At 43.8% G+C, this 69566-nt stretch overlaps 8 protein-coding genes, 2 long non-coding RNA genes and 1 pseudogene across 10 annotated transcripts; 6 read left to right on the top strand and 5 right to left on the bottom strand.

Moving 5' to 3' along the window:
- Nucleotides 1-6395: 6395 nt before the first annotated feature.
- Nucleotides 6396-7088, bottom strand: LOC121991585 (SKP1-like protein 1B). The gene is made up of 2 exons (XM_042545571.1): nucleotides 6708-7088; nucleotides 6396-6569 (listed from the first exon to the last, which is right to left on the bottom strand). The coding sequence occupies exons 1-2, from the start codon at nucleotides 7086-7088 to the stop codon at nucleotides 6396-6398; spliced, it is 555 nt and encodes a 184-aa protein (XP_042401505.1).
- Nucleotides 7089-7546: 458 nt separating this feature from the next.
- On the top strand, nucleotides 7547-8198 carry LOC121991583 (SKP1-like protein 1A). The gene is made up of 2 exons (XM_042545570.1): nucleotides 7547-7899; nucleotides 8019-8198. The coding sequence occupies exons 1-2, from the start codon at nucleotides 7561-7563 to the stop codon at nucleotides 8196-8198; spliced, it is 519 nt and encodes a 172-aa protein (XP_042401504.1). The 5' UTR covers nucleotides 7547-7560.
- An 11722-nt stretch (nucleotides 8199-19920) lies between these two features.
- Nucleotides 19921-20794, top strand: LOC121991582 (annotated as a pseudogene).
- Nucleotides 20795-20938: 144 nt separating this feature from the next.
- On the top strand, nucleotides 20939-23083 carry LOC121991581 (protein NEDD1-like). Its single transcript, XM_042545569.1, has 5 exons — nucleotides 20939-21112; nucleotides 22215-22472; nucleotides 22569-22673; nucleotides 22781-22846; nucleotides 22988-23083. The coding sequence occupies exons 1-5, from the start codon at nucleotides 20939-20941 to the stop codon at nucleotides 23081-23083; spliced, it is 699 nt and encodes a 232-aa protein (XP_042401503.1).
- A 7272-nt stretch (nucleotides 23084-30355) lies between these two features.
- Nucleotides 30356-30916, top strand: LOC121989674. The gene is made up of 2 exons (XR_006114295.1): nucleotides 30356-30571; nucleotides 30854-30916. It is a non-coding gene; the product is annotated as an uncharacterized LOC121989674 (long non-coding RNA).
- Nucleotides 30917-32849: 1933 nt separating this feature from the next.
- Nucleotides 32850-33528, bottom strand: LOC121991580 (SKP1-like protein 11). The gene is made up of 2 exons (XM_042545568.1): nucleotides 33166-33528; nucleotides 32850-33023 (listed from the first exon to the last, which is right to left on the bottom strand). Exons 1-2 carry the CDS (start codon nucleotides 33526-33528, stop codon nucleotides 32850-32852), a joined length of 537 nt encoding a protein of 178 aa, XP_042401502.1.
- Nucleotides 33529-34031: 503 nt separating this feature from the next.
- Nucleotides 34032-34718, top strand: LOC121991579 (SKP1-like protein 1). The gene is made up of 2 exons (XM_042545567.1): nucleotides 34032-34364; nucleotides 34485-34718. Exons 1-2 carry the CDS (start codon nucleotides 34032-34034, stop codon nucleotides 34662-34664), a joined length of 513 nt encoding a protein of 170 aa, XP_042401501.1. The 3' UTR covers nucleotides 34665-34718.
- A 4833-nt stretch (nucleotides 34719-39551) lies between these two features.
- Nucleotides 39552-41325, bottom strand: LOC121989675. Its single transcript, XR_006114296.1, has 3 exons — nucleotides 40552-41325; nucleotides 39937-40057; nucleotides 39552-39788 (listed from the first exon to the last, which is right to left on the bottom strand). It is a non-coding gene; the product is annotated as an uncharacterized LOC121989675 (long non-coding RNA).
- Nucleotides 41326-41894: 569 nt separating this feature from the next.
- On the top strand, nucleotides 41895-44868 carry LOC121989673 (rac-like GTP-binding protein 5). The gene is made up of 7 exons (XM_042543855.1): nucleotides 41895-42311; nucleotides 43018-43105; nucleotides 43205-43314; nucleotides 43390-43453; nucleotides 44263-44327; nucleotides 44408-44473; nucleotides 44569-44868. The coding sequence occupies exons 1-7, from the start codon at nucleotides 42213-42215 to the stop codon at nucleotides 44668-44670; spliced, it is 594 nt and encodes a 197-aa protein (XP_042399789.1). The 5' UTR covers nucleotides 41895-42212; the 3' UTR covers nucleotides 44671-44868.
- A 78-nt stretch (nucleotides 44869-44946) lies between these two features.
- On the bottom strand, nucleotides 44947-46512 carry LOC121991578 (thaumatin-like protein 1b; the record flags this gene model as incomplete). Its single annotated transcript, XM_042545566.1, has 3 exons — nucleotides 44947-45054; nucleotides 45475-45616; nucleotides 45800-46512. Coding segments are annotated over 3 exons (963 nt in total), but the record flags the coding sequence as incomplete, so codon positions are not given.
- Nucleotides 46513-61025: 14513 nt separating this feature from the next.
- LOC121989672 lies at nucleotides 61026-62148 on the bottom strand. Its single transcript, XM_042543854.1, has one exon. The coding sequence runs from the start codon at nucleotides 62136-62138 to the stop codon at nucleotides 61182-61184; it is 957 nt and encodes a 318-aa protein (XP_042399788.1). The 5' UTR covers nucleotides 62139-62148; the 3' UTR covers nucleotides 61026-61181.
- Nucleotides 62149-69566: the final 7418 nt, after the last annotated feature.

Raw genomic sequence — 69566 nt, 5'->3', positions numbered from 1 at the left:
GTGTAGTTTTGCCGTCGTCATCGATTGGCAGTTTTAGTCCCGTCTTTATGATCATCCATGTTTCGAATTGTATCTTTAGATACGTTTCCATTCTTCCCTTCCAGTAGCCAAAGTCCTCTCCGGAAAATAGCGGGGGACGTACAGTGCTGAAACCCTCTTGTTGGGCCATTTATAATATGTAACAAAAGAAAACAACAAAATATGTTCCAAGACTAAGTCTTGGATTAGTAGTGCTGGAATAAAGAATAATAAAGACGAACTCGAGTGGTGTTGCACCTACTTCGAGCAAAAATCGATTCGAGGGAAACAAAAAATTAGAATATAGCTATAAGGCTAAATTCTAATTCGACTCCGAAAACAAAAAAGAACTGCGAAAAATTTGTTTTGAAAGGTGGTTGCACCAATTCAAAACGACCCCGCTCTGATACCAATTGTTGGATCGAGACGCGCTAGAGGGGGGGTGAATAGCGCTCGCGGCTATTTGTTCGATTATCGGAATCGTAAAACTATCAAAGTAAATTTACGCAGCGGAAGTAACGAATTCAATCACAGAAGAACACAAGTAGTTTTACTTCGTTCGGAGCCTAGGTCGACTCCTACTCGAAGGCCCGCGATCCTTGATCGCTTTCGGTGGGCAACACTTATAAGTACGAAAAAGGAGTACAAGATTTACAATTAGTACAGTAATTAAAAATAAGTATACCGACGACAGAATCGTAATCTAGAAGCTCCTGGTCGTCGTGGACTTGTAACAGCACTTCAGGGTCGTTGAATGAGCAGCACGCAGCACAAGATTGCTTGGAAGTTGTGTCCTGAAGCTGCTGGTCGAGACCCCTTATAAAGGGGGTTCAAGGCGCCTTACACTGTTCACCAAGGCGCCTTGAACGAGCCGAGTCACCCGCGTGGATCAGCACGGACCTGGTCGAACTCTATCTGGTTTAAGGCGCCTTCAGCCTATCCAAGGCGCCTTCAACCTCCGGTTCAAGGCGCCTTGAACTCCATTCAAGGCGCCTCCAGTCTGCTGCGCTGGCCTTTTCCTGGCTCGCACCCGAGGCGCCTCCAAGCTCCATGGAGGCGCCTCGGACACTGTTCATCCGAGTTGTAACTTGCTCCTTTGTTCCTGCAAAATGTGTTAGTCCCAAACACATACCCTGCAAAACAAAGTTAGCACAGAAACATAATGAATAAAAGATTTGACAGCATTCGAACTGTCCGGGTCTGACTTCGGGTTTCCAACCGGAAACCCTAGGTCGACCCGACGCCTACTGTTCCCTCTACGGGGAACGCGTCCTCACCTACTCCACTCAGGAGATTTACCTGTTGCCAGTACGATCCTCCAGATCGACTGGACTTTTGCTCGGCACTCGATGCTTCCGGACTTTCTGCTGAACATCCGCTTCACCGGCCAGTCCAGACTTTCACCTGGTTCGCGACACCAGGACTTTCCACCTAGGGTTACCACCCCCTAGGACTTTTGCCTGAAGCCATCGACCTGCCAAGACTTTCCGCATAGGGTTACCACCCCCTATGACCTAGGGTTACCACCCCCTAGGGTTTTACCTTGCCTAACCGCAGTTAGGACTTTCCTGAAACACTCAGCAAAAGCTGTCAGATAACAAAGCACCTTAACTTTGAATCCTTTGCCATTATCAAAACTTAGGTTCGATCGTCGGATGCTTCCCGCACCAACACTTTCTCCCTTAGCTAACAGTTTTTTCAGTAAAATCTAATTATAAGCTAAGTGTTACACAAGCATTTTTTCCCTTCTTTCAAAGCCTAATCTGTTAAAACTTGTTTTAAACTGGCTTATATTTTATAAATGGCAAAGAGGGAGAGTAGGGAAATTCAAAAGTAAAAGAAAGTCTGACTCAAAAAGAAAGTCATGTATTAAGGGGGAGCTTCACAAAGTTTAAGTGTTAGCTTAAGTTATGCTTGTATTTGACTTTATATACTTAAGCTTGCTCACTTAAACCTTTTAAATATATTTATGCATTTGTTTTACTTAACTTTGAATTTGGTTTGCCATAATCAAAAAGGGGGAGATTGTTGGTGCGGGAAGCATCCGACGATCAAAAAGGGATTGACCGGACACTTGGTGGGGAGTCCTGGCAGGTCAAGGGAGTGACCAGATGCTAGGCATGATGTACCAACAGGTCAAGGTTGACCGGATGTTGGTTAGGGAGGTTTGGGACTTGGTTTTGGGCAAAAACCAAGTGCTGGATCGATCAGTGGATCGATCCAGATTCTTCCCAGCGAACAGAGAGCTTCTGGATCGATCCGTGGATCGATCCAGAGGTCCTGATCGATCAGCCGATCGATCGGGACGATGCTGCTTCGCGCGATAAGCGCTGGATCGATCCGTGGATCGATCCAGGCGCGTTTCCAGAGCACAGAGGCGCTCTGGATCGATCCGTGGATCGATCCAAAGCCTCCCCGATCGATTGGGAACATTCGAATCGATCGGGATCCGACCGTTGGCGTCGTTTAAAGCCGCAGGCGAGCGTGGTCTTCGGCATCTCTTTACGAGCTCTTCTCAGATTCATTCCAGCTCCTCCACAGCTCTCTACAAGCACGTGATCGCCAGTTCTTGAAGGTTCTTGGAGGCTTTCCAAGTCAAGAGGCGGATCCATTGCAAGAGGAAGAAGTTAGGGTTAGGGTTTTTCACTGCATTTCTTGTAAGCTTTTACTTAATCTTTACTACCCTTTCTTCTTCTTGTACTGAGAGTCTTGTAGGGCTTCTCCGCCCTCGGTAGTTACCGAAAAGGAGTGTTTCATAGTGGAGGGTGCGTGCGTGGTGTGGATCCTTGGATTAGTCACCTCCTTTGGAGGTGGATACCAAGTAAAATCCTAGTGTTAGCGTGGTTGTATTTGTTTCTGCATTTTCCGCTGCATATCCTTGAAGAAACAAGCAACGCCAAGCGACGAGCACGCGACGAGCTATTCACCCCCCCTCTAGCTACTTTTGGTCCTAACAATAGGGGGTGGTAACCCTATGCGGAAAGTCTTGGTGGGTCGAGTGCTTCAGGCAAAAGTCCTGGGGGAGGGGGGGGTAACCCTAGGTGGAAAGTCCTAGTGTCGCGGACCAGGTGAAAGATTGGACCAGCCGGGAAGTGGAAGTTCAGTAGAAAGTCCGGAAGCATCGAGCACCGAGCAAAAGTCTAGTCGATCTGGAGGATCGCACTGGCAACAAGTAAATCTCCTGAGTGGAGTAGGTGAGGACGCGTTCCCCGTAGAGGGAACAGTAGGCGTCGGGTCAACCTAGGGTTTCCGGTCGGAAATCTAAAGTCAGACTCGGACAGTCGGAAGACTGTCAAACTTTAATTCATTATTATTATTGTGCACTAACTCTGTGTTGCAAGTACTCTGGACTAATGCATTTTGCAGGTACCAAAAAACACAAGCTAAGCTCGGATGTACATTGTCCGAGGCGCCTCCATGGGGCTTGGAGGTGCCTCGGGTGCGAGCCATCTTCTGCCAGCGCAGCTCAGTGGAGGCGCCTTGCTCCTGACCGGAGGCGCCTTGGACCGGGCTCTGAAGGCGCCTTGGAGAGCACAGAAGGCGCTTTGAAGGGATAAGTCATGACTAGTTTAGGCTTGATCCACGCGGGTGACTCGACCATCCTGGAGGCGCCTTGGATGGCTTTCAAGGCGCCTTGAACACCCTTTATAAGCAGCACTCGACCAGCAACTCATAACAACTGCTCCTAAGCGATTCTCTTACGACAAGCTGCAAACTCAACGACCCCGAAGTACTGTAGCAACATCCCGACGACCCGGAACTCCAAATTCGCTATTTTTAATTGTTGTCGGTATACTTTAACTTCTGATTATTGTACTTAATCTGTAGTATTTTCGAACTTATAGTTGTTGCCCACCGAAAGCGGTCAACGACCGCGAGCCTTCGAGTAGGAGTCGAGATAGGCTCCGAACGAAGTAACCTCTCGTGTCCTTTGTGTGTTTGTGCATTTTTATTTCCGCTGCTTTATAACTCGATAGTTTTACGTATTCGATACAGTGAAAGCCACAAGCGCTATTCACCCCCCTTTTGCGCTTTCGATCCAACACTCCGATCCCACTTCCTTGCCGAGTGGATGATCTGTCCACGTACACCTGCCAGGTGGCTACGGGCTCGGGATCTTGTACCTCTGTGATAAAGTCTGCTAGCGATTGTGCCTTAATGGCCGTCCGGGGTTGATACCGTATGTTGAACTCGCTAAGTTTTGTGGTCCATTTGATTAGCCGACCGGACGCCTCTGGATTGAGAAGGACCCTCCCCAGGGGGTTGTTCGTCATCACAACGATCGGGTGCGCCAGGAAATAAGGGCGGAGCCTTCGTGCGGCGAGCACCAGCGCAAAGGCTAACTTCTCGAGACCAGTGTAACGGGACTCAGCATCCTTTAGTATGTGGCTTAAGAAGTACACAGACTGTTCTTCACCGTCCGGCCTCACAAGAGCCGACCCGACGACATATTCAGTCGAGGACAAGTAAACTCTAAGGGCTTCCCCGGCGACCGACTTGGCTAACATGGGTAAGGAATTGAGGTTTACTTTGAGCTCTTCGAAGGCTTTGTCACACTCTGCGTCCCATTGGAATTTAGTGGCTTGGCACAAAATCTTAAAAAAGGGCAAGCTCCGGTCGGCGGTCTTCGAGATGAATCTGGACAGCGCGGTTATTCGTCCCGTAAGGCGTTGAGCTTCCTTCAGATTTCTGGGAGGCGGCATGTCTTGCAGCGCTTTCACTTTACTGGGATTTGCCTCTATGCCCCGCTCAGTCACGATGTACCCCAGGAAGCGCCCACTTTTTGCTCCGAACAGACACTTCTGGGGATTTAGCTTGACCCCATATGTCCTCAGCGTCCCGAAGGTTTCCTCTATATCTGCACAAAGGTTGACCGCTCGGATTGATTTAATAAGTATGTCATCAACGTATACCTCCAGGTTTCACCCGATCTGCTTCCGGAACACTTTGTTTATGAGCCGCTGGTATGCAACACCTGTGTTCTTCAATCCGAACGACATCACGTTGTAGCAGTAAGTTCCGTCCACAGTTATAAAGCTTACTTTCTCCTGATCATCACGGGCGAGCGACACTTGATGGTATCCCTGATATGCATCCAGCATGCATATCAGCTCGCACCCCGCCGTCGAATCCACCATTTGATTAATCCGGGGCAAAGGGTAAAAATCCTTCGAGCATGCCTTGTTCAGATCTCGGAAGTCGATGCAAACTCTCCACTTATTACCCGGCTTGGAGACCAGCACCACATTTGCGAGCCAGCTCGGGAATTGCACTTCCCATATATGGCCGGCTTCCAGAAGCTTCTCGACTTCCGTTCGGATGATGACATTCTACTCCGCGCTGAAGTCCCTCTTCCTCTGCTTTACGAGTCGAGCGTCCGGTTGGACATGAAGCTTGTGCTGTGCGACGCTCGGCGAGATGCCTGGTAACTCGTGTGTTGACCATTCGAAGACGTCATTGTTACGCTGTAGGCATCTGATCAGCTCCTCCTTCGGGCTGGCTTCCAGGTCGGATGCAACGAAGGTGGTGGCCTCCGGTCGACCATCCCGTATCTGCACTTCTTCTTTTTCTTCATAAACTAAGGTGGGAGGCCTTTCAGTTATAGCATTTACCTCGATCCGGGGGTCTTCCGAGCGGACCTCGACTCGGCTCGGACCATTTCCACATAGCAGCGCCGCGCTGCCAACTGATCGCCTATGATCTCTCCCACTTGGTCCTCGACAGGGAACTTGATCATATGGTAGAATGTTGAGACGACAGCCCGGAATTCACTGAGGGCTGGTCGGCCCAAAATGACGTTGTACACCGCGGGCGCGCCCACTACGATGAAGTTAGTGGTCCGCGCCCTTCTGAGCGGCTCTTCACCGAGCGAAATGGCTAATTTCATCTGGCCGACCGGCTGAACCTCGTTACCAGTGAATCCGAATAGGGGTGTTGTCATAAGCAGCAGCTCAGCCCTGTCGATCTGAAGTTGGTCGAACGTCCTCTTGAAGATGATGTTGACCATGTGATTATTTACTAATGATTATTGTTTTCATGAATTTTTTTTGTTTATTTTAAGTGCTTTTTAACCATGTGATTAGTAAGATTTAGGTAAAACAAAAAATGTTTTAATTGGGGATCTAAACATCTTGGATAATATATATGATCTTGCATTACATAGAGTTTGCGATGGCAACAACAGAAATATATATGATCTTTTTTTTCCTTTCAGTACTGATATTTGCTTAAAATTTTATCAACGCAAACAATTGAACATCATGGAGAATATTTATTTACAAAGGGACAAGATAAAAACAGTAAATAAAATAGAATGTAATTAAGGCGGATAATTAAAAAGTCGCTTCAAATTTGTTCTGTTCCGGAGATCATAGCAATTATTGGAATGCCCAGGCGTTCTTGCTGCGGACGGCTTCTTCTTCTTCAGGAGTGAAATCATTATCGATGTCTAACAACCGGCGGATCTCTTCCGGTTCCTTCCCTTTGATCATGTCGGCGACGGTTTCAGCGATAAAATCGACCAATCCTTTAACGTCCAGGTAGTTTGCAGCCTGTTCGATCGATCCGTGACACAAAACCAAAACAAGCAAACAAACAAAAAGACGTATTTAATTAATTAGATATCTTCAAATAACAGAAGAATAATCATGAAAAGCGGAAAAGAAAAGGCTTTCTTCTTCGGTACGTACAATGAAGAGATCGTAGAGGGAGGATGGGTCGAGCTTGACGAACTCTTTATCCCAAGCACTGAGCGCGGGGTCTGAGACGGGCTTCGATGAGATGCAATAAGAGGAGAAGGAGTTGTCGGAGGAGGAGGCGGCGGAGATGGAGGAGGCGGAGGAGGAGGCAGCGGCGGCGACGGCAGAGGACGAGGGAGAAGAATTGGCGGCGGCGTGCTTCCGGCAGTACTCGAGGATCTGGCGCAACACCTTGGAGTGGACGGGGGCGAGCGGGATGACGCCGTCAAAGTCGCCGAGCATGCCCTCGATGACCTTCGATTGGATGGCCACCTCCTCCTCCACCTCGATCTCTTTTCCGTCGCTGGAAACGAGCTTAATCATCTTCGTCATTGCGGAGGGAAGGATGAACCGTGAGTTCGAAAGAAAGGCGATGCAGAGGGTTTAGGTTGCAGCCTATTTGTAGGCTAGGGCAGAAAACAAAATTAGTTGCGCGGATTAACGAGTTCAATTATTAATAAAATACAATTTCAGTTAATTATTTAGCTATTTTCTTTAATTTTAATAATATTAGTTAACTAAAATAAGAAGAGTATCTATCGTATTCAAAATTTTATTATAAAATATTTTTTATATGATTTTTTACTAAAAATATCTTATGTTCCCTAAATATAATCACTAAAACAATCGAACTCGGATAAATCTGATTAAAACTTAAATCCCAAATCCACCCAACTATGATTTTTTTTTAAAAAAAAACCCGGTCCAATTTCTCATCGATTCTCGCCTATATACATGCGACCCTAATGATCGTCCCCTGTAACCTTTTTCGCCTTTCCTTAATTTCTACATCCTTCCTTCGGCAATGGCGAAGATGATCAAGCTCGTTTCCAGCGACGGTGCAGAGTTCGAGGTGGAGGAGGAGGTGGCCTTCCAATCGAAGATCATCAAGGACATCGTCGCCGACGCCGACGACGTCATCCCCCTCCCATCGGTCAGCTCCAAGGTGCTGATCCAGGTCATCGAGTACTGCCGGAAGCACGCCGCCGTCAATTCTTTCCCATTGTCGCCCTCCTCCTCCACCGCCGCCGCCGCCTCCTCTTCCTCCTCCATCTCATCGAAGCCCGTCTCGGACCCGGCGCTCAGGGCCTGGGACAACGAGTTCGTAAAGCTCAACAATTCCTCCCTCTTCGATATTGTCATTGTACGTACTGAAGAAGAAGCATTTCCTTTTTCCCCTTTTCATGATTATTCTGTTATTTGAAGATATCTAATTAAAGACGGTTTTTTTTTTTGTTTTCTATCACTCATCGATGAAAACAGGCTGCAAACTACCTGGACATCGAAGAACTTGTGGATTTGGTCCTTGAAACCGTCGCCGACAGGATCAAAGGGAAGCAAGCGCAAGAGATTCGCCGGCAGTTTAACATCGAGAATGATTTCACTCCTGAGGAAGAGGAAGCCCTCCGGAGAGAGAATTCCTGGGCATTCCAAAACAATTGATTCTAATTGCAATGATCTCCGGAACTAATTTGAAGCGACTTTTTATTTATCCGTCGTAATTGCAAGAAACGTGTTTTTTTTATTGATAATCTAGTTCGCCTACTGAGTAAACTCAACAAACTCTAAAGGAACCATAGGTTATCTTAACTAGGCTATCTCATGCTGTTTCAATTGCCTACCACAAGACAGCATGAGATATCATTGATATGGATATGTCTTAGAGGTAGAGGAGAAATTAGGAGGAGGGGTATTTGGATCTTTGTATTGGGTAGGGCTTTAAGGGTGGAAGAGAAATTGTTCAGAAGTGGGTTCTGGGCTTCGCATGTTGCCGCCGACAGGGGGCTTTTTGGCTGGTTTGGAGGGTCCGCCGCCGAGGGGAGTGCCTCTCTCCCTCACATACATGCTGCCACCCTCTCCCTCATCGCCGGTGAGCCACCGCTCCTCTCTCTCTCTCTCTCTCTCTCTCTCACCCTCTTCTCTTCACGCAATGCCCCTATACCAAGGACGCACGCCACCGCAAGAGACGTACGTCTCTTTTAGTCACACCGAAGGCCTTGTCGCCTCCGACCGGGTGCAGCCATGGCCGGCTTGTGTCATCGCTCTCCTTCTCGACGCCAACGACGTTGGACTCACGCCGTCAGCATAGCTTCTCCATGTGCATGCACCGCTGTTGCCGTGAGATCCTCTTCTTCTTCCTCCTCACTATCATGCCGCTTGTGGCATAGGTGCAGAAGGGGGCGCAAGTTGCCCGCCTTCCCTTCACTCACATTGTGACCCGCGCCAACACTGTTATCCCCAACGTCGTTGCCCTCACTTTAGTGTCACAGCCCGCCGCACTTCCCCTTTTTTCCTCGCAGCCCTAGCCGTCGAAACTACTGCCGGAGCTACTGTAAGCGCTCCCTTGGCCGGAGCCGACTGATCAACACCCCATCGTCGAATCTAACCTGGCGACATCCCTACCTTCAGAGTAAACACTGGTCCGTGTTCAGCGCAACCCGATATTTGATCCAACAATCTAGCATTCCGCTTGACCTCGCCGATCAAACCCGTCTTCCGCTTCCTAGCCCTCGTATCTATCGCCAACCGCTTGACCTCGTCGATCAAAACCGTCTTCCACTTCCTAACCCTCGTATCTATTGCCATTCGGTTCTACCACCTTGTTATGCTCCGACCTATGTGTTGTTGTGTTCCGGCCTGTGTGCCGCTACCATATCCCGACTTGCGTGCCGATGTTATATTCCGACCTACGTGTCGAGGTCGCATCTGATTTCATGCCATCGCATCCATCTCCACGTCGTCAAATCCAGCTCTCTAGCTTGTTCAGAGTTATCTACTCTTCCGGGTCACGACAACTTGACCAACGTCCCGACCAGCTCATCGATCCACCCGAGGGTGCCCCCTAGGCCAGGGTACGCTCTTCGTTCATATTTTATACGCATTTCATTATTTTATGTCTTAGTCTGTTACTTATATATTTGTTGGATCTGCCTCGAGCATCGGGGTACCAAGGACCAGGGCTACCCGGTCGTTGGCTACAGGTAGCATTGACCAGAGGACTTCTGACGACTTGGTCTGTAACGATCACCCTTCTTACTACTACTACTCTCTAAGGGTGACCGTTACTTAACTACTAACTCTACTTAACCGGTATGATCGAAACCACGAGGAGTCTCTACCGAAAAATTTCGGCAGAGTCTCCCCTGTACCAGTGACAATAATTATCAATACATGCAAAATAAATCATTAGCCACATGTGGCTGGTATATATACTTCACAACTACGCAGTAATAAGACACAACAACTTAAAAAAAACTATTCTAGCAACAGCAAATGAATAAAGCTCCAACAGTGGGAAACAACCAAACTAACAATGCGGAATAGACTCAATTGGCAACATAAGAAAAAGGAAACAACTCTTTAACAATCTCAACTTCTCTAATAATATTAAAGAAGGACTCTAAACAACTTCTTAGCAAGAATCTCATTTAAATCCTTTAGCAAGGTCCCAAGCATCCATAGATCCAAACATCACACACATCCATCACGCATCCTCCTTGTCGCCTTCCTCTTTATACTTTAGCTTTTCCTTTATCTGCAGTAGGAGGAAAATAAATCTATAAGTGAAATGCTTAGTAAGTACTAAACTATCTCACAAAAACTCGAAAGTGCATAAGATACAAAGGATGCTAAAACTGAAATGCTAAAAAGAAAAGCTACACATGCTCATCTAATAGCAAAGCACTAAAATAATCTGCATACTCATGATATACAAGAATAAATCTGCATGCTAGAAATAAAGCTAATCATGCTCAATAAACTCATAAGGAAAGCAAATGAAAACTAATACGGTATGCTTAGAATTAAAAGAACTAAACTTTGCTGGTTCTAAACATAGGTGATACTTGTCTCATTTACTTATAGCCTTTTACTTGAAATTAATATTTAACTTTCTTCTTCTTCTCTTTCTTGGGCCCAGGCTTAGTACCAAATGCGCGCTCTCTAATAGAGACTGAGGTAGCGAGCCTCCAGTCTTATGAGGGTAATGACCTTGGTCTTACCAGGGCCAAGACCTTGGAATTGGTCACCTGGATTTGTTTAACAACAACCTTGGAAGTCGGGTACTAGCCTCTTACTTTAAATTTCTTGTTTTCTTTTCTAACTAGACCTTGGTCTTTTCTCTACTCATAACTTCTCATAATCTCCTAATAGAGCTTACTAGAACACTGTAAGTATATCTAACAAGTAGAGAATTGCCACTAACTGAGCATGCTATAAAAAAATAAAGCAAAGCCAATCAAACTACAAGATAAGCTTAATAGCTGTTCATTTTCAAGAAAACCAAGAAACTAACACTACATACTTTAAATAAAGGCCGTTCTTGCCTTTTTGAGTAGCAAGGAAAATGCTAAACTCATTCTAACTAAATAAAGGGTTGTCCTTGCCCTTTGAGTAACAAGGAAAATGCTATTCATGCTTACAGTACTATAGGAATATTACAAAACTGCAAGGAGCTAAATACTGGGATGCTAGATAAGGTAGCAAAACAAACAAATCCCAAATCCTTATAATATGGCTGTTCATGCTAACCAAAATAAGCAAAGAATTCAGAATTGTAATGCTGGAAAGAAATAGGGCTGTTCGTATTCAAGAATAGTACCAAAAACTAATATTGCCACTTAGATAACCTGCTGATCATGCCTATTAATTAACCAGGATTACCTAATATTGAAATGCTAAAGATCAAGGGTTGTTTATGCCCATCTGCATGGCCCAAAAGAAAGACAAACTTGCAGGAATTTATGGACAGTAGGTAGATATACAAGGATACAACACTGAAGTGCTAAAGGCATGCTTAAAACATGAACTACGTGCTAGAATTAGAGGGTTGTTCGGATTATCACAATAGAAGCATGTCAATAACAAAACTCAAAATTCTCATGCCAATAGGTATGGCTATTCGTCTTGACAAACAGAGCAAGGAAGGAAAAGCTCTAGCATATAATTCTACTCGGCACAACAAAATTCGAAAGCAAGGAAACGAAAACCCTAAGTTCGGAGCAACTCCTACCACAGGTGAGTAGTACTTACCTTTGCTTTTGGGACTTACAACCGGAAGAGGAAGGTTCTAGGGTTCGGAGAAGCTTCAAATCTCGGCGGCTTCTTTGTGTTTCCGAGCTCCCCTCGTCGAGGTGGTCACGTACGGGTGAAGACCGGCCGGAAAAAGCCTTTCGCCGGCCGTCGAAGTGAAGCCCTAGCGTCGTCGCCCCTTTTCGCCCGAGAGAGTAGACCGCCATCGCGAGGGAGAAGGGGAGGGGAATTAGGTTTAGGGAAAATAATATCTCCAAATTTCCCCTAACTTATCCCTTTTATAACTCTCAGTATTTCTATCATCTATTACTACTTAAATTTATTCCACTCTCTAATTGTTCACGAAACACTTGCGGAATAGTTGGCTAGCTAGATTCGGTTAAGGTTTGGTTTGGTCCGAGGTCTCCGGTTCGAATCTCAGCTTGAACATTATTTTTGTCAAAACTTCTTTCGTTTTGTAAAAAAATCAAACGACTTCCAAAAATTGCGTAAAAATACTCTAAAAATTTCTAAAAATCTCTAGAATATTTCTATAGCATTTCTAAGTATTAATAAGGACTTTTAGAACTTGAAATAGGGAAAATTGGGTCGTTACAATCCCCCATACCTTATAAAAAGTTCATCCTCGAACTTATAATAATTCTGGATATTTCTGTCTCATACTGTCCTCACGCTCCCAAGTGACTTCCTCGTGCTTCTAGTTCTGCCAGATGACCTTCACTAGTGGCACTTCTTTGTTTCTTAGTCTCTTAACTGCTCTGTCCACTATCTGTGTAGGTCTGCTCTCGTAGCTAAGATCCTCTTGGATCTGCACTATTTGAGGCTGAATCACTTGGCTAAGATCGTGAATGCACTTCTTTAGCATAGAGACATGAAATACATTGTGTATGGCTGACATGTCTTGTGGTAAGTCCAGCTTGTAAGCTACCTTCCCCATCATCTCTTTAATCGGGTAGGGCCCTACATAGCGAGGACTTAACTTGCCCTTTTTGCCAAATCTCATCACTCCCTTCATAGGAGCGACTTTGAGAAAAACTGAATCCCCTACTTGAAACTCAAGTGGCCTACGGCGTGTGTCTACTCTGGGCAGTCTCAATTCTCTGTCTGATCTTCTAGATAGCCTGAGTAGTCTCATCTATCAGCTCTGTCTGAATGCCCAGCTCTACTTCCATTTATTTCCTTTCACCTGCTTCTTGACAACAAATGGGTGATCTGCACTTCTTGCCATACAGTGCCTCGTAAGGTGACATCTTGATAGTGGCCTGATAACTATTGTTGTAGGCAAACTCAGCTAAGCACAGATACTTGCACCAACTTCCCTTGAAATCTAGCGCACAAGCCCTGAGCATATCTTCTAAAATCTTATTTACTCGCTCTGTTTGTCCATCAGTCTGAGGATGGAAGGCTGTGTTGAACTTGAGTTTGGTGCCTAGTGCATTCTGAACACACTCCCAAAAATGAGAGGTGAAGCGCCCATCTCTATCAGAAACAATAGATTTAGGAACTCCATGAAGTCTGATCACTTCCTTGACGTACAGTTGTGCCAACTACTCTATAGAATAGGACACCTTGATGGCTAGGAAATGGGCAGACTTGGTCAGTCTGTCCACTATTACCCATATTGCATCATATCCATTTGTAGTTCTTGGAAGACCTGTTATGAAGTCCATGGATATGTCTTCCCACTTCCACTCTGGTATCGGAAGAGGTTGTAACATTCCTCCTGGTCTCTGGTGTTCTGCTTTGACTCTCTAGCATGTCAGGCAGGTACTGACATATTTAGCAACGTCTCTTTTGAGTCCAGACCACCAGAACCTCTGTTTCAGGTCTTGGTACATCTTGGTGGAACCAGAATGCATGTAGTAAGGGGTACTATGGGCTTCTTCTAAAATTTTCTTTCTCAACTCTTTATCATTGGGAACACAAAGGCGACTCCCCTGATAAAGAATTCCACTGTCTGATACTCGAAACTCCGAATTGTCTTCTTCTTGTATCCCTTGCTTGATTTTTTGGATATCTGGATCTTCACTTTGCTTTCTCTATATATCCTCAAGCAGGGTTGACTCTAAGGTCAATGTAGAGATTTGCCCATAAATAATTTCAACTCCAAAGTCTGACAACTCTTTCTGCAGTGGCAGGACTAATGATGATAAGGACATCAGGAATGCACTGGACTTTCTGCTTAGTGCATCTGTCACTTTGTTAGCTTTACCTGGGTGGTAGAGGATTTCACAGTCATAGTCTTTGACCAACTCCAGCCACCTACGCTGTCTCATGTTTAAATCTTTCTGGGTGAAGAAATACTTTAAACTCTGATGGTCTGTGAAGATTCTGCATTGGACTCCATACAAGTAATGTCGTCAGAGTTTCAGTGCAAAGACCACAACTGCCAGCTCAAGATCATGAGTGGGGTAATTCTTCTCATAATCTTTGAATTGTCTGGAAGCATAAGCTATAACTTTTCCTTCTTGCATGAGAACAGCTCCTAGACCCATCTTGGAGGCATCACTGTAGATGTCAAAACTCTTGTCACTAGCTGGAACAGTCAAAATGGGAGCACTGGTCAGTCTCTTCTTCAGCTCTTGGAAACTCTGCTCACATTTGTCTGACCACTCAAACTTTTTGTTCTTTCTGGTCAGGGCTGTAAGTGGAGAGGCTATTCTGGAAAAGTCCTCTACAAATTTTCTGTAATATCCCGCTAAACCAAGAAAACTTCTGATCTCCCTGACGTTCTTGGGCCTATGCCAATCGTTGACTGCTTCTATCTTAGCAGGATCCACTCGGATACCTTCTTTAGAAACGATGTGACCTAGAAACGCCACCTGATTTAACCAGAATTCACACTTTGAGAATTTAGCATAAAGCTGTTTCTGATGTAGGGTCTACAGTACTATTCTCAAGTGCGTGACATGCTCCTCTGGGGTCCTTGAATAGACTAGAATGTCGTCGATGAATACGAGGACAAATTTGTCAAGGTATTCTCTGAACACCCTGTTCATCAAGTCCATGAAGACCGCTGGTGCATTAGTCACACCAAAAGGCATGACTACAAATTCATAGTGTCCGTATCTTGTCATGAAAGTCGTTCTGGGTATATCCCTTTCTTTCACTTTCAGCTGATGGTACCCAGAGCGCAGGTCTATCTTTGAGAATACTGTTGCCCCTCTCAACTGATCAAATAAGTCGTCGATCCTGGGAAGGGGGTACTTGTTCTTGATTGTCACTTGATTCAGAGCTCTATAATCTATGCACATCCGCATAGATCCGTCCTTCTTCTTGACAAACAACACAGGAGCTCCCCAAGGTGAGTGACTAGGGCGGATGAAGCCTTTGTCAAGTAGCTCCTGAAGTTGCTCTTGCAACTCTTTCAGCTCTGCTGGAGACATGCGATACGGAGCTTTTGAAATTGGACTGGTACCAGGAACCAATTCAATCTCAAACTCCACTTCTCTATTGGGAGGCAGTCCAGGTAGCTCTTCTGGAAATACTTCTGGATACTCGCATACTACCCGAACATCCTCCCGCTTGAGTCCTTTCTGTTCTTCTGCATTTACTATGTATGCAAGAAAACCAGCACACCCTTTAGTTAACATCTGGTGAGCTGCCAGAGAAGAGAGAAGTTTCTGGGTCTTCTTCCTTGGCACTCCCGTGAATTCAAAAGGTGGTTCACCCTCTAGACTGAAGATTACTTTCCTTCTGCGGCAGTCTACTGAAGCACTATACTTGCTGAGAAAATCCATACCCAAAATGATACCGAAATCTTGCATGGAGAGGACTACCAGGCTAACATATAGTTCTCGGTCTGCAATTCTGACCGGTACAGCTCGAAGCCACTGATTGGACTCCATGACTTCCCCAGAAGGTAGGGTCATCAAGAACTTGGAGTTCATACTCTCTGTAGGCACCTGTAATTTACTGGCAAAGAGTACTGATACGAAAGAATGGGTCACCCCAGTATCAAATAGTACAGTAGCTAAATGCTGAAAAATAACTACTTGACCTATTATGACCGTGGAGGCACTAGCAGCTTCCTCTTTGGTGAGGGAGAATACTCTGGCACTATCAAAGGATGGAACTGGTGGAGCTTCCAACCTTCCCTGACTGATATAGGGTCCCTCTAGTGTTGCTTCCAGGTGATATAACTATGCAGGCTTGCCTCCATATTGCACTGGCTGTGGCTAAGGTGCTTTGAGCTTGTTAGGACATTCTTTAGCCATGTGTCCTTCCTAACCACAGGAATAACATCCAGTCTTACCCAAAAGACAGGCTCCTGGATGTGTTCTCCCACATTTGGGACAGAGAGGGAACTTGGTCTGCTTGTTTGCTGGTCCTCCCTTCTGGTTACTTCCTGAGTTCCACTACTTTCTTTTACTACCCTTGCCTTTCCAGTTCTATTTACTTGACTGGGATTTCTGGCTCCTCACTGTCTTGTCCTCTATCTTCACTGGCTTGTGTTGCGCTCGTTGTGCTTTGATGTCGTTCAGGTAGTGCTCAGCAATTAATGCCCTACTGATTAACTCTTCACCAGTCTGGGGCCGGTGAGCTCCACTGCTCACATTCAGTGCTATCTGTGGTCTCAGCATTCTGAGCATCAGTCTGACTCGCTCCTTCTCTGTACTTACCAGTTCTGGGCAGAGACGAGCTAGTCTGTTGAACTTCTTGGCTGCTTCTTCCACTGACAGGTCACCTTGTTTGAACTCTATAAATTCCTCATAGTGCTTGTTGGTGATCTATAGGTGGAAGAACTCTTCATAAAACTCTGACTGAAAATCAGCCCAGCTCATCTGATTGGCTGCCCTCTTGGTCTTTATCCTCTCCCATCACATACGAGCATCTCCCGACAAGCAGAAAGAGGCGCACTTGACCTTCTCGACTTCTGGCCAGTCAAGAAGCTTCATTGTGCTCTCCAGTGTTTTGAACCAAGCCTGGGCATCCCAGGGCTCAGTCGTGTCTGAGAAGCTCTCTGGATTCAATTTCAGCCACTGTATGAGGTAAGCTTCTTGTCTCTGAGGTAACGACTCTCTGGGCAGCTGGTGGAACCTCAGTTACCACTGGAGTCTCCGCAGTGACAACTGGGGGAGGGGGAGGAACTGATTGTTGATTTGCCATAAGATTGGCAATGACTTGCTGCTGCTCTGCTACTTGTTTCTGGAGTTGAGCAACGACTTCAGAGAGATTGGGCTCAATTGAGCCTGGGCCTTCGTTCTCCTGATCCTGGTCCTCAGTACGAGCAGTACGGGGACGCCCTCTTCTTGTCATCTAATTATGCAAAGAAAAAGGCTTGATACCTTCTCTATCCTTTCTAAATGAACATATGTATGAATAAAGAAAAAAAAAACTTCTATCTTACTAAAGCGCATATAAGCAATTACTCTCTACTGCAAATAATAAAGAAAGCATAAAAGGAAAAACTTAAATACTTTCTTACTTGAAGATGACAAGGTTGATGCTGATGTGTGTGTGATGCTGGAGAATGGGAACTGCTCTGATACCAATTGTAACGACCACCCTTCTTACTATTACTACTCTCTAAGGGTGACCGTTACTTAACTACTAACTCTACTTAACCGGTATGATCGAAACCACGAGGAGTCTCTACCGAAAAATTTCGGCAGAGTCTCCCCTGTACCGGTGGCAATAATTATCAATACATGCAAAATAAACCATCAGCCACATGCGGTTGGTATATATACTTCACAACCACGCAGTAATAAGACACAACAACTTAAAAAAAACCTATTCTAGCAACAGCAAATGAATAAAGCTCCAACAGTGGGAAACAACCAAACTAACAATGCGGAATAGACTCAATTAGCAACATAAGAAAAAGGAAACAACTCTTTAACAATCTCAACTTCTCTAATAACATTAAAGAAGGACTCTAAACAACTTCTTAGCAAGAATCCCATTTAAATCCTTTAGCAGGTCCCAAGCTTCCATAGATCCAAACATCACACACATCCATCACGCATCCTCCTTGTCGCCTTCCTCTTTATACTTTAGCTTTTCCTTTATCTGCAGTAGGAGGAAAATAAATCTATAAGCGAAATGCTTAGTAAGTACTAAACTATCTCACAAAAACTCGAAAGTCCATAAGATACAAAGGATGCTAAAACTGAAATGCTAAAAAGAAAAGCTACACATGCTCATCTAATAGCAAAGCACTAAAATAATCTGCATACTCATGATATACAAGAATAAATCTGCATGCTAGAAATAAAGCTAATCATGCTCAATAAACTCATAAGGAAAGCAAATGAAAACTAATACGGTATGCTTAGAATTAAAAGAGCTAAATTTTGCTGGTTCTAAACATAGGTGATACTTTTCTCATTTAACATAGGCGCTCACTTGGCTACCAGGATTCATAAACTCTAGTACTTAAGCCTGGCAGTCTAGAGGTCGAATCCTGGAGGAGACAAAAATCCACTGGCCAGGGGTGGAAAGTCCTAGTGAGTAACGGCACGACCAAAGGGTCGTCGGTCGACGACATGAGAGGTCGCCAAATGGACCGACGACATAAGGGTCGCCAGTGGGCCGCCGCAAGGGCCGCCCAAGAGGCCAAAGGGTCGGGTCGTTACAATAAAAAGGCGCCTTTTTATTGTAACGACCCGACCCATTTGGCGGCCCATTTGGTGACCCTCGGGTCGTCGACCGTCGACCGTCGGCCGTGTCGTTACTCACTAGGACTTCCGCTCACTTGGCTACCAGGATTCATAAACTCTAGTACTTAAGCTTGGAGGTCTAGAGTTCGAATCCTGGGGGAGGCAAAAATCCACTGGCCAGGGGTGGAAAGTCCTAGTGAGTAACGGCACGGCTGACGGTCGACGGTCGACAACCCGAGGGTCGTCAAATAGGCCGACAAATGGGTCGGGTCGTTACATGGTCAACATAAAAACCATCTCAGCATACCCCCCCTTTTCGGGACATCACGATTCGATCAACATTCCATCCACCTCATCCGACGATCCGTCTGACTTAGATTCCGGGCAAGATCAATTTAGCGGCGTCTGTGTGAATCTTCTCCACCTGTGTTTGGAACGTGAAGATGGACGACGTCAGAAGGTTCTCTGCCATTATCAAAGTCCTGGAGGATCCTGACGAACATATTATCTTCTCCCCTCGCTCCATGGGTATTCGGGAGTCGAGGGATTGACTTGGAGCTTCAGCTAGCCGACAGGTTAGTTTTTCCCTTATATTTTTGTTGGAACCCCAAGGTTATTTTGGTGTGATCAACAAGTTAAGTTAGGTCCTGTTTGTTTCTAACCTAGTGTCTAAGTGTGCAGGAGCTTAGGAGAACAGGTAGTCGAGCGGAAGGCGCAGCCAGCGAGAAGGACGGCACGCGGTGCGTTCGAGGGACGAGGCGCTGCGGAAGAGTACATCGGCGGACGAGAAGGAAGCGCGCGGTGGTTCCGAGGGACGAAAACCCACTACAACAAAATCGCTCATAGACATCAGTGGAACAACAATGGTTTTAGGCTAAAACCGATGTCTTTGAGTATTTTACACCGGTTTTTCTAAAAATTGGTGTCTATGAGCGCAGATTTTAGCTCATAGACATCGGTTTTTTAGGCGATGTCTATGAGCGCTCTTTTTTTCTTTAATAGACATCGATTTTAACATCGGTTTTTAAAATCCGATGTTAATGAACCCAAATAAAATATTTTAATTTTCCCCACAAGCCAAAATCTGCCTAAGTGTTTTCCCTCCAAACCTAAATCTTTATCCCGCCCCTTCCTCCGCGCGACCATCTCTCTCGCGTAAAACTAAACCGAGACATCTCTCTCATCCTAAACCTAAACCTCCGACCATCTCTCTCAGCCTCATCTCCCTCTTCCCCCTTCCTAGATCCTTTCCCGATCAGGATCAAGACACGACGAACTTGCTTCTCCGTCCAACCACACCGCATCTCCTCCAACTCCTCCATTTGGTTTCCCCCTTCCTAGATCCTTTAGTGCCTCCATTAAACTGCCCTCCGATTACGTGGCTGGAGTGGTGGTTGCTTTCTATGTATGCTTCTTTACTCTCGAGTTTAGATTTTGCAGCACTTTCCTTTACCTGTTTGAAAGAAGAAGAAGAAGAAGGAGGAGGAGGAGGAGGAGGAAAAAACAAAAACAATCTCTCCTCCGCCGCGATGGGCTCTGCAACGGTCCTCGCATCACTCTGCAATGGGGGTGCCGCAAGCGCCTCTGCCGCATCAAGGTCAGGGACAAAGGATCCGCCGCAAAATCTGGCGTCCGGAGGGGAATCGCGTCTCGGAATGTCCGCCGCATCGCAGATCAAGAGTCCCCCCTGCACCCGCCTCTTTATCCCCTCAGGTAATAGATCGGAGGTTGATCCGGAAAAGTTAGGGTTTGATCTAGTTTGAGGTGTCGGCGGTGAGATATGGAAGTAGCCACTGCTCGGATTTATCCACAGGAGGTCGGAATCGGACGGGAGCGAGAACCATAACTCCCGATCTGTCTCGTCGTCGCCGGATAAGGATGACCGTTGCTACACGACCAGGGGATCGGCGGCGTTGGTATTCGAGGGCGAGAACGCCGACGAAAGAGCCTCGGCAGCCTCTCTACCTCGATTCTTCGTTTCACTGTCGAACAAGGAGAAGGAGGAGGACTTCATGGTGATGAAGGGGTGCAAGCTGCCGCAGTGACCCAAGAAGAGATCCAAATTCGTCCAAAAATGCATACTCGTACGCTTCCATTCCCTCCAAAAATCCGATTTTTAAGATCAAACAGTCGAAAAAACTAATTTTTTCCTCTAATTTCTTTGACAAACTCGATCTAGTTGGTGAGTCCTGGAGCATGGCTGTCAAATCTCTCACAGGAGAGGTATGTAGTCAGGGAGAAGAAGGGATCAAGAAAGGTAGAAATTCTCTCTCTACCTTCGACTAATTTGCTCGTCTCGTTCCTGCATCCCATTCACATCTCATGTTCTTTTGTTTCCTGTTCCATAATTCGCAGAGGAGAAGAGGATTAAATGCCATGTCCATGGAAAGTGATTCAGAATGAAGCAAAAGGGAGAGGTAATACTAATTGCTATCATTGATTATGATCGAATTGGAATTTTTCCGTCAGAATTTTATTTTCCCATGACTCATCATTCAAATTTATTTTGTATCTTGTATAACTTAGTTAATTTTGTTAATCCAGCAGATGGTGGCTGACTTTTACGGTGGGAAAATCTTACTAAAGTTTAATCTTTATGTTCGTGCAGACCTAGTGGTTGCTAGTGCTGGTGACGATAAAAAGATATCACTTTGGAATAAAAATGGCCAAAGTATGGGATCCTTTCCTTCTCACGGCAGCGACCTTGCTGATGACATTGAGGTAGCTCATTGTTTGCTCATTAATTTGTTCTATTGTGATCAATACATCTGGTTTTCTGGAAATTTACAGATGCCCGGATGCCATTCAAATCATTGCCTGCATTTTTTTCCCCCTGTCTCTCTGGTTTACATCTTTTCTTCAGTTCAACCACTGTTAATGATTATTCTAGAGTGACCTGCGTGTCTCTGGTTTACATCTCTGATTCAATTCAATAATTGTTAGTGAATTGATTTCTACTAGAATGTCCTGCATGGAGTCAGTAACATTGCTACCGATTTCTTTTCCATCTAAATCATGGACAAAATAAATAAACTAAAAGCACTGGAACTGTTGGCACGATAGAAATTGCCACCTTCTTGCTATGTTGTGTCTGGGTATTTTCTTCCATCAATATTTTCTTCGAACAATGGTGATTGTTCGTTTGACTCCCTTATGAATTTTAGCATACATGTTGAACAAATAAGAAGAAAATAGCTAGCATATCTCTTTTGCTAGGTAGGTTATTTCTTTTCATCTAATTGTACAGCAATGTCTGCCAATATAGCAAAGTCTGACTTTGACTTTTACAGTTGATGACTTTGCAAAAATTGCTTATTCTGATGTTACACATTGAAGAAATAAGAGACTTAAAAGCTAGATTTTCTCCTTTTCCAGGTAGTTTTTTTTTCTTTGCGTTTGAGTGCAGAGCATGGAAAATGTTGCTTGTAAACATAGAATGAGTACAACTTGATTATTCTGCAAGTTTTCACTTGATGGTAAAAATTAAGAGAAATTTTATGACTGTGCCGTGTTTCGATATTTGCAATTGTAATAATATGAATCCTTTACGTTATTTTTGTATGTTTCATTGTAATGCTAAGTACCGCTCCTGAGCCTTGTTTCCCCTTGTTGTGATTAGGGACAAATTAGTGCATACTCGCAGTCTGGGTGACTATACCTGTATTTTTTTAGTAAGCTTACCGATTCTGATTGATGCCTAACAGGACCTAAATGACAATATGGCCATGGGTTTAAGTAATAAAAACACTTCTTATCTGTGTAATTATGAGTGCATAATATATCAAACATTTTAAAGATTTTTTTACTTTTCTCTATTTTGTAGGAATCCATAAATTGTATCAGCTTTAGTAATAAAAGTTCTAGATATCTTTGCTCTGGAGGAAGTGGGCATATTGTCAAAATATGGGACCTGCAGAGGAAAAGGTACATCAAACGGTTGAGTGGTCATATTGACACAATTACAGGTGTAATGTACAACTGCAAAGATGAACATTTAGCATCCATCAACGAGAAGGGGGATCTCATACTTCATTATCTTGCTTCCGGAACCCGGGCTGAACTCAAGGATCCAAATGGGCAGGTTATTGGCTGTCAAATATTTTGAAAATTCCAAACTTTCGCTCTATTAACATCTTTTTTGGTTTAACATGAATCTGTATCGGTGATGCGATTTCAGGTACTAAGAGTACTTGATTATTCTCGATTTAGTCGACATCTTTTGTCAACAGCTGGGGATGATGGATCTGTTCATATTTGGGATACAACTGGTCGCAGACCAAAGGTTAGTAAAATAATATTTCTTAATCTGCTAAAATGAAGGAGAAATTGTATTTGTTCCCTGCATTCACTAAAAAATTGATCTCCATTCACTCTGGCTCTTGGTGTCAGGTTTCTTGGTTGAAACAACATTCTGCCCCAACAATTGGTATTTGCTTCTCTCCATCAAGTGACAAGGTATTATCTTCCTAGGAATCTATTAAATGATTTGGATTTCTGGTGGATAATTATACATGGTTTGGCTAGTTTTGTTGGATGGGAGGTGCTTGTTCTATAGAAAATCAATGGCCATTATATCCTAACTTGTTTTCCCTGTAGGTTATTGTTACAGTTGGTCTTGATAAAAAGTTGTATATGTTTGATTCTGGAACAAAAAGACCCTCATATTGCATGCCTTTTGAGGCACCCTTCTGATCGCTGGCATACTGTGATGATGGTAATCTATTGGTTGCTGGGACAAATAATGGACGTGTAGTATTCTATGATGTTCGAGGGAAACCTCAACCTTTCACAGTTCTTCGTGCATACAGTAGTTCAGAGGTAAGATATCTTATCTGCCAAGAATAGCATGTATTTCATAGTCATCTTGATTCTTTTTTTCACTGCTTCATTAAATAGTCTATTTATATGCTGATGATAGCATGCCTTTCATAGTCATGTTTGTTCTTTTTATGCTAAACAATCCTGTCAGGTCATGCAGAACATGCAAGCATATAGATGCTGCAAAGGTTTTTATTAGTTTATTTGATCTCATATGATAGATTTAGATTCAATTTCATCAAGTAATCTGAGAAAATCACACGTTTGGGTTTTAGATTATTAGATCACAGGCAGTGCACATAGATAAAAAAAATCTATCTTTTTAAATAAAGATTGATTGAAAATTACATCTGTGCTAGTTTATTGATACCTGTTATGATGCTTGATTAGCCTTGTGAAACAAATTATAAGTGAGAACAGATACAATATATTTCTGTGATATTTAAAGAAGTGTTTTCACTGTGATTTTGGGTATTCATCAAAAGTTTAATAAATAAAGAAATCATTTTTTTCCCCGTCTCTCTGGTTTACATCTTTTCTTCAGTTCAACCACTGTTAATGATTATTCTAGAGTGACCTGCGTGTCTTTGGTTTACATCTCTGATTCAATTCAATAATTGTTAGTGAATTGATTTCTACTAGATGATTGCTCTGCAATCACAGTATGTCTTTTCTGTAAGTCTTATGCATGTCTCACCTTGGGTGTTGTTTCCCACAGTTCTAAAACACAACTAATTTACTTGATGTACTCATGAGAAGGAAAAATACAACTGAGTTCTAAAGCAATTGATGCTTCTGTTAAAGTTGCAAAAGAATTACTAAAATTTGATGATATTCTTGGCAGACTAATAGCATGTGTGAACAATTTGAATACCACTGCTTTATATGTTAATAAATTTGAAGAAATATAACCACGGCTGGCTATACATAGTATAATCTCATCTTTTGCTATTTGATGTTTTCCTTCAAATATATCCTAAGCATTTATTTATTTCGGCTTGAACCTACAAACATTGTTTATGTCCTACAAACATACATTCAACAATGGTAGAAGATTTTATAGAAGTTGACTAAAAATGACAACACTGCTTCCTGCAATTATAAGCTTCATCAGAGGTAGCTTTGCTCTTCTATGCTTCACTGGATTTGTTGTGTAGTCATATTTCTTTGTTCAACCATTATCATGCCTAGTAAGTTGTTGTATTATGCCTAGTAAGTTGTTGTATGATGCCTACTAATATATTATTTATGTGTTTTTACAGTTTACAAATCTCAAGTACTCCATAGTTGAAATTGATGAAGTGCGGTTCGAGTGGGCTGAATGCATGCTAGATTACATTTGAAGTGCGGTTCTACCTTGATGTGTTGTTAAAAGAATGTTCTACCTTGATGTTGATATCTATTAGCTAGCTTTTGATGTAAAAAGAATGTTTGGGTATTTTATGGATATTGTTGTAAGAAGATTATTTATATAATTTGTGAATATTTTTGTATTTTATGGATATTATTGAATGAAGAATATTTGTACAATTTGTGAATATTTGTGTATTTTTTTTTTGTTATTGTCGGTTTTAAAATCAAATATGTGCTGGTAAAAAATATACATATTACATCGGTTTTCCACCGATGTAAAACCGGTGTTATAAAGTAATATTACATCGGTCATTTACCGCTGCCAAAACTGGTGTTATTAACATACAATATTACATCGGTTTTACACCGTTGATGAAACGGTGTCGTTAAGTGATACTACACCGGTTAATAACCGATTCGAAGACCGGTGTCGTTAAGTGATACTACACCGGTTTTAACCCGATGTCTAAAATGGCAGACTTTTAACATCGGCTTCATAGACATCGGTCGAAAATCAAATAGACACCGGTGAAAAACCGATGTCTATGAGCGATTTTGTTGTAGTGACCGGAGCGGAAGATTGCTCGGGGAGCAAGAGACGCAGCTGGGGAGAAGGACGGTACGCAGTGCGTCCGAGGGACGAAGACTGCGGATGAGTACGCCGGCGGACGAGAAGGGAACACGCGGTGATTCCGAGGGACGAGAAGCCGAAGGGAAGCCCGCTCGAGAAGACCGGAAGTTGGGTTCGGGTGAGCCCTTTTCCGGATGGCAGAGATCACCCAAGCGAACGAATCCGGAGTAGAAGACCCGGATCGAGGCGAACTGAACAGGAGCAGTGGTCCCCGGATGAAAAAGTCAACATCAGTTGACTTTAGGCTCCGGGGCGCTCGGAGCAGTCCGGGGCGCCCGGAGCAACCCGGGGCGCCCGGAGCAGCCCGGAACCTTTCCGGGCTCCCGGAACCTTTCCGGGCTCCCGGACCTGGTTTGTTGACCAGATCGCGTCAAACGCGATCTGAATGTTGGGGATAAAGTTTTATCCCCACAGGACGCCCGGAACCCCTTCCAGGCGCCCCGACCAAGGCTATAAATATAGTCTTGGTCCAGAAGCTTTTCATCAACTCAGTGCATTCCATTTCCAACACTTGTACGCTACTGTTCTAGATTAGTTTCTCTATTTTACGCTTTCACTGTTGTAAGAGGCTTCTCCGCCTGAAGGAGATACTAGTGCTACATTCCTTGGATTAACAACCTCCTTGGTTGTAACCAAGTAAAAACCTTCTGCCTCTTTCTTTCTGCTTTCTATTTACTGCTTTAATTTTATTTTACAAGTGTACCGTTGAGAGTTCGAGAAAGGGTTGTCTTATTTTTGCAGGCTATCCAACCCCCCTTCTAGCCGGCCGCAACGGTCCTACAATTTTTTCCCCGACTCCACGAGTATTCGGGAATCGAGGGATCGAGACATATCCTTAGCCGGCTAGCATGACTCCTCCATCAGGTACGTTATGGGCTCTGCTCCCTTTTTATAGTTACAGGATCTGCTATATCTCCCTGATAAGAGAGTAAGATCCTAGTTCCCGGATAAAAAACTAGGGTCCTAGATCTTTGATCGGAAATTAGGGGTTCAACTCCCCGATCAGACATTAGGGGCACAACACCCCGATCAGACACTAGGGACACAACTTCCCGATTAGTGACTCACAGTACAGCTTTTCGATCAGGATCTAGGGGTCTCGCTCTTTGATTACAGGCTAGGGGTGTTACTCTCCGATCAGGGACCAAGGGCCTAGCTCCCCGATCAGGTGTGCTATAGGCTTTGCATCCTTCACCATGGGGTTACGCATCCTCTTACTACTATAGGTTCTGCACCCTTCACCATAGGGCTCTGCATCCTCTTACTGCTATAGGCGCTGCACTCTATTACTACTATATGCTATGCACCCTCCATTTATGAGGTTTTGCATCCTCTTACGTCTACAGGCTTTGCTCCCTTCACCCACGGTGCTCTGCTTCCTTCTATTGCTACGGACTCTACTCCCTTATATTACTATGGGCTTCACTCACTTTGACGGTCAGGACTCAGATTATTATCTTCTCCCCTCACTCCATAGATATTCATGAGTTGAGGGACCGAGACAGATCCTCAGTCGGTCGACATCACTCCGCGATTAGGTATGATAAAGGCTCTCCTCCCTCATATTGCTACGGGCTCCGCTTCTATGGACTTCAGGGCTTCACCTCCCCCATTCGGGGTCGAGCTATCACCATTGGTCTCGGACCAGAGTATCGCCATCGATTTCGGATAAGACTGTCACCACTGGTCTCGTACCAGAGTATCGTCACCGGTCTCGGATCAGAGTATCGTTAACGACCTCTCAGTCGGGTCTCAGACTCCCCAATGCGAGTTATAAGTGAGCATGCTCTCACGACTAACGATCTCTCGGTCGGGATTCCAAACTCTCGTCCCGGCGCGAGTTATAAGTGAGCATGCTCTCACGCCTCTAGGCTCTCGCCCCAGCGCGAGTTATAAGTAAGCATGCTCTCATGACCAACGACCTTCCGGTTAAGACTCCAGACTCTCGCACCAATGCGAGTTATAAGCGAGCATGCTCTCACGACCAACGACCTCCCGATCGAGATTCCAAACTCTTGCCCCAGCGCGAGTTATAAGTGAGCATGCTCTCGCGCCTCTAGCCTCTCGCCCTAGCGCGAGTTATAAGTGAGCATGCTCTCACGACCAACGACCTCTCGGTCAGGATTCCAGACTCTACCCCCAACGCGAGTTATAAGTAAGCATGCTCTCACACCTCCAGGCTCTCGTCCCAGCACAAGTTATAAGTGAGCATGCTCTCGCGACAAACGACCTCCCGGTCGGGACTCCAGACTCTCGCCCCAACGCGAGTTGTAAGTGAGCATGCTCTCGCGACCAACAACCTCCCGGTCGGGCTCCAGACTCTCACCCACTACAACAAAAATCCTCATAGACATTGGTGGAACAACAACGGTTTTAAGCAAAAACCGATGTCTTTGAGTATTTTACATCGATTTTTCCAAAAACCGGTGTCTATGAACGCAGATTTTCGCTCATAGACATCGATTTTTTAGGCGATGTCTGTGAGCGCCTTTGTTTTCGTTAATAGACACCGATTTTAACAGCGGTTTTTAAAATCCGATGTCTATGATAAAATAAAATAATTTAATTTTTCCACCTATACTTAGCCGAAATTTGCAACACTTCACTCTTCCCTCCAAACCTAAACCTATATCGCATCGTCCACCCATACTTAGCCCTAAACCTATATCGTCGCTACGGCACCACCACTTTCCTCCGGCTATCTCTCTCAGCCCCTCATCTCCCTCTTCTCCTTCTAGCGTACCTGCCTCTTCCGATCAGGATCAAAACCACCTGCTTCGGTCCTAAGTAAAACCGCAGCATAAATGATAGATGCAATTCCCCCCTTCGAAAAGCACACCGGCCTTCCCGTCGGTGACCCTCTGCACAATCCCACTATACATGTGGAAAGGGTTCTTAGGGTTCTTCACAATCACGATCATCCCGAGCAGGAAAAGGGGAAGCTCAGGGAGCTTCGGCTTCGCCCGCGCTAGCAACACCGCGATGCTCTCCTCGCCGCCCGCCCTTGCCTTTGCCTCGGAAGGAGAGGGGTTCCGCTGGATGAAGTCTTTGAGGCCCTTTTCACCGCCTGGGAAGATTGAGGGTGAAGATTGAGGCCCTGTGGAAATGTGAAAACCCTAATCCCCTCCTTACATCTACACTCTTACCTGTTGTAGTTCTTTGATCTGATGTTGGTTTTGTTTGCCTTTTCACTATTATGGTCGTCGCTGGGAGATTTGAGTGGATCGATTGATATGTGTAGGGTTTACTCGATCGATTTGTTTTCTTTGCAAATCTACGCCCGTAGATCGGTTTGGTTCCTGCCTTTTAGTGGCTGTCTGCGAGACCACCTTTGAACTCCGATTATATCAATTTCCTGGGTCTACAAAATCTGGACTCCGCCAAAATCAAACCTTTCCTCTCTGAGATACCATCGTTTATGATCAATCTTCTGGGGGCAAAGGAGAAGGAACAAAGAAGCGGAGAAGCTCGTGGATTCAGCGTGGCTCTCCATCTTCAAGCTGGTTTTCTTCTCTTTGGAAAGTTCCAACTACATTTAGGGGGTTGGAGCGATCTTAAAGGCATTCTTTCTGATTTTTGGGTTCTGATTTCTGGAGTGCTCTATTGGATTCACTATATCAGATCTAACATGATCGCTTGTCTTTATTCTGCGAGAGCTGAGTTTTTTTTCTTCCGTGAGAATTTGTGAGTGCTCAGGATTTCCCAAGCTTAACAACATTCATTTCTTTTCCTTATTTCTAATTTCTGCATTCTTGTTTTCTTTGTTTCTTGTTGTTGAATGTGTGTTGGTTAGCGGGTCTCGTGAATTTGCGTTGTTCGACATAGAACATGTTGAGTTTTGATTCCCTGTTCTTTCTAATTCAGTTGGAAGTTTAGCAACTCCTTCGACGGAGATTTGAAATTGAATTTGTAATTAGTTTAGAAAATGTTCTGAATACTGCCCATCTGAATTCTGATTTCTGATTTCTTGTTTCAATAAACAACTGAGATTGATTAGATCTAGATTTCGCTTGAGCACTTAGCTTGGTTGTTGGAATTCATTTCTGGTTTAAAGTTTGTCAAGTTCGGATACATAAATCTTACATGATCTAGAGTGAGGTTATTCCGTAGGAGTTGTTAGATCCTGAACTTAGAGCTACTCAGTAATTTGAGTTGCATTAATTGGAAATTCTGATCTGAATAGGGATCCTGTAGAGATTTACATCAGAACCCTGTTTGGGAGTTACAAGAATTTTTTTCTGAGGTCTTTGAGAAATGACCCTAGGTTACCTTATGCTATACTAGTTAAGGGTAGAATCTAAGGGAAATTTTGTAACCAAGTTGTCGCGACACAATCTTAGGTTATCAAATTTTAGCATCGTTGTCGAGGACCTTTGAAGTGGTTGTAGTTCCTAAATTGACAGCTATTTCTTTGTTGTTATTTTGTTGGTGCTTCTTGACAATTTTTGTATAGGAACAGTTTATGACCAGAAGTTCCACGAATTCAAGAAGTGGACTAGTCCCATTTGATTCGGAGATTGAAAGAACCTGTCGGCACATCGTGAGATGAGAAAGAAGTTACTATCTGTAGCTAGTACTGCTCCTTTTTCTGGAATCTTTAGTTCTACAGGGAGAATGAAATAGAATAGTAATCAAATGCTTAGAGATTTGGCATCTTCTGATGGTTCAAACCAATCTTTATGCATCTCAGAGAGGAAAGGTTCCTGCATGAACATGCTGATCAATCTTCTGATCGATTTATGCTGGTTTTTAAATAACAATAACTATAATGATTGATTTCTCTAGCATGCGTGCAAAGTATTTTACACAGACTGGTCCCTTATTTAACCTTTGTTAAGTCATCCTCTACATTTTCATTTATTGATTTAAGTTACTGGTTTGATCAAATCTGGATTTATTATATAGTTGTTTGGGTTTTGTAATCTAACTAATCAAGCTACCTGTCATTGCTTGAAGCTTTTGACAATCAGTTATGCTCTTATCTTTTTTTTTAATTTCATCTATAAATTATTTGATTCATGTATCTATTATGATTATAAATGTTCTTAATAATCACTTTTCTACTTGTAAATGCTGAAATGTTGTAGCAGTATTTTTCTCTTGTAAATATTCAATATTTTCATGTATCTATTTTTCTCTTGATTTATTCAATGTAGGTTGATTTGGAAAGGATTGCTAAGGATACTCATGGCTATGTTGGGGCTGACCTTGCTGCTTTATGCACTGAAGCTGCTCTCCAGTGTATCCGTGAAAAGATGGACATAATTGATCTAGAAGATGAATCAATTGATGCTGAGATTCTCAATTCTATGTCTGTTACAAATGAACACTTTAAGACTGCTTTGGGATCTAGTAACCCATCTGCCCTCCGTGAAACTGTAAGTCTTTGCTTTGGTAATTGTAATCATTTTCAGTTAGTTTTTTTCCTTCTAAATATGATTATCTACATGAATTTTTAAAATAAATTGTTGCTGCAAGAATTGAAAATGAGAAATTTGACATTGGTGTTCTTTCTAAATTAAACTTACAACTCAAGAAATTCTATAGCCTCATGTGCCTGGTTGGTAACTTGTGTTTACTGTCATATGTTGATGAATGGCCTAAAAACCACTTCTATTTCTACCTTGAGATATGCTGATAGTTTGTTGGATTTTGATCAGGTTGTTGAAGTACCAAATGTCAGCTCGGATGATATTGGTGGGCTGGAAAATGTCAAGAGGGAATTGCAAGAGGTAGTTTGCTGGATATGTTTGAGGTTTTATGTCCACCAAGTGTGATTTTTTCTTTCTGATGGTGATATTCTAGGACTTCTACAGCATGTATATTTCTTCTATTTTTGTTCTTTGCTGTAGTTAAGTAGACCAAATAATACTTTTGTTTGACAGATTTGAACAGTGGATGTTTTAACTCAGAAAACTAGGCATTTGAAGGTGAAAAGTGGTGAGATTAGGGAAATGAAAGGCGCAAGAAGAATGGAGCAGTATAACAAGTTGAACAGATTTTGATTCTCATAATTTAATGTAGCCTCAGCTTGATTTTTGACTCATGATGTTCTACCTTGATGTGTACAATATATATTAGCTTTTGATGTAAAAAGAATATTTGTGTATTTTATGGATACTGATCCGGCGGTAAGAATGGGGGACCCACTTCCTGAAGGGTCCCAGCCTGAGGACAGATGGAGGGCTGACTAAGCGGGTAATGGCCGCGCCGAGCAGTTGAGCAGGTCCGAGCGAAGCCAAAGATAACCCAGCCATGGGCTTGGGTTTCCGACGCCAAGGCGGGAAGACTGAATGGCCGAGCGGGTGTCTGCCCGGCTGGGACCGAAGGGCCGAGCGGGTGGTCCGCTCGGCCAGGATAAGGGCGAGGATACAAAGATTAGCCGAGCGGCCTATTCGTTCGGCTCGGGATATGGGATGTCAGCAAAGGCATGTCTGATGATTATGCCGTACACAAGATTGCACGATGGAGGATCTCGCCGTCACATCATGGAGAGGTTGATACAGTAGCGGTATGGCCTTATGGATGCCCTTCTGACAAACCCATACCTGGGCATGGTCGAAAGCAGGTGATTGCTTTGATTGGCGCACCCAGGCTCCTTCGAGAGGTCTATATAAGGCCTCCATTTCTTCACCGGAGGGACGCTGGTTTTCGAATCTCTGAAGCCACCTCTTTGTTATTCCTCGCCTGACTTGAGCGTCGGAGGGCCGTCGCCGGGACACCCCTCCCGGCTCGGTTTTGTTGCAGGTTCGCCGGAGCACTCGAGGATCCAACAGGGAGCGCCACGTCCCCAGCGTCCTTTGACTTCTGGTTCGGACAGGATCAGATACTGTTGTAAGAAGAATATTTATGTAATTTGTAAATATTTGTGTATTTTATGGATACTGTTGGAAGAAGAATATTTGTGTAATTTGTGAATATTTGTGTATTTTCTTGGATACTGTCGGTTTTTCACCGTTTCGGAAATCGAATTTGTGTCGTTAAACAATACTGATATTACATCGATTTTCACCGTTGTAAAACCGGTGTCATTAACTAATATTACATCGGTTGTATACCGCTGCCAAAACTGTTGTTATTAACATATAATATTACATCGGTTTTACACCCGATGTCATTAAGTGATACTACACCGGTTTTAACCCGATGTCTAAAATGCCAGACCTTTTACATCGCCTTCATAGACATCGGTCGAAAATGTAATAGACACAGGTGGAAAACCGATGTCTATGAGGGTTTTTGTTGTAGTGATCCCAGCACGAGTTATAAGTAAACATGCTCTCTTGACCAACCTTCCGGTTGGTGATCTATACTCTCGTCTCAATATGAGTTATAAGCGTGCGCTGCCCACGAGCACATCGACTAGCCGGTCAGGTTTCCTCCCTGACGTGCTGCTCATCGCTCTGTCCAGCACTCGTCGCTTGGTTAGCACTCGTCCCACTCGCCGCTAGGCTCACGGAAATATATATGATCTTATTTTTTTTTTCTTTCAGCACTGATATTTGCTTAAAATTTTATCAACGCAAACAATTGAACATCATGGAGAATATTTATTTACAAAGGGACAAGATAAAAACAGTAAATAAAATAGGATGTAATTAAGGCGGATAATTAAAAAGTCGCTTCAAATTTGTTCTGTTCCGGAGATCATAGCAATTATTGGAATGCCCAGGCGTTCTTGCTGCGGACGGCTTCTTCTTCTTCAGGAGTGAAATCATTTTGGATGTCTAACAACTGGCGGATCTCTTCCGGTTCCTTCCCTTTGATCATGTCGGCGACGGTTTCAGCGATAAAATCGACCAATCCTTTAACGTCCAGGTAGTTCGCAGCCTGTTCGATCGATCCGTGACACAAAACCAAAACAAGAAAACAAACAAAAAGACGTATTTAATTAATTAATTAGATATCTTCAAATAACAGAAGAATAATCATGAAAAGCGGAAAAGAAAAGTCTTTCTTCTTCGGTACGTACAATGAAGAGATTGTAGAGGGAGGATGGGTCGAGCTTGACGAACTCTTTATCCCAAGCACTGAGCGCGGGGTCTGAGACGGGCTTCGATGAGATGCAATAAGAGGAGAAGGAGTTGTCGGAGGAGGAGGCGGAGGAGGAGGCAGCGGCGGCGACGGCAGAGGACGAGGGAGAAGAATTGGCGGCGGCGTGCTTCCGGGAGTACTCGAGGATCTGGCGCAACACCTTGGAGTGGACGGGGGCGAGCGGGATGACGCCGTCAAAGTCGCCGAGCATGCCCTCGATGACCTTCGATTGGATGGCCACCTCCTCCTCCACCTCGATCTCTTGTCCGTCGCTGGAAACGAGCTTAATCATCTTCGTCATTGCCGAGGGAAGGATGAACCGCGAGTTCGAAAGAAAGGCGATGCAGAGGGTTTAGCTTGCAGCCTATTTGTAGGCTAGGGCAGAAAAAAAATTAGTTGCGCGGATTAACGAATTCAATTATTAATAAAATACAATTTCAGTTAATTATTTAGCTATTTTCTTTAATTTTAATAATATTAGTTAACTAAAATAGGAAGAGTATCTATCATATTCAATAATTTATTATAAAATATTTTTTTACATGATTATTTACTAAGAATATCTTATGTTTCCTAAATATAATCACTAAAACAATTGAACTCGGTTAAATCTGATTAAAACTTAAATCCCAAATCCGCCCAACTATTTTTTTTTTAAAAAAAAACCCGGTCCAATTTCTCATCGATTCTCGCCTATATACATGCGACCCTAGTGATCGTCCCCTGTAACCTTTTTCGCCTTTCCTTCGATCTCTGCTGCTGCTGCTGCGTCGAATCCTTAATTTCTGCATCCTTCCTTCGGCAATGGCGAAGATGATCAAGCTCGTTTCCAGCGACGGTGCAGAATTCGAGGTGGAGGAGGAGGTGGCCTTCCAATCGAAGATCATCAAGGACATCGTCGCCGACGCCGACGACGTCATCCCCCTCCCATCGGTCAGCTCCAAGGTGCTGATCCAGGTCATCGAGTACTTCCGGAAGCACGCCGCCGTCAAATCTTTCCCATTGTCGCCCTCCTCCTCCGCCGCCTCCTCCTCTTCCTCCTCCATCTCATCGAAGCCCGTCTCGGACCCGGCGCTCAGGGCCTGGGACAACGAGTTCGTAAAGCTCAACAATTCCTCCCTCTTCGATATTGTCATTGTACGTACTGAAGAAGAAAGCATTTCCTTTTTCCCCTTTTCATGATTATTCTGTTATTTGAAGATATCTAATTAAGGACGGTTTTTTTTTTTGTTTTCTATCACTCATCGATGAAAACAGGCTGCAAACTACCTGGACATTGAAGAACTTGTGGATTTGGTCCTTGAAACCGTCGCCGACAGGATCAAAGGGAAGCAAGCGCAAGAGATACGCCAGCAGTTTAACATCGAGAATGATTTCACTCCTGAGGAAGAGGAAGCCCTCCGGAGGGAGAACTCCTGGGCATTCCAAAACAATTGATTCTAATTGTAATGATCTCCGGAACTAATTTGAAGGACTTTTTATTCATCCGTCGTAATTATAAGAAACGTGTTTTTTTTTATTGATAATAGATAGACGAACTTAACTAGTTCGCCTACTGAGTAAACTCAACAAACTCTAAAGGAACCATAGGTTATCTGTTGTTGCAAAATGCGCAGAGAGTATCATCGAGTGCTTTCCGGTCATAGTCGCGGGTGAATACACAACCACCCAAAGGATGCTTCAGAAGTACCAACCATAACTGATCTGAATTTCTTGACCGTCATCACTCAGGTGGGAGAGTGGGAAGCTTGACATCTTGTAAGGTTTAGAGGACTCGCCATGATAGAATCGTTGATCCAGCCAAGGCGACGAAACATATCAACTGCCATCACCTATTATCTGATAACACTCAAATAAAAAAGAGTCAAAGAAAACACCTGATAGCACTTAGATGAATAAGAGAAAGATAGCAGAGAATTAATGTACTATTGGTTTCTCATTAAAAGTTCATACGAAGCATAGGCTATACATATGCCTTTATATAGCAGTAAGAAAAAACAATCCGATCCTAAAATTATGCATCTAGATCTAGCCTTAGCCTTTCATTTATTCAAAGCATATCCATTAAATACGGATATATTCTATCTTAATTATGACTTGATTTAAATAATACAACATAGCCTCCCTTAAACCAAGTCACAAATGTTAGCCATCCCAATTGCCTTCTTCAACTTGAGAAACATCTCTGTCTTCATTGGTTTTGTAAAGATATCTGCAACTTGACATTCACTAGGACAATACTCGATGTTGATTTGTTTTTTCGCAACCCATTCTCTGATTTTATGATACTTGATATCTATATGCTTGCAGCGGCCATGAAATACTGGATTCTTAGATAATGCAATTGTTGACTTGTTATCACAAAAAATTGTCGTAGGACCATCTTGTTTGTGTTGTAGAAAATCTAAAATCTTTCTTAGCCAAATTGCTTGCATAGCACAATTTGTTGCCGCTATATATTCTGCTTCTGTTGTTGAAAGTGCTACCACCGGTTGCTTTTTAGAAGACCAAGAAAATATAGCTGAACCAAGATGAAAAGCATATCCCGATGTACTCTTTCTAGTCTCAACATCTCCAGCCCAATCACTATCTGTATATCCAATAAGTCCCACAGTTTTATTAGTAGAATACAAAATTCCATCATTAATTGTACCTTTGACATATCTAAGAATTCGCTTTGCTGCGGCCCAATGCGAATCCTTTGGTTTCTCCATAAACCTGCTAAGTACTCCAACTCCAAAAGAAATATCTGGCCTTGTAGCAACCAAATATCTTAGACTCCCAATCAAACTTTTATAAGCAGTAATATCCATACTCTTACCAGTTTCATCTTTAGACAACTTTATCTTTTCAATCACTGGAGTAGGAACTGGTTTGGAGCATTCCATCCTAAACCTTTTCAAAATATCAGAAGCATATTTCTTTTGTGAGACAAAAAACCCATCATCCATCTGAATAACTTCAAGCCCTAGGAAATAACTCATTAGACCCATATCTGTCATTTCAAATTTACTAACCAAGGCTTCCCTGAATTCTATGATTAACTTTAAGTTATTTCCGGTAAAAATCAAGTCATCAACATAAAGACAGACTATGAGTGTATCACCAGATTCAATATGCTTAACATACAAAGTATGCTCATAAGGACATCTCAAAAAACCATTTTCAATAAAATAAGAATCAATACAACTATACCATGCCCTTGGTGCTTGTTTTAAACCATATAGAGCTTTCTTCAACCTGTACACCTTATTCTCTTCCCCTTTCTTCACATATCCTGCAGGTTGTTCAACATATATTTCTTCTTCCAAGAAGCCATTCAGAAAAGCAGATTTTACATCCATTTGATACAGTTTCCAATTATTTTGAGCAGAAAGTGAAATAAGCATGCGTACTGTATCAAGTCTACTTACAGGAGCAAAGACCTCAAAATAATCAATACCTGCTTTTTGCTTGTAACCTTTTGCAACCAACCTCGCTTTAAAACGATCAATTTCACCATTTGGCTTATACTTTGTCTTGTATACCCACTTTACTCCAACTGGTTCTTTTCTTGGAGGTAATTCAGTCAATTCCCAAGTACCATTAGTTTCAATGGCTTGAATTTCCTCGTCCATTGCCTTCAACCAATGAGTCTTTTTAGCAGCATCTTCAAAAAATATAGGATCACAATCTGAAAAAGAGCAAACTGAACAATTTCTTCATCAGACAGATCATTATCATTACTTAACACATAATCTTGCAAGCGAGCTGGTAATCGGCACTCGCGTTGTGATCTTCTAGTTGGTGCTTCAGATTGTACAGAAACTTGAACATTATCTTGAGTAGGTTGTTCATCCAGAAAGTCGTCAGGAATATCAGGAACAATAATAGACTTTTCTTTTTCTATACACCAATTCCAACTACCATGTTCATCAAAGACCACATCACGACTAATAATAACTTTCTTAGTTTCAGGGTTATATAGCTTATAAGCCTTTGATGTATCACTGTAACCAATAAAAATACACTTCTCGCCTTTATCATCAAGTTTCTTCCTCAACTTATCTGGTACATGTGCATATGCCAAACAACCAAAGATCTTGAGATGTTTGACAGTCGGCTTTCTTCCACTCCAAGCTTCCTCAGGTGTCTTATCATGAACACTTCTTGTTGGACACCTGTTCAACACATAAATAGCACAAGATACAGCTTCTGCCCAGAAATGCTTAGGCAGATTTTTTGATTTCAACATACATCTTACCATATCCATAATAGTTCTATTTTTTCTCTCAGCCACTCCATTTTGTTGTGGAGTATATCTAGCTGTCATTTGATGTTGAATACCATGCTTCTTTAAAAAATCATCACACACAATATATTCTGTACCTCTATCAGTTCTTAAGATTTTGATTTCAAGTCCACTTTGTTTTTCAACAAATAATTTAAATTGCTTGAAAATATCACATGCTTCTGACTTGTGATGTAGAGGATAAACCCAAGTTTTTCGACTCAAATCATCGATAAAAGTAATAAAATACTTATTACCTCCAAGTGATGGTACTTCCACTGTGCACAAATCTAAATGTATAAGTTCTAACTGTTTTGTGGCTCTCCATGACTTGCCTACAGGAAAAGGTTCTCTATGCTTCTTGCCAATTAAACAAGTCTCACAAACATGATTAGACTTCACAATATCAGGCAACTCAAAAACAAGCTTCTTTCTTGCTAAATAATTTAATCCAGAAAAATGAAAATGCCCAAAGCGCATATGCCACAACCAATTATCATCCAAAATCTCAGAATTAAAGCAAGAAAGAAATTTATGCTGAATTTTCAAAGGAAATAATCTATTCTGAGACATTTTTACCTTTGCTATCAACTTCCCATTTCCATCTGTTATGATGCAATACCCCTGAATAATGCATATTTTATAACCCTTTTCTGATAATTGTCCCATACTTAATAAGTTTTGGTGAAGTTCTGGAACATAAAAGACATCAGATATAAAATTTTGAGAACCATCCTTCAACTGGATATAAATTTTACCTTTTCCCAATATTGGTACTTTTGTCTTATTTCCAAAAGTAACCTCTGATTGAATTGATTCATCTAATTCCGAGAATAACTCTCTTCTTCCACACATATGGTTACTACATCCAGTATCCAAAAATCATACGTTCTCATTTGCAGGTAAACTATTACTAGCCAAAAGTAAAGTCTCAGATTCATTAGAGTCCTCACCATAATTTCCAGCAATGTTTGCCTGGTTGCCATGATTGTTGAATTTCTTGTATCTACAATCTGCAATTTTGTGCCCATATTTTCCACAATTATAGCAGTGAGCCGAAAACCTCTCTTGCATGGCATTATCTCCACTTCTTCCTTGATTTGAGTAGTTACCTCGACCTCTTCCTCTATATCCTCTTCTTGCTCTTCCTCGACCTCTATTGAATCCTCCTCCTCTTTGACTAGAGTCAGTCGTGTTAAGAGTAACCTGACTCTTTAAAGCTTCTTCATTTGTTGGTGTTTCCGTCTTTGCTTCGATCCTGTCAATATGGCTTTCTATCATACCTTTTAATTCTGCAATTGTCAGCAGTTCAATGTCATGTGATTCTTGAATTGAGGCCACCACATGATCATACTTCAATGGTATGGTTCGAAGAATCTTCTCAACAACAGCATCATCTCCAATTTTATCACCATATAATCTCATTTTATTGACAAGATCAGTAAGACGTGAAAAATAATGCTCAACTATTTCTGTAGATGACATCTCGCATCGATCGTATAACCTTCGTAGCGACTGCAACTTGGATTTTTGTGCTCGATCAACTCCTTTGTATGACAATTTTAAGGTGTCCCACGCCTCCTTTGCCGTCTTGGCATTTGCAATCAAACCAAAAATTGAATAATCAACTCCTTGATGAATTTGTCCCAACGCAAGTTGATCTCGACGTTGAGAGTTTGCATCGGCTCCTTCTGAAAGACCTGAATCAATAGAGCTCCAAAGATTTTGAGCTTTTAAATGTGTAGACATCATTATCTGCCAATAATTATAATCGAGCTTCCCATCTAATTTGGGACCAGACCAAACAACATTAAAATTGTTTGTCATATTTTACTACAAAAAAAAACGAGCTAGAAGGTTACCGGCTCTGATACCACTTTGATAACACTCAAATAAAAAAGAGTCAAAGAAAACACCTGATAGCACTTAGATGAATAAGAGAAAGATAGCAGAGAATTAATGTACTATTGGTTTCTCATTAAAAGTTCATACGAAGCATAGGCTATACATATGTCTTTATATAGCAGTAAGAAAAAACAATCCGATCCTAAAATTATGCATCTAGATCTAGCCTTAGCCTTTCATTTATTCAAAGCATATCCATTAAATACGGATATATTCTATCTTAATTATGACTTGATTTAAATAATACAACATTATCCATTCATTGATTGAAACATCTAGAAACAAAACTAACTTGAGAGTGAATGAGATCGAATGCATCGTCTCACCAATCCAGTTGCAACTGCTTCTCCATGGAGCCATTGCCCATCATCCACTGTTTCAATTGCCTACCACAAGACAGCATGAGATAGCCATTAAGGAAAATTTCTAGAAACAGCTGATCAAATTGTGAATAACGAGCTGAAGGTCGTTGTTCAAACATATTAGAAACAGATAGAAGAACAAGAATAAAACGTGCAAACTCAATACTCATACGTCCAAACGTATGCTCAAAGTTCAGGGTTGCCCGGATGCCTCTTCCTTTTTCATCCAAGGAGCCAACCTTAGTTTTGTTCTCACAAGATGGCTTGATTGCATATGCCAGGTGGATGGATCTCTGAACAGTTTTAAAAAAAATATAAGACTCATACAAGCTAAAGTTAGAAAAAGCATTGAACATAGAGAATGCAAGGCAAAATGTTAAAATCATAAAATATATCATCTACGATACAGTGAAGATCTACAATATGGCAGTTCATTCTTAATGCAACAAAAGGGATATCTTAAATTATTTAACATTAACACTGGCATTGGAAGGGAGAATAAATATCAGTATCTAGATTCTTTCACTAGATTAGGACCTTGAATTCAAGTGGCATTTCATCATTTCTTTCGTTAATAGAGCTATGCTTTCTTTACTGATTCAACAAAAAGCAACATTGACAAGTGTCTAATGTAAGGAACAGAACATTCAACCATATTCTAGCAAGCAACAAGAACCTATGCGATTTTAAATCAAACAAAAAGAAAGCGGAGACTATAAAACTGGGTCGGACAAAACATAGGTTTTCTTGTAATAGCTCATTGCAAGGATAAACTATGATACCCTACCAAAAGAGATTGCAAGTTCTGTTCTTGCCACTCAAACAACTTGGCATCCCTAACGAGCCCACACTTTACAATCTCACCAATGTCAGATGCCAATTCCCTATCAGGCAATGTATTTAGAGCGTCAGTATCTATTAAAACACATTGTGGCTGGTAAAAGGATGGTTTACTGCAGTCTTGCCCGCAACTGATGATTCCACCTGAACATTATTGACATAAATTTAATCATTTTCAATCACTTAGTAAAAAGTAATTTTCGATAAGAAGAAGAAGAGGGGAGGAGAGGTGGCGGAGATCTTTGCGGACGAGCGGAGGGAGGGACTGATGGAGGGAAGTGAGCAGGACACCGCCATGGAAAAGGCTTGGAGCTCGGCAGAGGAAAGAGAAAGAGGAGCAGCAGCGCTTCGCCGTTGGCGGATCGTTTATTTAAAACTACTGGAACTGGAGTAAGCTCGCCGCCGGGAGCTAACCCTAAACCCCAATCTCAAACCCCAAACCCTAAATCCTAAACCTCAAATCCCAAATCACAAACCCCAAAACCCAAACCAATGGAGACAGGGGAGTTCAGCTCTCCAAAATCGTTGCAGAGAATCACCATTTGCTCGCCATGTAACGAACTCACAGTGGGGTTCTCACCGCTCCAACCACCTGCCGCCTCCGTTTTCGACGCGTCACAGTGGGGTAAGCTTGATGACCTTGTCCGAACTCTAAGCAGGGTGGTGGTCTCACCCCTGCAAGCCCCTGGTTCAGTTTGTCGGGCTGAGCGCAACACAGTTTGGTATCGATCGTGCATGTCGGCGGGACGTGATTTGAAAGGGGAGATCGCCCATCTGTAATTGGACCCCATTAATGCATGGGCTATGATAGCCAATCGACGTCGTCCATCTGTAATTAGTTGGATTATCGACAAAGAAAACAATCAATTTATATGCTAAAGTTGCTTCTGATGATGGTGACTCTTGCTGTCATGATAGTATATATATATATATAAAAGAAAATAAACAACAATAATAATGATAATAAAAATATATATATAATTATTGTATATTGACAAATTAAAGAAAGACCCCATGTTAGTTGTCCTTCAAATATGCAAACCATTACACTATAAATTTTTTATTTTAACTTTGCACGTCCTATTTCTTTATATTTTTGCTTTAGTAAGTTTAAAAAATTTCCATCTTTTCTCATGCTCAATCGTATTTTTTAAAATAAATATTAAAAAAGAACATGTATTGTTATTTTCGTTCTTTTTTATTTTTTTAATTAATGAATAGATGAAACAGTGAATTAGTGTGAATTTTTAAAGGACTGACCCCTAAATATAATATTTTCCAGGAGGTTAATTTAAGTTTGTGGCTTCCGACAGGCTGACCGCTCGAAGACTCACGATTCCACAACGAGGAGACCGCGAAGAAAAGGGGGTTCCTTTGTGCAGATCCCTACCCGTGCTTCGTTAGGGTTGGGATTTTTGCTGCTTCTCGTTGTCAATGGCGGAAGGCTGCGGGGTGAATGCAGCGGTTGCGTAGCTGGAGCAACAGCGGAGCGGCCGAGGTGGGGAGGGGTAAAAAAGTGCTCCTTTTTCCCTTTCCCTCCGTTTTTTCTGTCTTGTTCTTTGTTGTGGTCGGCGATTAAGAGTAGTGAGGAGGCGATCCGCCGAAGAGATGAGCGCGTCGAAGTTCATAAAGTGCGTCACGGTTGGCGACGGCGCCGTAGGAAAGACCTGCATGCTTATATCCTACACCAGCAACACTTTTCCAACGGTGAGTGCTGAAAATTCTGATTTTTCTTTTGGTTGTTTGGTGTTTAGATTATGCTTGTTAGGCTGAATAGCTTGTGTGCGAGATTAAACATGGAAAAATCCCCCCTTCTCGGGACTCTCCCCATACTATCCTTTCTTAGATCCGTTCGTTGAAAATTCCTAATTGCTAGGTTCCCCATTTACAGTGACGATCTTGAATTGTGAACTTTGATCTTTTTAAAATTTTCTGTTGTTCACCATTAGGAAGCAGTTTTGGTTAAGCTGGTTGTATTTTGATTAACTAGGATGCTTGTAAGATTATGATGTGGATTCCTTGCTTGATCGTGTTTATTATGAAGGAACATCGGGAGATTTCTTGTTTAAATGGAACGAGATGTTTGGTACTATGTTGGAAGAAATACCTGCTAGATAAATAAGGGCATGTCTCCTCTCAACACGCAGTTTCTTGGGAAATGTTAATGTTATGCATTTTCCATGGTTGAAATTTGAGCATTAGCATATTCTGATTAAGCATTTCATCTGCTCTTTGTTACTTGGAAGCAAAAGCTAATACTTTGATCAATAATTTCATTAAATATATATTCCACTAAGTATAGCATTGGTTGTATCTCATTAATGAAATTATAAATGTAAAGTATATCCGAGAAGACATTAAGATGTATCAAGAATAACTTTATAGATACTTGTGTTTTTCATCTTATGAACAGGACTATGTTCCAACAGTGTTTGACAATTTCAGCGCTAACGTAGTTGTGGACGGAAGCACAGTTAACTTAGGGTTGTGGGATACTGCAGGTACATTGGAACTTTCTTTGTCTCTTCTGCTTGCTGTTGCTTTCTAGTTCTAGTTCTTCGTTTCAAAGGTTGGTATAATAAGACTTTTCCATTTAACAGGGCAGGAGGATTACAACAGATTGCGACCTTTGAGCTACCGAGGCTCAGATGTCTTTTTGCTTGCATTTTCTCTCATTAGTAAAGCTAGCTATGAGAACGTTGCTAAAAAGGTTAGTAATGAATTTATTCATTTTATAATTTCTTGACCTTTAAACTCAACAAAATTTTCTGATTTGGATTTTCAGTGGATACCTGAACTGAGGCACTATGCACCTGGTGTGCCCATAATTCTTGTTGGAACAAAACTTGGTAACTATTAATTCCATAACATGTTACTCTTTCTTTGCACTTCAATCAATTCTACTTGAGAGTGGCGTTGTTTGCATGTCGTGTTTTTGGCTTAGCGACTCGAAAATCTTCTACCAGTTAGCGCATCTGTTTGTGGTTCATGATTTATTAGTTGCTTTATGGCACTCTCTTAGATTTATGACCTTGATGACTCTTCCTTTTCTCTCCTTGAACAATGTTACCGACTTATACTAGTTGTATCCTAAACTATGCAAATCAAGTTGAAGTAACAAAGTGCTATAAAATGTAACTTTTGCTTTTAACGAAATGTTTTTTCATTAGATTTTGATTTCTGAGACATGGTTTTCCTCACATCTTAATAGATTACAGGTAACTGATTATTTGATCTTTTCTTATCTTACCTAGCTCCCAATCACTATTTTTTTGATGCCGGTTTGCTGTGTCTCACCTGATGAGCAACCCATCATCATATTTGTTTAGACCATTGACATTCAACTATTTTTAGGATTAACAAGGAGAACGTGATGACATGGTATTTATTTTTTTAATTGGTCGGTACAGATAAATAAATATATTGATTCATTTCTATTTGCTGTACAATTTATGAACTTTCTGGTGGTTCCTAAGAGTGATACAAGTTCATCTTTTTTGCTTATGTTTGGTATAGATACAATTTATGTTTGGCATTTCCGAAAATTGTTTGACAGTAGTACATTTTAAAGCCTATCGATCTTCTCAAGTTTATCTTCATTAGTTTCTAATGTTTGAAAATGCTCCTACAATCTTTTTACTGCACGGGATGTTTGTAGATCTTCGAGATGATAAACAATTCTTCATTGATCATCCTGGTGCCTTTCCTATTAGTACTGCTCAGGTGAAATCTAGCGGTTTATGGTGCGGTTGTATTTCATATTGCGATTTGCGTCTTGCTTACTATAAATAACAATGTTTAAGGGGGAGGAACTGCTGAAGCAAATAGGAGCCGCTGCGTACATTGAATGTAGTTCGAAGACCCAACAAGTATGCTTTTTTCTCAAGTTACTTCCCTTCTTTAAACTCGATCTACCACTTTTTTCTGATTGAATTCTGCCACGGTGCAAAATGCTCCGGTTTAGAACGTCAAGGCAGTATTCGATCAAGCCATCAAGGTTGTACTTCAACCACCAAAGAAAAACAAGAAGAAGAGAAAGCAGCAAAGACATTGCTCCATTTTGTGATAAACCGAGTGTGCAGAAAACATCCAAGAGTCGTTCCACCGAAACTCCGAATATTTCCAGTTGTAATACGGTTGCTATCTCGGATTAACAGATATTTGGTTTTCACTAGGATTTCAAATGATCTGTAATGACCTGCCAAGCTTTTTGTGACTTTAGATGACCAATTCATGTCAATGTTTGGGGAACCTGTTTTCGTTGGATTGTCGTATAAGTTTGATTGCTCATTGTAAATTTATCGCAAATGGAGTGATTGCCTTTGTTGGATGGTGCAATTGATCATCTGTTAGTCAGGGGATCGACACCGCTAGCATCAGAAACACCCATGCTTCGTGCAACTAGCACGAGTGACACCGAAGATGGTATCAGCGGAGATCGTCTCTTCGGCTAGTAATTGCCCTACAAGGGATGTCAATATCGAAAGTGTAAGTGACTAAGGTGCTAAGGAAATTCAACCTATATGTTTTTAATGGCTGACTATTTATGATTAATCTATTAGTTTCATATTAATTGCATCTTAAACACATTCACATGTAGAGCATCAATCTCTATAGCCTCATTGTTATTTAATCTCATGTAATGTATGATCGTGAGGGAATAATCCCTTGACAATTTATATTATAATGCATCAAGCTTAAATATTTTATCATCATCTCTGATTAAAAAGAATTCATCTACCATCGCATTATTATAATATATCTGAAATAGAAATTTACCTGTCCATATCCATTTTTTATTTTTAAATTAGAAAAAGGGATACAGAATTGAGGAATAAATAAATGGGGAAAATAAGAATAAATAAATAACCAATGCAAATACTCCCCCAAATTGATGAAGGTAGGGAACGTCGCCGGCGGCCGAATTCGCTGATCCGAAGAACACCATTGTGCCGTTCGCCGACGGCAACCCGGTCGCCTCCGGATTCCGATCGCCGCCTTTGGGTTCTAAACTGCATCGCAAGAATGTGATTAAAAAATGGATGAACTGGTTTCGTGACTTTTGATGCTCGATCATGTGCTCTTCCTTGATCGAGCATTAAACATGTTTGACCGTTTTTGCGTAGTAAAGTGAGAATTTTGATAAGTTTTGAAGGCGATAGCAAATTGATCGGCAGCCCCGGGCGGCGGCATACCTGGTGGTTTCGGGGCAGAAGGTGACGGCGTAGCCGCCTCCGGGAACGGCGGCGGTGGGGCAAGTGAAAGTGGACGACGCGTCGTCGTACGCGTAGCTGTATGCTCTCGGGCATGCGGTCTTGAACAGTTCGGAGTACGGTGTCGGCCCGCACGCCGCCGGGCTGCCGAACTCCTCGCTGCAGCAATACCTCGCCGTCCCGAACGCCCCGCACGCGCTCTTGCACGCCACCGCCGCGCTCCCGGCAGCCGCCACCCTCAGCTCCGGCGGGCAGACCGCGTTCACGTCCGCCGCGCACCAGGTGGCGGCGCACCCCGCGCCGGCGCCGCCCAGAGGGGCGACGAGCACTGGCAGGTTGAAGCCGTCGACGAGGCTGACGTCGTAGAAGTCGGTGGTGCCCGCGCCTCCGAGAGTGAACTCGGCGAGGGTGGCGGGGGGCACCGCTCCGGCTCCGCCGCAGGCAACAGCGCCGCTGCCGCAGTCGCCGGTGGCGCAGACGAACCGGCCGGAGGAGGAGTCAGCAGAACACAGGGTGCGGGCCCAGAGGCGGCCGGACCAGGGGAGAGGGGCGAAGAGGGCGCGGGACTCACCGGGCGCCAGCGCGAAGCCTGTGGAGTCGAGGGCGGAGGAGCCGGCGTTGGCGAGGACGCCGGGCCAAACGTCGTACCCGCAGTTGTTGATCACCGTAAACGTCGTCGATAACACGGCTGCAACAATCGATTAACGGGAAGATTAGCGATCAGTTAATGAAACTTAAACATCGATTATGAAGCTAATGGGATCATTAATTGATTACTTTGGAAGGAGGAGATGATGAGAAAAGGGAGAAGAGAAAAGAGAGTCTGCATTGTGAATTGAGAGATTTAACAATCATATCAGATCAGAGATTAAATCGGAGAAGAAGCAGATGTTGGTCACTTGGCGGACGGGGGTAAATAGCCCTCTAGAACAATAAAAATAAAATCTTTCTCAATAAGCTTCATAAAAATAGAAACATGCATAAAAAAAAAATTAAGAAGTAAACTAAATATAAAGCTACACAAGTAATTAATTAGTTTGCAATCAAGAGATTGTTAATACAAGAAAATTGAAAGCTCATTAATGTCTCTTTCAGACGGAAAAATCTCCTACAACGTAGACAGTTTACATAGTAGTAGAACAGATAAAAGAATTGATTATAAGTGATTGTTTCTACCTACTGGGATCAAGGCTATATTTATAGTCCCGATCAGGGTGTCTGGAAGGGTTCCAAGTGTTGGTGCAGTAGCATCTGACAATCGAACCCGAGTTTTGATAATGGTAAAGGGTTCAAAGTTAAGATTAATTGTTGTCTAACGTACTTGAATAAGTATTTCAGGAAAGTCCTAACTGCAGTTAGGCAGGTGAAAATCCTAAGGGGTGGAAACCTTAGGTCCTAGGGGACGGTAACCTGTGGAGAAAAACTCTAAAGGGCGGCAACCTTAGGTCCTAGGGGGTGGTAACCCTAGGTGGAGAAAAAATCATAGGGGACGGTAACCCTAAGTCCTAGGGGTGGTAACCCTAGGAAGAAAGTCCAGTCGGTCTGGAGGACCGGGCTGGCATAAGGTAATCTCTCCTGAGGGGAGTAGGTGAGGGCGCGTTCCTCGCAGAGGGAACAGTAGGCATCGGGTCGACCTAGCGTTTCCGGTCGGAGATCCGAAGTCAGACCCGGACAGTCCGACGACTGTCAAATACTGCTTTTACTATATTTTATGTGTGTTAACTTTGTCTTGCAGGGTATGTGTGTGTCTTGTGAACTAACATGCTTTGCAGGGATAAATGAGCAAGGTCAGCCTTGGATTAATAGTGTCCGAGGCGCCTCCATGGAGCTTGGAGGCGCCTCGGGTGTAAGGTAGAATCAGGCTGCGCAACAAGCTTAGAGGCGCCTCAGACGGATCTTGAGGCGCCTTGGACCAGGGCTTGGAGGCGTCTTGGAGTGGCCATGGAGGCGCCTCAAGCAGGATAAGAGAAGAAGCTTTCAGTGCTGATCCACGCGGCTGACTCAGCTACTTTGAGGCACCTCAGAAGGGCTTTGCGCCTCTAGCACTGTTTAAAAGGGGTATTCGAGCAACAGGTTAATTCAATGAATTCCAAAACAATCTTCTCCTGTGTGCTGCGAACAATACGACCCAGAAGTGCTGCTACAAGTGTCCGACGACCCAGAGCTTCAAATCTTCAATTTAGTTGTCAGTACAACATTTAATCCTGTTAATCTGTAATACTTTTGTAACTGAATTTGCGCGATATAATTGTTGCCCACAGAAAGCGATCAACGATCGCGGGCCTTGGAGTAGGAGTCGCCCTAGGCTCCGAACCAAGTAAATAGCTTGTGTTCGTGTGTTGTTTTTTTTATTTCCGCTGCATTTACTCGAACGATTTCCGAATCCGAAACGCGTGAAAGCCACGAGCGTTATTCACCCCCCTCTAGCGCTTCTCGATCCAACACCAAGTGCCTGGAGGGGGATAAAATTTTATCCTCATCGCAACGGATCACGTCACGTTTCGATAAAGTTTCTGGTCCGGGCGCCCAGAAGCGTTCAGGGCGCCCGGACTGGGTTGAACTGTCATCTGCGACTCTGTAGAGTTGAGGCGCCCTCAAGCTATCCCGGGGGTTTGGGTGCACGGACAGAAAAGTCAACATTTTGTTAACTTTTCAGTCCCGATCTTCCGCTCCAGTTCCATTCGTATTGGTCTGGGTCTTCCACTCCGGTTTCAATTGCTTGGGTGATTTCAGCCATCCAGAATATGGCTCAGCTGAACCTATTTTCCGGTCTTCTCGAGTAACTTTCCGCTCCGACTTCTTGTCCCTTGGAAATGCCGCACGCCTTCTTCTCGTTTGCATGCATATTCTTCCGCAGCACCTCGTTCGTCGGATACACTGAGCCTGTCGATTCCCTCTCGTGTTGTCCTTCTCACTAACTACGTCTTTCGCTCGACTTGCTGTACTCCTAAGTTCCTGCACACTTAGTCACAAGGGTTAAACCACAATAGTACCTAACTTAACTTGATTGATCACATCAAAATTACCTCGGGGTACTTACAATCTTCCCCTTTTTGATGTGAGCAGCCCAAGTTAAGTTAGGGTAAAAAACAAACAAATAATAGAGATATTTTATATTTCAAAAATATGCAAAAAGAAAAAAAAAAACATCTACATCCCCCTAAAATCACCTCTAATTCTCTCCCTTTAATTATATTAGATATAAAACTAAAATAAAGTTTAAGGGAAACAAAGTCTAATTCAGACCTAAATATCTTTCAAATTTTATTTTTAAAATTAGAATTTAAGTTTAATCTTAACTACTTTCAAAATTTAATATTTTTAAAATCTAAATTCAAATTAGATATTTTAAAATTCAAAATTTAATATTTTTAAAATCTAAATTCAAATTAGATATTTTAAAATTCAAAATTTAATATTTTTAAAATTTAAATTTAAATTTAAACTTATATCAAGAAACTTAAGAAAATATAAATTTTAAAAAAATCTAGATTCTTACAACGAATTTTAAAAAATATTTTTAAATTGAACTCTTCTTTCTCTGAAAAATTAAGATCAAATTAATTGAAAAAATTAAGATCAAATTAATTTTAATCAGAAATTTTACAAAATAATTTTTCTAAAGCATTAGATAATTTTATAATAATTAAATGCTTAACAGTTATTAAATTAAACATTCATTTCAGTAATTGACTTCCAGGTTATAGCGAGACATTAGGTCTTCTTAGTTATTAGAACAACAACCACTTCTAGACAAAACCTCTTTAAGAAATTAAATATTTAATTTTCTTTCTGAAAATCATAGGTCTACCTTTCAAAAAGCTAATTTAATTTAAACATGACTTTGGAACCCAAAATAAATTCCTTCTTACGGGATAAATAAAAAACTTTCTAAGAACATACTTGATCCTGTCCGAACCAGGAGTCAACGGACACTGGGCACGTGGCGCTCCCTGCTGGATCCTCAAGTGCTCCGGTGAACCTGCAGCAAAACCGAGCCGGGAGGGGTGTCCCGGCGACGGCCCTCCGACGCTCAAGTCAGGCGAGGAATAACAAAAAGGTGGCCTCCAGATGAAGACTTTTCATACCTCCGGTGAAGAAATGGAGGCCTTATATAGACCTCTCGAAGAAGCCTGGGCGCGCCAATCAAAGCAACCACCTGCCTTTGACCATGCCCAGGCATGGGTCTGTCAGAAGGGCCATGCCCAGATATGGATCTGGCAGGAAGACGTCCATGAGGCCATACTGCTACTGTATCAACCTTTCCATGATGTGACGGCAAGATCCTCCATCGTGCGATCTTGTGTACGGCCTAATCATCAGACATGCTTCTGCTGATATCCCATATCCCGAGCCGAGAGCATAGGCCGCTCGGCCACCTTTGTACCCTCGCCCTTATCTTGGCCGAACGGACAACCCGCTCGGCCCTTCGGTCCTCCTGCCTGGCCTTGGCGTCGGAAACCCAAGCCCCTGGATGGGTTGTCTCTAGATCCGCTCGGACTTACTCAGCTGCTCGGCGCGGCCATTAACCGCTTAGTCAGCCCTTCATCGGTCCTCAAGCTGAGACCCTTCAGGAAGTGGGTCCCCCATTCTTACCGCCGGATCACTTGCCTTCCCTTCAAGTCTAGTCGAAGGAGGAAGTGAGTCCGACTGACTGGACTATATGTGTCCGAGCGGGCGGTCGTCGCCTTTCCGTAGCTTATAATATCCCTGGGGCCGTTCGGCCCTTCTGCCAAATTCAGCCGCTCGGCTCTTCGTTTTGGTTGTCTTGTCGCTCAACATGGGTGTTTGCTTGTCTAAATCTTCTCGAAAATCATGCAAATCCTCTTCATTAAGCCGAAGCATGCGCGGTATGGGCGCCTTAATTGCACCCGGTGACAGAGCGCCACGTGGCTCCTCTTGCGTGGCGGTGATGATCCGTACGATGGGACGCCGATTGCTTTGAAATGGACGGTTAGATGATGACCTTGTCTCCCGTGACCTGCATCCGACGGCGGAGGCCGACCGACCTCAGCCGTATAAAGCCTCCGTCTCCTTCCTTCGCCGCATATTCGCTTGCGCGTTGCCTTCTGCTTCTTCCTCTGCCGTGACCTCCGACGATCCAGTTCTTGTTTTTCGGCGGCTGCCATCTCACCGGTGATCCTTTCCGTCCGTTTCCTTCTCAGTGAGTCTTCTCCCTTCGTTTACAAGGTCTTCCCAACTTGTTTTGCCTCTTTTGCTCCCATTCCTTCGATTTCTTGCTATCTTTTTGCTTCTTCGAGATGGCAAGCTCCTCCGAATCCGCTGTTGGTGTTCATGGCCCTTGGTACCTGACCATGGAGAGTCGATTTGATGAGGAGGGTGCTCGGCGCCTTGTTCGGACGTATGGGATTCCCGATAACTATGAAATAGTTGTAGCCGACCCGACTGACCGGCCCTATGACCCCCCGATCGGCACCATTTGCTTTTTTCTAGACCAATTCCAGGGCGGCCTTAGATTTCCTACACATCCCTTTATTTTAGAGGTTTGTAACTATTTTCGCATCCCGCTCGGCCAACTTGTGCCGAATTCCTTTAGGCTGCTGAGCGGGGTGGTCGTCCTCTTTAAGCTGCACAGTATCCCTCTTGACCCCAAAATATTCCACTTCTTCTTCTACCCCAAACAATCCGAGCCGGGCACTTTTATCTTCCAAAGTAGAATAGGCTTTAAATTTTTTGATAATATGCCGACCTCCAACAAACACTGGAAGGAGTTTTTCTTCTATATCCGACTTCCCGAGCGGCCAGCATTCCGAACCAAATGGCAGACCGCTGTGCCGACTCAGCCGGAGCTCGGCAAGTTCAGAAGCAATCCAGCCTATCTTCATGCGGCGAACTGGTTGTCCGGTCAGCGATACAAGATTGACCAGTTGCTTCTCAAGGGGGTGTTGTATATTTTCGGATTGTCTCCCGTTCGGGCAAATCTCCCCTTCCGCATGAGTAAGGATTCTCTACTCTCTTAGTCTTTTTTGTCTAATTGATTTTAATTTCTTTTACTGCAGCTGAAGTCATGTGGCGCTCCAAGGCTACCGCTCATTTGAAATTAAAGTCCGTGGAGATTGAAGCGGCCACCAAAAAAGAGCTCGCCGAGCGGGGTCTCATCCCCAGCCGCCCAGCAGATGCAGGAGAGGGGGGGGGCGCAGTCCGCCCCTGAAATAGAAGCTGCCCCATCCGCTTCAACGGAGGTTGAGGCGGATCCTGTTTCCTCAGCCCCCGCCGAGCTGGGCGGAGATCCACCATTGGAGGTTCGGCGGAAACGTCGAAGAGACTCCAGCCTTCCGCCGACCCAAGAGGGGGAACCACAGGCGCCGATCGGCGTAACTTCGCCTGCTCGCACGCCATCACAGATCGGGACCCCTGTGGCTTCGCCTACCGCACAGCCCTCCGGCTCTCCTCCCCGGACTCGTCGCCGCTTACGTCGGTTGGGCGAAACTTCCACTATAGGGGAGTCCTCGCATCAGGCGGCCGCGACTGAAGAAGCGCCGTCCGGTCATCCAACCATCAAGACTACCCTCCGATTCCCATCGGAGGAATATTTACTGTCCGCCGATCGGCCATCGAGCCCCGTTCACGAAATAACCTTGACGGGTCCGCTCGCCAAACTTTTTGAGGACGCGCAGATTCAAGTAGCCCTCATGACGCCCAAGCAGCTCGGCGACAACAACATGCAGCAGGCCACTCAGGTAAATTCATCTTTCTTCCTGTGCCATGCTACTGTTTGGTTCCTGATTTCATTATTTCCTTTACAGCGCTGGGCTGAGCAAATCGCCACTAGCCATCGGCTAGCCGAGCTGGAGGAGCTCCTGGAAAAACTTCAAGTGTCGGGGGGTCCGTCGGCTGAGCGAGAGAAACAAGCCTTCGAGGACGAACAAAAGAAGGCTGCCGACCTGGCTACAGAGGTGGCTCGGCTAGAGGGCCAAGTCAAGAAGCGCGAAGCGGATGCCAAACGCGCTACTGCCCGGAAGAAGCGAGCGGTAGCCGATTTGGACAAGATGAAAGTAGATGTCCGTGCGCTAGATCAGCGATCCAAGGATCTGGAGGCCCAGCTGAACGCCGAGCGAGAGGACCGTTCGGCAGAACACACAAAGGCCGAGGTGGACTTGAAGGCTGTCCAAGATACCTTAACTGCTTCCCGAGCGGCACTCAAAAAATATAAGGAGGGAGAGCCGAACCGCCTAGCAGCAGCGCGCCAAGAATACCTCCGCTCGGAGAGGTTCGGCGTAAAATTCGGTGGCAACGTCTCTTCTACTTTCGCCGAAGCGGTCAAGGTCACCGTGACATACTTGAAGAAAGGTGGCCACCTTCTCGAAGGAATGCATATTCCCGCCTCCGACCTGGCGGCCATGATTGATGATATTTCGGACGCCTTCTTTAATTTTGAAGACCCTGAGTGAGGCGAGTTCTTTCAAGTGCTTTCTGTATTTCATCCGCTCGGCGGATGCAACATTTTTTGTACGTGCCGTTCGACCTCCTTATGTTCCTTTGCTTGTATTTGTTTGCCCTTCATTGTCTCCTTTTAGTGTGTTGCTGCTTATTCGTAGAATCAGTTGGGCTCCCCATGTTTCCTACCAAACGACTGATCAGGTTAATCGGTAGACTCGTTTTCCTCGAAATCGTTTAACGCTTGGCTACACTGCTTGCATCTAGTGAATGCGAAGTGTTGGCAAGCCGATGGCCGATCGGACCTAATTAATTTAGTACTTGCGAACGCTCGTTATTTGGCGTCCTCAGTTCCGTCCAAGTTCACAGTCGCGAGTTCGGCACTCGATCTTTGACGGAGCTCGACGGCGCGGATATTTATAGCCGATCGGCGCGGCTCTCGATTTAACGACGGTGCTCGTCGACCTTTCGCTCGGACATTTATAGACGCCGGCTCGTCTCTCGATTTTTAACGACGGTGCTCGTCGGCGCGGATGTTTATAGCCGATCGGCGCGGCTCTCGATCTTTACCGACGGTGCTCGTCGGCGCGGATATTTATAGCCGATCGGCGCGGCTCTCGAGTGCTCGTCGGCGCGGATATTTATAGCCGATCGGCGCGGCTCTCGATCTTTAACGACGGTGCTCGTCGGCGTGGATATTTATAGCCGATCGGCGCGGCTCTCGATCTTTAACGACGGTGCTCGTCGGCACGGATATTTATAGCCGATCGGCGCGGCTCTCGATCTTTAACGACGGTGCTCGTCGGCGCGGATATTTATAGCCGATCGGCGCGACTCTCGATCTTTAACGACGGTGCTCGTCGGTTTTCCGCTCGATTTTTATAGCCGGTCGGCGCGGCTCTACGGTTTAACGTCTGGGCTAGACGACTCTGGCTAATTTTGACGCTTCCGTTCGGCGAAGCTTTTTGCCCTCCTTTTTATCACTTTTGGTTCCTTTCACCCAGCTCGGATAACGTACTCTTGGCCGAATGGCTCAGGGTCTGCTTCGTCGAGCATTTTGGCTAGGATAATATACCTCCGTCCGAATGGTACGGGGCCTTCAATTTTAGAGCGCTTGGCCCGACCCATTTACCTCCGGCCGTGCGGCTCGGGGCCTTCGTTCTTTTGTTGGCGATGTCTTATTTGTTCTCTTGATTTTTCGTTTCTGCATTTCAAGTATTCAGTCGAAAAAAGTACACAAGATGATTTACATAGGCACACCTTTCACCCTGCCCGGTAAGGCTGGAGGTGGTTCGCGCTCCACGGCCTATCTAGCTGCCGACCTTCCTCATCCTCCAAATAATACGCTCCCGAGCGGAGCTTCTCGATGATTTTGAAGGGACCTGCCCACGGAGCTTCAAGCTTGCCGACTTCACCGACCGGCTTGACTTTCTTCCAGACAAGATCGCCAACCTGGAATGACCTGGGAATGACGCGCCGGTTGTAGTTTTGCTTCATCCGCTGACGGTATGCCATCAGCCGAACGGATGCCTTTGCCCTCTCCTCTTCTACCAAATCCAGCTCCATGTTTCTCCGTTCGGCATTGTCATCATCGTAGCTCTGGATCCGGGCTGACTCAACGCCGACTTCAATCGGAACGACGGCCTCGCCGCCATATACCAAATGGAACGGTGTGACTCCTGTCCCTTCTTTTGGCGTCGTTCGGATGGCCCACAAGACGCTCGGCACTTCATCCGGCCAACTTCCTCCCAAATGATCGAGCCGAGCGCGCAGAATACGGAGAATTTCCCGGTTGGCCACTTCAGCTTGACCGTTGCTCTGAGGATAGGCCACGGATGTGAAATGTTGCTCAATGCCGTAGCTCTTGCACCAATCCTCTAACATCTTCCCTGTGAACTGCCGCCCGTTGTCGGACACTAGTCGGCGAGGGATGCCGAACCGACAAATGATGTGTTGCCAGATGAATTTTTTGACCATTTGTTCAGTGATCTTTGCTAGCGGCTCGGCCTCCACCCACTTGGAGAAATAGTCTACCGCCACTAGTAAGAATTTCCTCTGCCCGGCCGCCATCGGAAATGGACCGACAATATCCATTCCCCATTGGTCGAACGGGCATGAAACGCTTGACGCCTTCATTTCTTCGGCCGGTCGGTGGGAGAAGTTGTGATACCTCTGGCATGAAAGGCAGGTAGATACTGTCCGAGCGGCATCTGTTTGTAAAGTTGGCCAAAAGTATCCGGCCAAGAGGATCTTCTTGGCCAATGAGCGCCCGCCCGGATGATGGCATTCTGCTCGGCACTGAAATCCCTTTTCCTCTGCTTCACTGGCCGAGTGTCCGGTCGGACATGCAATTCATGCTGCGCCAGGCTCGACGAAATTCCGGGCAACTCATGTGTCGACCAGACGAAGACATCATGATTTCGTTGGAGGCATTGGATCAGTTCCTCCTTCTGCTCCTCCTCCAGATCAGAGGCGATAAAAGTCGTGGCCTCCGATCGGGTCGGATGGATCTGAACCTCCTCCTTTTCATCATAAATTAAAGCAGGAGGTTTCTCGGTGATGGCATTTACCTCGATTCGAGGTGCCTTCCGAGCAGAGTTGGATTCTGCTCGGACCATCTCGAGATAGCATCGCCGAGCTGCTAACTGATCCCCCCGTACTTCTCCCACTTTGTCTTCGATGGGGAACTTCATCTTCTGGTGGAAGGTTGAGACGACTGCTCGGAATTCGCTAAGCGCCGGTCGTCCCAAAATGACGTTTTAGGACGAAGGAGGGTCGACCACCACGAAGTTTATTGTCCTGGTCCTCCTGAGCGGCTCTTCTCCCAGTGAGGTAGCCAGCCGAATTTGTCCGACCGGCTGAACTTCGTTGCCAGTAAACCCGTAGAGCGGGGTCGTCATGGGCAGCAGCTCGGCTCGATCAATTTGCAGCTGATCGAATGCCTTCTTGAATATGATGTTGACCGAGCTCCCTGTGTCAACAAATATGCGGTGAATAGTGTAATTTGCTATTACCGCTTTAATGAGCAGAGCGTCGTCGTGGGGCACTTCAACTCCTTCTAAGTCTCCGGGCCCGAAAGTGATTTCCGGTCCACTTGCCCGCTCTTGGCTACAGCCGACTGCGTGCTCGGTTGGAGTCTCCTCCAGTCGGCCCGCAAGCAATAACGTTGATCTCGCCCCGGGCAGTATTGCTTCTGTTTTCCTCTTCTCGAGTGGACGGTCGGGACCGTTCTCTAGACGCCCGGCGATTATCCTGTCTCGGAGATCGGTGCCGATCGGGTGTCTGTTGATGTCGCCTCTCGGTGCGGGTCCGGTCAGCTTCATGAGTCCTTTGTCTCCTGTCGATGGGAGGTGACCGTCGTTCGGCATTCCTGGGAACGGGATTGGCCACGAAGGGAAGACTTCGACAATCCTTCGTGTTGTGCGTATCCGTCCGGTGGAAGGAGCAGAACATAGGGGTCCACCTCTTCTTTGACTTGGGTCGAGCAGCAGCCACTTCTTGTACGTGCGACCTGGCGTGGGGGGATCAGATCGCTTCGGCTCTCGGTCCTTTAGGTGGCTGCTGAGCGGCGTGCTGTTTCCGCTCGGCATGAATAGGTGCCCGCTCGGTAGGAGTTTCCTTTTTCCAGGCGGCTTGTGCTTCTTCCACGTTTATGTATTCGTTGGCCCGATGTAGCATATGATCATAATCTCGGGGCGGCTTTCGGATGAGCGACCGGAAGAAGTCCCCATCCACAAGGCCCTGCGTGAAGGCATTCATCATCGTCTCCGATGTGGCCGTTGGGATATCCATCGCTACTTGGTTGAATCGCTGGATGTAGGCTCGAAGCGATTCTCTCGACTCTTGCTTGATGGCAAACAAGCTGACACTTGTCTTCTGATAACGCCGACTGCTAGCGAAGTGGTGGAGGAAGGCCGTTCGGAAGTCCTTGAAGCTAGTGATGGATCCGTCCGGCAGCCTCCGAAACCACCGTTGAGCCGATCCCGAGAGAGTTGTAAGGAAGACGCGGCACTTTACTCCATCTGTATATTGATGGAGTGTAGCTGTGTTATCAAACTTACCTAGGATGATCATCCGGTTCCGTTGTTCGTTGTACTCGCCGATCGTCAGGCACGTAGTGCTTGGGTAGAGGGTCTCGAGAATAGCCTCCCAGAATTGGCGATTGATCGTCGGGAAGATATCGGGGGAGGCGTTGCTCCCACTTGAATTCCGGTCGGACCCCCATTTTGCCCCCATTTCGCCTGTTGCTCCGGTCGGTCCGCTCAGCTGTGCTATCCGCTCAGTTTGAGCCTTCTGTTTCTGTTGCTCCACGAGCTTAGCTGCTCTTGTCTCAATTAGAGCGTCGGGCCTCTCCTGGGAGAGCGTCACGGTGTGAGGTCATCCAGCCTCGTCCATCTATTCCGCTCGGATACAGGCGCGTTCCCACAGACGCCGCCAATTTGATCCTGTCCGAACCAGGAGTCAACGGACACTGGGCACGTGGCGCTCCCTGCTAGATCCTCGAGTGCTCCGGCGAACCTGCAGCAAAACCGAGCCAGGAGGGGTGTCCCGGCGACGGCCCTCCGACGCTCAAGTCAGGCGAGGAATAACAAAAAGGTGGCCTCCAGATGAAGACTTTTCATACCTCCGGTGAAGAAATGGAGGCCTTATATAGACCTCTCGAAGAAGCCTGGGCGCGCCAATCAAAGCAACCACCTGCCTTTGACCATGCCCAGGCATGGGTCTGTCAGAAGGGCCATGCCCAGATATGGATTTGGTAGGAAGACGTCCATGATGCCATACTGCTACTGTATCAACCTTTCCATGATGTGACGGCAAGATCCTCCATCGTGCGATCTTGTGTACGGCCTAATCATCAGACATGCTTCTGCTGATATCCCATATCCCGAGCCGAGAGCATAGGCCGCTCGGCCACCTTTGTACCCTCGCCCTTATCTTGGCCGAACGGACAACCCGCTCGGCCCTTTGGCCCCAGCCGAGCGGACTCCCGCTCGGCCCTTCGATCCTCCTGCCTTGGCGTCGGAAACCCAAGCCCCTGGATGGGTTGTCTCTAGATCCGCTCGGACTTACTCAGTTGCTCGGCGCGGCCATTAACCGCTTAGTCAGCCCTTCATCGGTCCTCAAGCTGAGACCCTTCAGGAAGTGGGTCCCCCATTCTTACCGCCGGATCAATACTTTTGTGATATTCTTCTAATTTGGCTCTTATGATATCTAAACTGCCAATTTAATCCATTATATTTTCTTACTTGTTGAATATGGGAGCATGCACGATTTTTCAAATCTTCTATTTCTACTTTCAATTTTTTATTTTCTATTTTTATCTTGTCAAAATCTTCAATCGGCAAGATATTGCTAGAATTCCTTTTAATTCATCATTTTCTTTTTCTAATTTATAGGGATTTTTTGATAATATATTTATGAACTGAAATAATTTATCAAGTATTAGAGACCATACCTGACTTACATTATCGATCCTATAATCTGAAGCTCTCCATGAAGTGTTGCTTCCTTCTGATGTTGCTCCCCCTTCATCAATGCTCTTGATACTTATTTCAGAAGTGCTTACTTCGTTTTCTTTTTCTTGGTGACTTGCTACTAGCACAAGTCCGGCGAGTGCTTCGATCTCTGACTCGGACGATGTTTCATCCCACGTTGTCTTTAGATTTCGATGCTTTGTCTGAACTGGCTTCTTGTTCTTCTCCATGTTCTTCAACTTTGGGCAGTTATCTTTGACGTGCCCTTCTTCGTCACAGTGGTAGCATATTATTTTTTTTCTTTCTTTTACCCTACACTTGATTAAATTTATTAATTTTAAAGAACTTTTTAAATTTCCTTACCATTAACGTTGTTTCGTCATCGTTAAGGGATGTTTCAGACTCTTTTCATCAATTTTTGCTTTAAGGGCAATATTCTGCGTTATCTTTGTTCTTAGACCTATATTTCTGGATTCGTGAATCTCAAATGTTGAAAATAACTCTTCTAAAGTAGTTATCTCTAGATCCTTAGAGATATAATATGCATCTACTAAGAGCACCCATTTAGAAGTTCTAGAAAATGAGTTAAGCACATACCTTAGTGAATCTCGGTTAATTATCTTTTCTCTGAGATTCGTGAGTCCGGTGATGAGTTCCTTGATCCTTGAGTGAAGGTATACAAATGATTCGCCTTTTTCTAATCGGAGGTTGTTGATCTGGTTCCGGAACAGATCTCGTCTCGTTAGTTTTACCTCCGAATCCTTCGTGTAGTTCTAGGAATTTCTCCCAAAGCTCCTTGGTTGACTCATAGACTCTGATCTGGTTGACTTCTTATGGCGGTAAAATGCTCAACAAATGAAACTCTGGTTTGTCATTTGCCATGAAGTCGGTTTGTTCCTTCGTCCAGTGATATTCTTCTTTGTCTTTCGAGACTACAAAACTATATTTCATAATGATTAATAATTCAAAATCTGTTTTAAAAAATATCTCCATCTTTTTCTTCCAATTCGCGAATTCCCCCTCCAATTTCGGTGGGTAGATGCTCGGTCCGACCATCTCTTGTGCTTCGGTCAATGGTTAGTCATTCTGAAGCGAACCTTACTTTGATACTAATTGTTAGTCTCTTGGCGGCCGGTTACAGAGGGTGAATAGCCTTGCATAAAAATAAAAATAAAACCTTTCTCGATCTTTATAGCTTGATTAAAATAGATACTTGCATAAAAGGAATTAAGAAGTAAACTAAAGATAAAGGCACACAAGGAATTACTTAGTTTTGAATCAGGGAATTGTCAATCCAAGGAAGTTAAAAGCTTATCAATGTCTCCTTAAGGCGGAGAAACCTCTTATAGCGTTGACAGCTCACACAGTAGTAGAACAGACAAAAGAATTGATTACAAGTGATTGTTTCTAGCTACTAAGATCAGTGCTGTATTTATAGCCCTGATCGGGGGGCCTGGAAGGGTTCCAGGCCTCTAAAGGGGGATAAAATTTTATCCCCATTGCAACGGATCGAACCACGTCGCATTTCGATAAAATTTTTGGTCCGAGCACCCAAAAGCATTCCGAGGGCTCGAACCGGGTTGAACTGGCATCCGCGACTCCGCGGAGCCGAGGAACCCCCGGGCTATCCCGGGGGTCCGAGCGCCCGGACCAAGTTCGAGTGCCTGGACCAGGTCTTGGCGGTCGGACCAAAAAGTCAACATTTCGTTGATTTTTTTATCCCGGTCTTCTGCTCTGGTTTCGCTCGCATTGGTCCGGGTCTTCCGCTCTGGTTCCACTTGCTTGGGTGATTTCGCCCATCTAAAATAGGGCACGCCCGAATTCATTTTCTGGCCTTCTCGAGCAACCTTCTACTCTGACTTCTCGTCTCTCAAAAACGTCGCGCGCCTCCTTCTAGTCCACCCGCCCGAGTAGTCTTTCGCAACACCTCCTCTCTCGAACACACCGAGCCCATCGCCTCTCTCCTGTGTAGTCTTTCTTGTTAGTTGCATGTTTCGCTTGATTTTCTGTGTTCCTAAGTTTCTGTATACTTAGATATAGGGATTAAATTATAATATAACCTAACTTAATTTGATTGATGATATTAAAATTACCTCATGTACTTACCTAACAATCCATTAGTTTAATATATAAAAGAGTTAATATTAAATTAAATAATTATTGGTGGTTTTTATTACCATAGTAAATTAACACAAAGCTAAATCATTAGTTTACAAAATCCAATTTATATTTACATGATTGTTGAATAATCAATTAATCTTCCATTCCTTGCCGAGCTTGTATCTTTGATTACTTTCTTAATTTTTGCTGATATATTTTTTTTTCAATTCTTACAACGAATTTATTTATATTCCTCCTTTAAGAAATACCATGTAAATATATTTACATTTTTAACATTTTACCAAAAAAAAAACACACTCAAGATTTAATATCACACATAATTCTACGGTGAATAATAATAATAATATTATGAAGAAGAGTGCAATCATGGGTTATGCCTTCCTCTGCATTCTCGCTAGAGTCAAACCCACGCACGCGTCGACGAAGTCGCCGTCGATGAAGTCCGCGGACAACACCTGCAGCCGGTCGGCGATCCCCTTCTTGAAGGCCTGCGAGATGAACAGCCTCGCGTACTGGCGTATCCGCCCCGTCACCGGCCGCACGCAGACCACGGGGTTGTCCGCCTGCGGCGTCGCCGTGTTCTCCACCCGGTAAAAGTACCCCCTCTTCGCCGCCGGATTCTGCTCCCCTAGCCGCCGCAAGTTGTTCTCGAACTTGGTCATCGGAAGGTCGGTGTCAATCCAGTGGTCCCGCAGACACTGCGGGCCCCACAGAGGGCCTCCGGCCGCCGGCGGCGCCGCCTTCCGCGGCTTCCACACGCACACTACGCGCCGCGGAAGCACGTCGGCGACGGTCTTGGCGAAGACGGCCTCGTCGTGGGGGATGAGGAAGTCGCCGAGGCGCTCGACGAGGAACTTGTCGAAGTCAGGGGGGTCCTCGTGGCCGAACTCTGTTCGGAGCTCGAGGACGACGAGCTCGTGCTTTGTTTCTTCGAGGAAGCGCTTGACGTCATCGAGGACGCGGTCGACGGGGTAGGAGACGAGGGATCCGTGGCAGACCCGGCGATCTTTCTGGACGCGGACGTCTAGTAGGCGTGCTCCGAGGCAGAGCTGGCCGTAGACGGAGAAGGACTGGCACTTGGCGAAGGGGCGGGTGATGCAGGGGATACCGATGGAGTCAGTGGCAGAGTCGTGGGTCCCCGGCCACACGATCTGATGGAGCCGGAGCTCGCCGGGGCCGAGGGCGGACATCCAGGACTTCCGGTCGGCCGGAAAGTGGTCGGAGCCGGGGAACGCGGCTCCGCAGGAGTCAAGGAGGTCGCGCAGAGCTCGCTTCTCGTAGGCCACGGCCTTGCAGTGTTGCACTTGCTTCGAGCACTGGCCGCCCATGATGCCGGCGACGGAGATTAAAGAAATTTAAGAAGAAATCATTCAGAGAGTTGACTTGTATCTTGGTTGGGAGTGGTTGCGTTCTGGTTGGTGGTGATTAAAATAGTGAAGTGATAAGGAAATGCAAAGAAATGGTCAGCAATTGGATCTTTAGGGATAAGCTCGGAGATTGCAATGGAGGACAATGATTTTTGAGTTGTTTAAATCGGGTTCTCATTTTGGATCTTTCTTCTTCCTTCTACTTCTATTCGTGGCTTATCTCTTTCTCTTTCCTTATTCCTTGGCCGATGACACTACCGTTGCCCCTTCCGTGGCTGCCGAAGGCGCCGCCATTCCTTCAGGCACCATTGTGAGGGAGATCGAGCAGTAAATTCTGGCCACTCTGTCCCCCGACTGCCCTCCCAACGCCGTCGCCCCCTTCCTCACCTTCCCTTCTGACAAGTTCACCGATTCCCTTGTCCGCCGCTGTACTGCCCCCGGCGCCGGAGGCCTCGGCAACGAATTCTGCTTCATCCATAGCATGCAGCGCCAACACCTGCTCCATCGTGCTCTGCGACCTCGGAATCGCCGCCTTCGACGCTGACACAGAATCGCCCAAGTCGCCGGCGTCTGCCCCGTTGGCCGGAGACGAGAGCCTTCCTCCAGCAAGTGAGGCCTTTGGGCAGGAGACTGTGAAGGTGCCGGGCAGCAACAACCATTGGTGGACAACACGTCTTCTTCTTGGCTTTGGTTGCTCCTTTGTTGTTTGACTTTTGACTTTGAGAGGCAAATAAAAATATCGTGATGAGTGTTTCTTTGCATGCCCGTTAACGTCAGTGCGGTGAGAATGATGAGTAGGGTTGTAGGGGTTAATTATTATGGGGTAAAAGGTGATTCGTTCGCTCCTAACGTTTTCGTTAATTTGTCTTTAGGTTAATACGGAGGAGGTAAATTATGGGTGACTACTAGTCATTAGTGCAAATGGCTAAGACATAGGGGAGGTTATGTTCGGTTACGCCGAATTTCGACTCCAATACCTCATGTGATAACACCCCATATTTTAACCATCACACCACATTATTATAACATGGTTGTTGGGGTCATTCAATAATCAATATTGTGCTAGTAATTTTATTCAGTCCCTCTTGAATGGAATTGGAATGGTAAGTTGTTTGTTCACTAATAAGTGACTCACTGCAATTTTGAATCCGTCCTAAAAGGCCATTAAAATGATAGTTTCACTTTTGCCACTACTAATAAGTGACCCACATTGAGAGGACAAGTCATGCATATACCTATACAGCATAGGTGGTTAGGATGGTTAGAGAAGGAGTGAATAGTGATATATAAATTAAAAATGATATTTCTCTTGTTAACAACTTAGTAAGAATACATATTAATTAATTAAAAATGTAAAAGTATAAAATTTGAATTTACTTGATTTATAACTCGGAGGTTACTAATCCAAGACTTTAAAGAGTACTATAAAAATATTCTTCGAACACGAGTAAGAGACAAAGAAACCTCTTATAATAATTGAGTACAACACTTAGAAAGTACAGAATAAGCGTGAACTAAATAGGTGTGTTTTCTTTAATTATGAACGTCATTTCTCTTTTTATATCCTTTGTCGTTGATATCATTGTTTGCTGACATGGCACTATCCAGGCACTTGGAAGCAGTTCGGGCGCCTGGACTCGTCAAAGTCGATCTAATTTGGTAATAGTCCGCTAACGGATCTGGATAACTTCTCACATCTCGAGCACTTGGATTCTACTGACACGACATCATCCTAATCTGCTTCGATAACGATTACCTACTGACATCAGGACTTTCGAGCGCCTAAATTTATTCCCAGCGCCTAGAAACGTTCCAGGTCTATAGAAATGTTCTAGGCACCTAGAATGGTCAACTTGTAGAGTTGATCATTTTTTTCTTCAATCTTCTTGGTAATTGTATCTCGAAATTAAGCTCACCTCAACTCAATTCTATTCTTCTCCTCGTGTAGCCTTCCTCCTGACTTCTCATCTCTCAGATGTTTCTCGTGCGTCCTTTTCACTCAACTAAAGTACTCTTCTGTAATTTCGTGTATCTCAGATGCACTAAGTCCGTCGACTCCTTCCCATACAATCCTTCACAACAACTTACGTCTTCTACTATCTTGGATGCTTATGTGTTTTTCTAAGTCACTGTACACTTAGACACATGAGTTAAATTCATCAGGTCTAACTTAATCTCACATGAGACATGTAGCTCAATCACTTAGGATACATTACAATCTCTCTCATTAATGTAAATCAATACAGATTAAATTAGAGATAAAATAAAAAAAATACAATAAATATTACAAAGGATCACAACAATAATTATAAGAAAAAAACTTCCCCTATAGATGCATTATTCCCATCTAACTTTTATATCTCCCTTTTCATTACATCGAAAATAGATTTTAAAAATTATTTAATTTGAAAACATTCGAAAATATTTACCATTTGTACCCATAATATTTCTATCAAGAAAATTAATTTTCACAGAAAGTTCATTTTAATTAATTTTTTATTTATAGTTAATATATTTTTCTTTGAATAATTATTAAAAAATATTAACAGGTCCAAAAATTTTGAACTTTTAGCTAATGATAGAAATCATGTTATATTTGCATAAAAAAATATTTTCATAAAAATTTCAGATATACTGGGAAAAAATTGATTTTGATCATGCATATTTTAAAAAAATCTTTTCCTTAGTTTAATTTTTTTTTTCTAAATGATTAAAATAGATTTAAGTATCCAAAATAAAATTTTACTTTTTATGGAGTCCAATATTTTGATACTTTTCTAATTGAGTCCCTAGTATTTCAAAAATTAAATTTTGATCATTCTCTTTCAAATTTTATTCTTTAGTTCTTTGCTAAATCTACTTTAAATTTCTACTGGTTCCCTTAATGTTACATTTTCATTTCTAAGATTTCCAAAATCTTCTTTTATGCAAGAATTGTCCAACTTATTTTTTAGTCTAATTTGACCTTTTTCAATTTTATGCACTTATTTCTAACTTTGCATAAGAAACTAGAAAACATTTTTATTGCGTTGTAAAGTTAATCTAAGGACAGATTATGTACCTCATTTATTGTTTTAGATTCATCATTTGAGACTTCCCCTACACTGTTGCTTTCTCCAGAAGAGTTGTACCTTTCATCTTGATGAATGGTCATCATTGCAAGTCCCTTTATTTGTTGAAATTCTAAATCTTCTTAGGAGTTGTCCCACGTTGTCCGTAGATTCTTGTATTTGTCTTATGTGGGCTTTCTATCCTTGCCCTTTTCTTTATGTTTTTTACTTGAGCATAGGGCAATTGTTGTTAATGTGGCATTCCTAGTCTCAATTGAAGCACCTTACTTTCCTTTTTTCCTTTCTTCTTAGCCATCTTGAGGCTAGTTTCTTATCAAACTGATTAGATTTAAAAAATTTATTCATCTCCCTTACCAAATAAGCTTCTTCATCTCCATCTAAAGATGTGTTTGATTCTGACTCGCTCCTTTTTTGCTTTTAGAGTAATGTTGTGGTTCATAATTTCTATTTCATTCATACTTGTGTGCACATCTAGATTCGTGAAATCCCATAATTGAAAAGAATTTTTCTAAACTATTTACCTTGATATTTTTTTAAATATAGTAGGAGTTTTCTATTGATATTTATTCTTGAGTTCTTGGAAATGCATTGAGTGCATATTAGAACATGTCTTGGTTTGTGATTATTTCTCTGAGGTTGCTAAGGCTGGTGAGGATCTCTTTCAACTTTGCATGTAATTACGCAACCTTCTCACCCTTTTCTAGCCGGAGGTTGCTGAGCTAATTTCTGAGCACATCTCGTCTTATCAGTTTTACCTCCGAGATGTCTTCATGGCGTTCAAGGAATTTTTCCCAAGATCTTTGGTAGAGTCCTAGGCGCTAATCAGGTTGAGTTCTTGCATTTGTAATACACTTAGAAAGTGAAACTCAACTTTACTAGTAGCTATGAACTTGTCTCATTATTTTTTTGGTCCATAGTTGTTCCTCTATTTCTTCAACATCTTTGCTCCTAGGCACTTCGAAACTAGATTTTATACAAAGCATAATATCAAAATCAGTTTTAAAAAATATTTCCATTTTCTTTTTTCGTATTATGAACTTGCCCTCGAATTTAGGTGGATGGATGTATGATACGACTATTTTCTTGATCCCCTCTTATATCACAGTCGGCAATTAGTCCTTATGGCGGTTTGACTCTATGCTAATTGTTGGTACAGTGGAAGCGGTTTGGATAGCTAGAGGGGAGAAGTGAATAGTGATCTGCAAATTAAAAATTATATTTCTCTTGCTAACAACTTAGCATTGACACACACATTAATTAATCAAAAACATAAAAGTAAGAGACTCAAATTTACTTGGTTTGCAACTAAGATGTTGCTAGTCCAAGACTATGAAAAGTAATACAAAAATCTCCTTTTTCGAGCACAAGTCAGAGATGAAGAAGCCCCTTACAGTAGTTGAGTACAACACTAAGAAAGTACTGAATGAACGTGAATTAAACTTGTGTGTTTTCTCTAATTATGAGTGTTAGTCTTCTTTTTATAGTCTTCATCATTGATTTGACCATTTATTGATGTGGCATTATCCGCCTGCCTGGAAGCAGTCCGGATGCCTAAACTCATTGAAGTCGATCCAATCTGGCAATGATCTACTCATGGATCTAGATGACTTCTCGCATTTTGAGCGTCTGGAAGTGATATGACCACATGGATTCTGTTGGCATGGATATTATTTTGATTTGCTTCGACAATGACTCTTACTATTGTGGCCATGACTTTTGGGTGTCTAGAAACATTCCAAGATTTATTCCAGGAATCTGGAAACGTTCCAGATGCCTAAAATGGTCAACTTACAAGTTGACCATTTTCTGCTCTAGTCGTTTGCAAGATTGCATCCCAGAATTGAGCTAATCCCAATTCAATTTCATTATTCTCCTTGAGAAATTTTCCTCCCAACTTTTCGTTCCTCAAATGTTTCCCGTGTGCCTTTCTCGCTCCATCAGAGTACTCTTTCATAGCTTCTCATTTCTCGAATGCACTAAGTCAGTCGACTTCTTCTCGTCTCCAGGGCGTAGCACAGTTGGGGGCGCATGGTCTTGTAGCTGAGAGGTCCAGGGTTAGATCCTCAGGGTGTCACGGCCTAGGGTTAACGTCTCTGTCATGCGCTTTCAACTGTGTACCTACATTTACCTCCCTCTATATCTATGGGGCTGGCTATAGGGGCCGCTGATGTGGTGGTTCCATATTTTTTTCTTAATGATCGCTTGCGTCTTCTGCCATCTCAGATGTTTATGTATTTTCCTAAATTCAGAACCGGCCCTGAGGTGGTCAACATGGGGCTGACGCACAGGGCCCCATTTCCTAGAGGGCCCATTTTTTTTATATTTTATAGCAAAGTTAACCCATGTAAAAAATTTAATTAAAAGGACCTACTTATAAATTATAAACTATTATGGACCTTTTATAAAAGTGCCAAAAAAAATAACCACGTAGTGGATATTTCTTCCTCCACCGTCTTCGCTAAACCTAATGGTTTCACCTTTTGCTCTTCGTCGAAGGCTCGATAGGGATGTCCTCTTTGAACCTTCCCTAAACGACTAAACTTTAAGAATTTCCACAAGAGAACCAAGGTAAATTCTTTGATCTTAAATTCTTCCAGTTTCTCCTCTAATTGGACTATCATATCTTCATATGAACCATATTCCTTCTTTTCCTTCTCATATGTTTTACTCAACATGTTGTTTTCTTCCATGATAAATGTTATATGTAAAGTTGCTTCTCATTTTAGAAAATAAAGTCCCTATTGCAAGATTTCTAATTGTACAAATGTGAAATGCAAGATATCATACTCTTAACTTGCAACTTATCATCTTGTAGAATTTTACCTATCTACTTTATATTCATGTGCTATATGATTGAGTTATGTTGGACCCCATGGTAGTTTTAATGTGATCAACCAAGTTAGTTAGGTCCTACTGTGTTTGATCCCTGCGTCTGAGTGTGCAGGAGCTTAGGAACACAGGAAGTCGAGTGGAAGACGCAGCTAGCGAGAAGGACGGCACGGGAAGGGAGCCGATGGGCTCGGTGCGTCCGAAGGACGAGAAAGCTGCGGAAGAGTACTCCGGTGGGCGTGAAGAGCATGCGCGGCGTTCGAGGGACGTTAAGCCAGGACGGAAGGCTGCTCGAGGAGAAGGCCGGGAATTGAGTTCGGGTGAGCCCTATTCCGGTTGGCCGCAATCACCCAAAAGAACGGAGCTTCGGAAGCCAAAGTGAAGAAGAAAAGGAGTCAAAAGAGGCTGGAAATTACTGTAGCAGGAAGTTACTATAGCAGAAGTTACTATAGCTTGAAGGCGCCTTAAACAAGCATTGAAGGCGCCTTGAACATTGAAGGCGCCTTCATTGCTTGTTGAAGGCGCCTTGAGCCAGGTCAGAATGACCGTTCGAGCACCAGATAGAATTCTATCCACTCACCGAGCTGGAGGCTCCTTGGACCTTGTTGGAGGCGCCTTGGACCCTCGGGATAGAATTTCCAAGAGCTATAAAAAGGCCCCTGGAGCTAGGAATTCAATAACAACTCAAGCAATCAATCTGTAAGCAATTCCTAAGCAACTAGTGAGCTTTAAAAGTGTAAAAGGCTTCTCCGCCTTCAGAGAAGGAGATTTTTCTTACTGCGCTCTTTTCTACTGTCCTGGATTAACAACCTCCTTGGTTGTAACCAGGTTAAATCCCTGAGTCTTTTCTGTTCCTATTTCTTTTTCTGTTTCATTAATTTAGTTGCTGTTATTTTATTGCTGATTTAAATTCTGAGTTGAAATCCGAGGAGGGTATAGTTTGTTTTTGTTTACAGCAATTCACCCCCCTCTTGCCGGTCTCCGCTGCACCTACAATTGGTATCAGAGTCTGATCGCCTCAGAAGGACTAACCGCCAACTGAAGCACTACGATCAAGACGATGGCCGGAGCGAACATCCATCCCCCGAAGTTCGACGGAGACTTCGCCACATGGAAGCGCAAAATGGAGGTATTTTTTAAAACCGAATTTGACATTCTTTTAATAATGAAATATGGCTATGCAGTTCCAAAAGATAAGGAGGAAAATACTTGGACGAAAAAGGAGCAAGCAGATTTTGTCGCCAACGGAAAGGCTGAGCTCCACCTACTCAGCGTTCTACCGCCGTAGGAGGTAAATCGGATCGAAAGCTACGACTCAGCGAAAGATCTCTGGGAAAAATTCCTGGAGCTTTACGAAGGTACTTCCGAAGCAAAGCTAGCGAAGTGCGACATCCTCCGGAACCAGTTAAGGAACCTCCGGATGAACCAAGGCGAGAAGGTAGCGCAACTCCAAGCGAGAATCAAGGAGCTGATAACGCAACTAACAAAC

Source organism: Zingiber officinale, chromosome 6B, assembly GCF_018446385.1.
Source record: "Zingiber officinale cultivar Zhangliang chromosome 6B, Zo_v1.1, whole genome shotgun sequence".
NCBI classification, from domain to species: domain Eukaryota; kingdom Viridiplantae; phylum Streptophyta; class Magnoliopsida; order Zingiberales; family Zingiberaceae; genus Zingiber; species Zingiber officinale.
This window is presented reverse-complemented; position numbering and strand designations above follow the sequence as displayed.

Coding starts and splice junctions, on each gene's coding strand:
- LOC121991579 (XM_042545567.1), top strand. CDS start 34,032: ATGGCGAAGATGATCAAGCTCGTTTCCAGCGACGGTGCAGAATTCGAG. Junction 34,365..34,484: donor CCCTCTTCGATATTGTCATT/GTACGTACTGAA, acceptor CGATGAAAACAG/GCTGCAAACTACCTGGACAT.
- LOC121991581 (XM_042545569.1), top strand. CDS start 20,939: ATGGTGGCTGACTTTTACGGTGGGAAAATCTTACTAAAGTTTAATCTT. Junction 22,473..22,568: donor TCAAGGATCCAAATGGGCAG/GTTATTGGCTGT, acceptor ATGCGATTTCAG/GTACTAAGAGTACTTGATTA. Junction 22,674..22,780: donor CAACTGGTCGCAGACCAAAG/GTTAGTAAAATA, acceptor TCTTGGTGTCAG/GTTTCTTGGTTGAAACAACA.
- LOC121991585 (XM_042545571.1), bottom strand. CDS start 7,088: ATGACGAAGATGATTAAGCTCGTTTCCAGCGACGGAAAAGAGATCGAG. Junction 6,570..6,707: donor CCCTCTACGATCTCTTCATT/GTACGTACCGAA, acceptor TCGATCGAACAG/GCTGCAAACTACCTGGACGT.
- LOC121991580 (XM_042545568.1), bottom strand. CDS start 33,528: ATGACGAAGATGATTAAGCTCGTTTCCAGCGACGGACAAGAGATCGAG. Junction 33,024..33,165: donor CCCTCTACAATCTCTTCATT/GTACGTACCGAA, acceptor TCGATCGAACAG/GCTGCGAACTACCTGGACGT.
- LOC121989672 (XM_042543854.1), bottom strand. CDS start 62,138: ATGGGCGGCCAGTGCTCGAAGCAAGTGCAACACTGCAAGGCCGTGGCC.
- LOC121991583 (XM_042545570.1), top strand. CDS start 7,561: ATGGCGAAGATGATCAAGCTCGTTTCCAGCGACGGTGCAGAGTTCGAG. Junction 7,900..8,018: donor CCCTCTTCGATATTGTCATT/GTACGTACTGAA, acceptor CGATGAAAACAG/GCTGCAAACTACCTGGACAT.
- LOC121989673 (XM_042543855.1), top strand. CDS start 42,213: ATGAGCGCGTCGAAGTTCATAAAGTGCGTCACGGTTGGCGACGGCGCC. Junction 43,106..43,204: donor AGGGTTGTGGGATACTGCAG/GTACATTGGAAC, acceptor TCCATTTAACAG/GGCAGGAGGATTACAACAGA. Junction 44,328..44,407: donor TTCCTATTAGTACTGCTCAG/GTGAAATCTAGC, acceptor ACAATGTTTAAG/GGGGAGGAACTGCTGAAGCA.